Source organism: Punica granatum, chromosome 4 (genome assembly GCF_007655135.1).
Source record: "Punica granatum isolate Tunisia-2019 chromosome 4, ASM765513v2, whole genome shotgun sequence".
Lineage (NCBI taxonomy): Eukaryota > Viridiplantae > Streptophyta > Magnoliopsida > Myrtales > Lythraceae > Punica > Punica granatum.
This window is the reverse complement of record NC_045130.1, coordinates 25,018,557-25,090,141: the sequence shown is the minus strand read 5'-3', so window position 1 is coordinate 25,090,141 and position 71,585 is coordinate 25,018,557. Positions and strand designations below refer to the sequence as shown.

General features: G+C 37.8%; 5 protein-coding genes and 1 long non-coding RNA gene across 12 annotated transcripts; 3 read left to right on the top strand and 3 right to left on the bottom strand.

The window, feature by feature from the left end:
- Window positions 1-4,277: 4,277 nt before the first annotated feature.
- On the bottom strand, window positions 4,278-7,301 carry LOC116203924. The gene is made up of 3 exons (XR_004156323.1): window positions 6,957-7,301; window positions 5,382-5,450; window positions 4,278-4,484 (listed from the first exon to the last, which is right to left on the bottom strand). It is a non-coding gene; the product is annotated as an uncharacterized LOC116203924 (long non-coding RNA).
- Window positions 7,302-7,501: 200 nt separating this feature from the next.
- Window positions 7,502-17,245, top strand: LOC116203921 (uncharacterized protein At4g19900). Of its 2 annotated transcripts, XM_031535900.1 has the most exons (5): window positions 7,506-8,877; window positions 9,285-9,434; window positions 10,577-10,711; window positions 13,358-13,552; window positions 16,764-17,245. In XM_031535900.1, the coding sequence occupies exons 1-5, from the start codon at window positions 7,595-7,597 to the stop codon at window positions 16,948-16,950; spliced, it is 1,950 nt and encodes a 649-aa protein (XP_031391760.1). In that variant the 5' UTR covers window positions 7,506-7,594; the 3' UTR covers window positions 16,951-17,245. The 2 variants fall into 2 exon arrangements, with proteins under 2 accessions (XP_031391761.1, XP_031391760.1); XM_031535901.1 differs by lacking the exon at window positions 16,764-17,245 and having other exon boundaries at window positions 7,502-8,877; window positions 13,344-13,501.
- Window positions 17,246-17,495: 250 nt separating this feature from the next.
- On the bottom strand, window positions 17,496-19,771 carry LOC116203923 (protein EXORDIUM-like 7). The gene has a single exon (XM_031535902.1). The coding sequence runs from the start codon at window positions 18,934-18,936 to the stop codon at window positions 17,854-17,856; it is 1,083 nt and encodes a 360-aa protein (XP_031391762.1). The 5' UTR covers window positions 18,937-19,771; the 3' UTR covers window positions 17,496-17,853.
- Window positions 19,772-23,050: 3,279 nt separating this feature from the next.
- LOC116206426 (protein RALF-like 24) lies at window positions 23,051-23,964 on the bottom strand. Its single transcript, XM_031539298.1, has one exon. It carries the CDS (start codon window positions 23,789-23,791, stop codon window positions 23,414-23,416), a length of 378 nt encoding a protein of 125 aa, XP_031395158.1. The 5' UTR covers window positions 23,792-23,964; the 3' UTR covers window positions 23,051-23,413.
- A 12,661-nt stretch (window positions 23,965-36,625) lies between these two features.
- On the top strand, window positions 36,626-42,451 carry LOC116205311 (proteinaceous RNase P 1, chloroplastic/mitochondrial-like). Of its 4 annotated transcripts, none has more exons than XM_031537880.1 (8): window positions 36,626-36,762; window positions 37,355-37,446; window positions 37,797-38,826; window positions 39,768-39,857; window positions 39,959-40,140; window positions 41,238-41,358; window positions 42,022-42,087; window positions 42,170-42,451. In XM_031537880.1, exons 3-8 carry the CDS (start codon window positions 37,813-37,815, stop codon window positions 42,308-42,310), a joined length of 1,614 nt encoding a protein of 537 aa, XP_031393740.1. In that variant the 5' UTR covers window positions 36,626-36,762; window positions 37,355-37,446; window positions 37,797-37,812; the 3' UTR covers window positions 42,311-42,451. The 4 variants fall into 4 exon arrangements, 3 of the variants coding, with proteins under 3 accessions (XP_031393740.1, XP_031393739.1, XP_031393738.1); XM_031537879.1 differs by having other exon boundaries at window positions 37,581-38,826; XM_031537878.1 differs by having other exon boundaries at window positions 37,355-38,826.
- Window positions 42,452-48,976: 6,525 nt separating this feature from the next.
- LOC116206033 (nestin-like) lies at window positions 48,977-55,649 on the top strand. 3 transcript variants are annotated; one of them, XM_031538762.1, is made up of 7 exons: window positions 48,977-49,113; window positions 50,266-50,412; window positions 50,770-52,052; window positions 52,145-52,238; window positions 52,327-53,136; window positions 53,639-54,040; window positions 54,574-55,649. In XM_031538762.1, exons 1-7 carry the CDS (start codon window positions 49,081-49,083, stop codon window positions 55,189-55,191), a joined length of 3,387 nt encoding a protein of 1,128 aa, XP_031394622.1. In that variant the 5' UTR covers window positions 48,977-49,080; the 3' UTR covers window positions 55,192-55,649. The 3 variants fall into 3 exon arrangements, with proteins under 3 accessions (XP_031394622.1, XP_031394624.1, XP_031394623.1); XM_031538764.1 differs by having other exon boundaries at window positions 48,998-49,113; window positions 50,241-50,412; XM_031538763.1 differs by lacking the exon at window positions 48,977-49,113 and adding an exon at window positions 49,285-49,396.
- Window positions 55,650-71,585: the final 15,936 nt, after the last annotated feature.

Sequence of the window (71,585 nt, the reverse complement as noted above, 5' to 3'; positions counted from 1 at the left end):
GTAAATTTATTAATGACAAATTAGAATGTCAATTAGAATGTAAACTAGATGCAAATATTAGTTATTGTTTGGGCTTATGTTATTGATTGATTGATTTTAAATTGATTAATTGGCCACTATTTGTATATGCACTAGATAGATGAATATCCCTCTACATCGGGAATGGATGTACAATAGGAATAATCCAAATCGTGGAAGAATTAGGCAAGATTTTATTGATGGGGTGAGGACATTCTTGGAGCACGCTTCTAGTTTACCAAATTATAAGCGGGAAAATTCAATGTCCATGTTCAAAGTGCTAGAAGAAACGATGTTATGTACCACTTCTTAAGGCTCAAGAACATTTGTATCGATACGGTTTCAAGCTATATTGGACTAATCATGGGGAAGTTGATCCTTATGTGGCTTCTAGTTCTACTAGAGTAGTAGAGGATTCAAATGTAATTGGGATTGACGAGAATCCATTCGACAGGTACATGGATAAGGATTATGGGCATGAAATGCATTTAGGATTTCTGATGTTTGTTGTTGATGATGAGTCAAATCTGAAGGAACATAAATCCGCATTGAATTTTGTCGCTAGATTACTGAGCGTCAAAAGTGATTACAATGTGGCCTAAGGTGCGATAAATGAGCTTTTGGCCATGATATACAGTCGTTTTCCGATGAACGACAACATTCCTAAGAAACTTTTACGAGGCGGAGAAGTTAGTATCAAGCCTTGGATTGAGCACTATAACTTTTGATTGTTGTCCAAAAGGTTGTATGTTATACTATAAGGACTGCGCTACTTTTATTAGGTGCAAATTCTGTGGTGATGTGAGGTACAAAGAACGTTATGATGCTAAAGGAAAAATGAAGGTTGCGGCAAGGAAGAAATTTCACTACTTGCCTCTCATCCCAAGATTGAAAAGGCTTTATGCTTGTTTGACCTCAGCAAGTAACATGAGATGGCACTACGAGAACCAACGGCTTGAAATGTTTCTACTAATGTAGATAAGTGACAGACACGGGAAGAAGAAAAGCATTGATTGTAGGGGTACTGAATCGCATAACCCTGATGGAGAGATGAATGGTCAGAATCATCCATTCCCGAGGACATCATCGAACCAACCATCCTCGATGTTCTACGGTGAATCATCACACCACCGGTGACCTACTTATAGATCTCCAATGGGTTTATACGCTCACCCATATGTAAATTAAATTCCATTGTGTACATTATAAGTGCTGTTTATAAGTAGATCATTTGAGAAAGAGAAAATGTGTTTGCAGGTTCCACAAACTCATGCTGGTCCACATGCACTACATGGATTAGGGCACCATGGAGCGAGACCCTATCATTCTCAAGTTCCCCCTTTCCAGCAAGCCCATTGCATGTTCTTTGTTGATACAAATGGAACAAGCATTCACTGTACCGAGTCAATGATAATCAACGACCTCTCCTTTCTTATACTGGACTTTAAAAGAGGGTACATCTTATTTTCGCTTTGTAGAAAGATTTATTGTACACATAATCGACAATTATCTTCCTTAATACGAATAACATAACTTTGATGACTACAATGACTCCATTCAGGGCACCCACATGGTTTCAACCGTTCTAAAGCCGTCTATCGACCGCTTTTATAAGCCAGGGGCGCCCATAGTAAAGTTTCATATGGATGTCCCAAACGAGACGAAGGAGTTATTGTTCAAAGAGTAGAAGGTAATTCTAAATCATGGTTATTTCGCTATTCATTTCGTAACTAATCGATTGTTTATATGCAAAATTCGGTTTACTACGACCCACGATATGAGGTTTACATGACGCAAGTATTCATGAGCAAGTGCACGTCCCAACTACGAGGGATGTACTACAAGCACCAAACTGGCAAAAAGAATGCCAACTTCATTGGAGAAGCTCATTTGGCCGAGTTGGAGAGAGAATGGTTGAAAGACACATTTGCTAGAGAAGGTCAACAAAACAAGGCCAATGACTATCCAATGTCGAAGTTTCAGTACACTGTGGAGGGAGGGTATCATACAGTACGCACACTTATAGAGAGGTGCGTCTCGTAAAGTACTCGATCTGGCTATTTTTTTTATTGTGATAGAAATAATCATGCCAAGTCGTTCATCCATCCTTTGTAGAAGAATGTCACGAGTGAAAAACCTACAGTTCCCTACATGTTTGAAATATTACATAAGAGCAACAAAACGAAGGAATGGATTAGTCCTTTTGCGAAGGAGACAGCTGTAAGTTAGTACATGAAAAATGACTAATTTATACCACTTGCGAAGAATTGCATATACTATCATGCATAATGGTTTGGTCGAGGAGACATGTGGTCAAGGAGTCTGACGAGGACTATAAGGATGAGGATGAGGAGGAGAGTCTTGAGGAGTCTAATGATCCATCCTCATTCGATGATTAGTTTGTGATGTTTATGTTTGTTTTAAGATATTTATAACAAAGGATTTATAGTTTTCTCAACTTTACTGTCTATCGTGTTAAACTTATGGATGATGAACCTGTCAAACCTATATGTGCGTTGTGATTTTGGATATTTTTGAATGAATGTTAGATAATGTGTGAATAAGTTCAAATGTGATAATGGGATGTTAATATTTTATGGGAAAACTTTGCCGAAATTTTCTTTTTTAAACCCCCACGACATATTCAATTGTTGTACTATTTTTGTTGTTATACATGTTGTTTTATTATATAATTGTATTAGGGTAAAAGAATTAATTAAATATCTAAAAGATGGTTTTTATTTAATAAATCAGATCAGTAAATTGATCGTATATACAATTAAATGTGAATAGATGATAGGCCAAGATGGCGATAGCTCATTAATTTTGCACATTAATTGTAATTTTTTTTCAATTTAATATCTTCAGATATTTGTTCTCAATCTTGCACAAAACAAAATCAAGTTTAAATGTGTTAAATTGTTAACTATTAGTAATTAATTATTAGGTTATAATAGCAGAACACATTAGAAAGTATCATCATAGTATAACATGTTTATATAGACTATTGCACTTTTTATTTATTTTTAAATTCTTTATAATTTATTAAAAATAAAAATAAAAAATGGTTGAACCGGTGGTTGAAACGATTGACCTAGCTGACCCATGACCAGGCAAAAAAGTCGATTCTATGCCCAGGCCGAGTTTGAAAACACGGCCGTTAACGAGACATGTCGAGCATTTCTGTCTAAATTGACAAGGCTCCTCAGGGCGTGCTAACTTTGATGAGAAATAAAAAAATTGAGTATTTATAGGTTAAGGAAAAAAGTTCGTGCTAATATAGATAAAATGTAGAAAAATTATGTTTTTTTAGCTAATTAATATTATTTATAAAAATCTATTGGTTAAATGTCCACAACAGTCATATTTCAAAGGCCAAATCTATTAGGAAATGAGTTGTCAGAGTTTTGGGTTTAATTGGGTTCATTTAGAGTCCTTTCTATTATTGGGCTTCATTCTAATGGCTTTATTTTGAGCCCTATGGGAAGGCTTACAAATCGATCAAAAGAATAATAGTATATTACTTCTTATTAATTGACAATTTCAATTTACCATATAAGTTATCATCAATTATCAATTATAAAAGAGTAAAACAAATTCTTCCATAACCAAAAAAAGAAAAACAAATTGATGAAGTATATCTTTCTGAAAAAAGAAAGACATATATGTTCAATATTTAGTAGGATTATCTATAGAATTTATATTCCATTATACTAGATTCATGGGTCTTTCTTGTAATCGAAAAAGGACATCTACGTCTGAAAATTTAATTGAGAGAAAAGTTGACAGGAAAAAATTAGAGTGGGAATGATGATGGGCCAACTCAAGACAAGTACTTTTATATCCCAGTCTGACTTGTGCCTTAGGGCTAAAAATGCACCCCGACATGCGCCCTGACCTTTGCGGGGTAGGTCGGGAGAAGGCGGGTAGACTTGAGACCACAGCCGTCTCTACCTTCCTTTTTTTCTTTCTTCTTCTTCTCTCATTGATTTTTCCTCTTTCTTTTTTTATAATTTTATAATTTTATTTATTCTTTGTCTAGCATGATACGGATAACGGCCACGTAGGAATTCATTTGCCGCATGTGCACCGTTATCTTTCATGTTAGCATATTTAATGGGGCAATTGACAATTTGTGTCATGACCCGAAATTTTAGCAGAGTTTTCCCTAAATTTTCTCAATATCCATTATCACATAACTATTCATATAAAAACCCGCTTCCCTAAATTCCGAAATATATATAACCAATCCAGCAAACTTTAACATATATATAGATATATTTCTCAAGAGATTACTTTTTCTCATCCATATCAGTAATCCAACTAAACAAAAATTTCAGGTTGTAACATTTTTCAAGTACATTATATACAAAAAAGAATGCCTATCAAATAATTAAAGTTCCTACATAATCCTCTGAGCTGATCCCCATATCAAAAGTGGATCTTCCGCACAGCTAGTAGCTTATCTGGAAAAAATATATGGAGGAACTATGAGCTGTATCTCAGTGAGTACTATATTCCAAGGCAATATGAATTAATATTAAGTAATAAATATATTTATAACCAAGTGTTCATATAAATAATACTAGCATATCCAAGTTCGTCATTTAATTCACCAATACAACATATTATACGATACATACAAATAATTACTAAATTTATTCTTAAACTATTAATTATCTTTATAACCATATAATAATATTAGAATTAACCATTAACTCAACACTACTTAACATTTATACACTGACTATATCAACCTCTAGCAATAACACGGCTTTCACAGAACAACTTCAGATAATCTCAGCAATCATCACATCTCCAGCAATCTCAATAATCATCACACCTCCGGTAATCAGGTCAGACAAACAATATACAATACAACCAATCATTATAGCCATAGGGTTGTATTTTTTCGCAACAAAGCTGTGACAGTACCGTGACCCCGCTTATCTCAAGTAATTTATTCGCATGTCCTCATAAACAGATCTCATAAGCGAGGACCGCCTATTAACTTATGGCGGTAAGAGTTGACCTCATTTTATATTCCATCGAGTTCAGCGGCCGATTAGGGCTCCTATTTATATTCCGCATAGTCCAGCGGTCGATCGGGCCCCTATTTATATTTCACCGGGTCCAGCAGCCGATCTGGCCTATTTTATAATCCGCCGAGTCCAGCGGTCCCATGGCTATAGTCAAATAACAACACAAGCATAAACAATTACAACCATGCCATCTCACTATATATGTCCATACCAAATTCTTATTCCCAAATTATCAAAATAAATCCTTAAATAATACTCCGTATAATTTGTATTCATATAATATATATATATATATTATTTCACAAAAAATAGAGTACTCACAGACAATTCCCAATAGAATAGTTCACTGGTTCGAGCCTTCAAAATCCAGATATTCGGTCTCCTTGATCCCTATCCATTACAATCAGAAAAATATCACCTAATATGCAAAATAATATCATAATATACATGTCGGTTATGTCAAACTACTTTTTCACTTTAAATAAAGCTGAAAAATACTTTAATGAACAAATCCTCTATTAATCTACTAATGAAAACATTAAAAATAGAACTTCCTCTACCCCATGATCAAACTTTCACCTAAACAATCACAATCAATGGAAATTATCAAGTATAAATTCAGCATGTAAATTCAAGTCCTTTGTCAGAACCCCAAAAACTCAATCAAATTCATCTAATTGAATTTATTCAGCTCAAGACACGACTAAATTCACTCTAACAAGAGAAAACTCTAGCTTCACTAAACTCATTAGATACCCACGCTTAAACTATGTAAAATCCACTTACTTCAACCGACTAACCTAAATCATATAAGAAATAATACAAATAAATATATAAGCTAAACCCCTTCATCAAAGCTATACAAGTATTGTCCCTTCTCATTTCTTCTCCTCTTGCTCAAGAGACATGCAAAACAAAGAAAGAGAAACAAAGAATTGGGGCAAATGCAAGTACAGGAACAATAGAACGAGTTCAAGATAAACTTAACAAAAGTGAGTTCCAAGATCCTCAAATCAACTCTGACCCCGATTCAAATGTCCTTTAATTCGACTCTGGAATACCCAAAAGGACATGAAAAGCTTGGGAGAATGACCTCAAGACATATAAGAACGAAGACAACTTACCATATGCCATGAAAGTGACCGAAATGAGCCTCTATAGGCCTCACTCATGACTGGACAACATGCAAGATTATTTAAATCGATCTTACGAAGACCCAAATATAAGTAATTAGGCATCTATAAGGATCTATAATTTATTTTAGTCTATACTCCAAATCGAGATTATCCAAACAGAGGATCAATCAACTAAACAAGCACCCAAAGCTCAACCTGAAACTAAACAAATATCATCCTCCTTCTATTAGTCAATTTGGCCACATATTTAGATACAACATAAAGTCACCATGAACATGTAGAATCATCTTAAATCGGACAAAGAATTGATAGGCAACTCAGCCTACACCTTAATCACTTCCTTTAGTAATCTAAAGGGTATCAAAATACTCGAATTGTCCAAATAATTATCATATAATAATACAACTAGTGCATGAAGCATAACTTCTTATTGAACAAGCATATTAAAACTCAGCTCGCAAATTTATATAAAACTCAGCTCGCAAATTAAAATTGAGAATAAATCGTCAAGATCGAGCTAAAACCTCCTAAATTAAACAAAGAAGCATCATATAATTCAGCCCTATTTCAAACCCAACCTCAAATCGTTCAAATCGATTCTCTAGATCGCACCCGAATTGCACTAAGAACCATCAATCTACAACTCCAAAGTAACCCATTTCTCCAATTTTCCAAATTCAATAACTCAGGAACGACAAGAACAACACAATCAAATACAAGGAAAGCTCATGACATCAGAGAAAGCAATTCAGCAACATACCTAAACATACCCATTACTTGAATGCAAGCTAGACTCTTCCTTCGTTCTCTCCCGAGCATGAACTCTCTTCTCTCTATTTCTCTCTTTTTATATCGTTATTCCATGAAGAAAGAACAGAGCATTCTCTGTCCCCCTCTTCCTCATGAATCGGCTTTCTCTTGCTCTGTTTCCCAACTTCCTCTTCCCCTGAGCTCTCTCTGTCTCACTCTCTATCTCTCCCTCTATGCTCTTCTTCGTTTTTTTTCTTTCATTTTCCCGAACTAAAACAGGACAAAGAAAGAAACAAGAGAAACGGAATGGATGGCGGTGGAATGGGTAAATGTGGAGCTCATGCCACCATTCTATTCTTTTTTTTTTCAACAATATAAAAGTATGTTATATATAATATATATAAGAATATGTAAGTATATGTATATGTAACTTGTTTGAAAATATGCAGGATCTCACAATTTGATTGACGTGGCAACGAAATGAAATTTTGTGAATTTACGTGTCAAAATATAAAGAATTGGTAGATGGAAAGTTTGTGAATTTATAAGTTATATTTTAAAAAATTATTATCTGGATTTTCGTGGAGTCTGTTTGATACTCGTACTCCTCACACATTGCACACTCTTCCAGTTCCCGCCGGATCAAGGATGCTGAGATCCCGGCGTCGGCCCCGTTACGGCGCCACCCTCTGCTGCGCCCTCATCTCCGCCCTCCTCCTTCTCTTATCCGTCTCCCTCCTTTACTCCCGTCTCTCCTCCTCTACCTCCACCTCCCAGAACGACCCCATCCTTCTCTCCGACTCCTCCTCCGATTCCGCCACCACCTCGACCGAGGCGGACGACGACCGGATCGACGAGCTCGACATCGTTGAAGAAAATGCTGCCGCTGACACCACTAAGAATGATGACCAGGACAATGACGACGACGATGCGGAGCAGGACCCCGATCACTCCGCTGCCTCCACATCGACCTACTTCTACGATCACGTTGCCGGGGTGATCCGAATGGGGTTCAAGAAGCGATCCATTGACGACTGGGACGATGACTTGTCGAGCGGGGCATTCGGCCTCGGATCCTTCCCCGAGGAAGGGAGCAAGGGAGCCTTTGCAACGGATGACCTCCCAGTGGATGACGGCCTCAGGAGGAAGGTGAGTGAGGTGGCGAGTGTCGAGGATGCGCTGTTGTTGAAGGTGAATCGGAGGGTATCCGTGCTTAGGGAGGGCTGGGGGGACTGGTTTGAGAAGAAGAGCGAGTTCTTGAGGAAGGATAGGATGTTTAGGTCTAGCTTAGAGGTTTTGAATCCCATGAATAATCCGCTTTTGCAGGACCCAGATGGAGCCGGGGTGTCCGGTTACACTAGAGGGGACAAGTTGGTGCAGAAATGGTGGTTGAATGAGTTCAAAAGAGTCCCGTTTTCAGTCAAGAAGCAGCTTTTAGAGGTTTCGGAAAGTAACGGCATTAGGAATCCTCAGGAAAATGGTGATAATATTTTTAAGGTTGGGGATGGTGAATCGGAGAGCCGGAATCAGGCCAGGAGGGTGGAGCGGAGGACGTTAGATGATGATTTGGATAATGGTTCTAACGAGATGAAGGTTAACGGTGAAGGTAGTCGGAGCAAGACAAGACAAAATTCTGAGGCTAGAAGGAACTCCGAGTTTGAGGGTCATTTGTATGCAGATGGCAGGAGATGGGGTTATTATCCTGGCCTACGTCCTCACCTGTCTTTCACAGATTTCATGGACGCATTTTTCAGGAAGGGCAAATGTGATATCAGAGTTTTCATGGTGTGGAACTCACCCCCTTGGATGTTTAGTGTTAGGCATCAGAGAGGGCTCGAGAGCCTGCTCATACAACACTCGGATGCTTGTGTTGTTGTGTTCACCGAGACAATTGAGCTTGACTTTTTCAGAGATAGCTTTGTGAAAGATGGGTAATTCCTCTGCTTCCATGGCACTTGTTATTGTTTCCTCTTACCTATGCGTGCATCTGGTACTTTTTGATTCAGAGGGGAGATAAACCCCGTACAAGTTGTACAGGTCTCTTGAACTCTATGATTACTTGATATTCGACTTGTTTGAGTATTTTGCTTATGAGGGAGCAGAAGCCACCACTTTATTTAGTTGGAGACTATTGAATTGGTCTGTGTTCATAATTAATGAGCAATTCTTTTAAAATGTTTAATTATATTTATTAGAAAAATGATTGGAAATAGCTCATATGTAACATAAGTTGCCCGGTAACTTTTGTCAAGATGAACTTCGCAACTTCTATTATCATGTAGTAGTTGCTATGTTTGCCTGATCCCTGTTTGATTGATCACTCATACTGGATTTGAAGGTATAAAGTTGCTGTAGCTATGCCAAATCTCGAGGAACTATTGAAGGACACTCCAGCCCAAATTTTTGCATCTGTGTGGTTCGAATGGAGAAAGACTAAGTTTTATCCAACTCATCTTAGCGAGCTAGTTCGCCTTGCCGCCTTGTACAAGTACGTGATCTTCTTTTGTTTTAACTCATTTTATTGTATTAGGGGAGGTTTCTGGGCTTTAATTATGATGTTTATATATCCATCATTGACTTTTTGTGATCAAAAGCTTGTCTGATATTTGAATATTTGTTAACATGTTGTACATTAAACTTCTTTCAATTGGAGATGGCCTTTAAACATCAGCAACCACCGTCTGCTATGACATTATAGCATTATAACTCATAATATTCTGCTCCTCACTTTCAACTGCATCCTGGACTCATACTCGGAATTGAACCTTGACTTACAATTCAGTCTGAAACTTTGGCAGTCATACTCACAGCTCCTATCTGGTTTCAGATATATGAATTTCTTGATTTTGATTATCCACTATTTAGAAACAAACTGTGTTTTCCGTTAGATGAACCTGTCTCATGAAACACTTTGGAAAATTGAAGGTTGGTTTTCGCCCATTGGATTATGGCAGAAGGTCATCACAGTAGAGTTAAGAGATCTTCCTGTTGGTTGCCCCAGGTTGAATTGATGCTGATATTGTAAGGTTTTTGTGATTTCATCTGTGAAGATACGGCTTTCTCTTGAAAAGATAGGTGTCTGATTGAGCCACGAAACTCTGTCACAGACCAACCCAGATATCTCGTGCTGCAAACTACATCTGCTTTAGAATCCAGAAGAGATTTCCTAGGATTTTTTCTCATGTCACTAGGATCCCAACAGTTTATTAAAGTTTTTGAGCTTGAGTCAAGAATTTAAAGGATCTGTAGATACTTTCTGCAAATTGAAGCCAAAATGTTAGGTCTCCACTGTCTTAAATGTTCGGGCGTTATGTTGTTCTCCTTTGAGCATCTTTTTTCTGCCATCTGGACTTGGCAGCAGAAAGTGTCGTGCTTATACTAAGATCCGATCATGAGCAGCTGTAGCTCATATTGTTAGTGCAGCTGTTGCAGTGTCCAGGTTAATGCCACAATTAGTCTCAATTCTTAATCGCCTCTTTTTCATGGGTATTCTGAGGTCTGACCTTTTTGTTAATCTTACTTAGTTCAACATGTTCTATGCTTCGATGAATTGTTGCCTGCTCTCATCTAATTGCAATTGTCTGTTGATGACTAATCTTAAGAGGTTCATTCTTTTTCTTTGCTTTCCAGATATGGAGGGATTTATCTAGATTCTGACATTATTGTGCTGAAACCATTATCTTTGCTCAACAACACTCTAGGACGGGAGGATCAAATTGATCGACTTTCTCTCAATGGTGCTGTCATGGCATTCAGAAAGCATAGGTACTTAATTAAATACCTTCTGTTGCACAATTTATGCATGTATGTCGTAGTTACATTTGAATATGATTTGCCATTTCTAATATTGCATCCATCTGTCTTCTTATGTCAGAAATAAATTGAGTAACTAATTTTTCAAAAATTCACCACCTTAAATATAATTGAATATTTCTCCTTACCTAAATGAAATCTTCTCTTATTGCCACTCTAAAAATACGCATGCATAAGCTCCAGGATGGCATATGGATGCTGCTGTGAGGAAACTTTTGGTGGATGTTGCAGAACTCTTATGTTGATTTTCGAATAACATATGAGAGTAACTGGTGCTAATCTGACCATATATTTCATAGATTATCTTCAAATTCGCTCTGAGCATGATGTAGCAGAAGATGGCAGTTTTTCTTTCTCCTCTTGTTTTCTTTGGTGAGAGACTCACTTTGCTGTTACATGTGGGCTCATGAACATTCTACGGCCCGTGGAACTAGTAGCACATGCACTAAGAGAGGGGGTGAGACACCTGAGATTTATTATAATGCCTTAGTTTGTCCCTCAAAACACTTGAAGGTTGCTAGTTGGGTTTCACTTTCTGGACAAATAACAGGAAGTTATATCGGGGTTCTGAAAAGTCATCTTTCTGCCATCCCGCTTATCATTCTTTCTTCAGTTCTTTCTCTCATTTTCTTTTTAAGATAATAACTAGGTAGAGGCCAATGATATGCATGGGGTTACCTAGATCTGTAAAGGAAAATTGAAAGAACAACCTTATATTAAGAAAAACGAAGTAAAGATGAAAAAAAAAATTCATTGCCTAATAAAAAACATAACTATGATCTGAGAAATTTACTTTATTGATAACTTTACCATTAGCTTAAGAAGAGAAAATTTTATTTTTCTTCAATGAGTTTTCTTTTTCTTTTTCCCCCACTCTAGAAAAGTTTTCTTTATGAACATAAAGAGCGGGGAGAAATCCCTTGTCGTTAAGAAATTACAACAATATTGGCAGAAAATAGATACCAAAGAACTAAAAGGAGTAAGATTGATTTATTGTCAAATTTTGACTATATAAAGTAGTAGACTATCTTGGATCAGTCTCATTTGAGGGTCCATCATATATCAATCGCCATTAATAAAACTGATCAATTACACCATCACTTATCACAGAGTAATAAAAAATAATCAAAATAAGTTATTGCAGAATACTTTCAAACTGCGTCATTCATGTAATGATAATTATCTCAGCACCTTTTAATGATGTCCAGCAAAATACGAATTTCTCATTAGAGACCATGAAAAGTTGTAGAAAGTAATTTGGAGAATCACTTTATAGAAAGATGGTTATTGCTATCATTTAGGATAGAGGGACCATGATTGAACCTTGAAGAGAAAAGGCTCAATGTCTGAAGATATAAAATTTGTTCTTAGCAAGTATTTATTTTTAACTTAAATTGGGAACTTGGGAGAAGAATTATAAAGTAGAAATCATCTTCCCTTTTAGTTTCATTGAAGTGTCTAAAATGTTTGTAAAAGGCCAGTCTGTTGCTAGAATTCTGAAAATTTAAGTTTTCTTTCTTATAATTGAGAATATTACGATATTCACTTCAAACAACGAAAGAAAAGGAAAAAGAAAAAGAAAGGTAGAAGATTCAAGCTACTTGAAAATTTATTTGATATAATTTATCAACAAATATGGGGTCTAATTTAATTTTAAACTATTTACGAAAGCTAAAAGATAGTCGCAAAAAATAGAAGAATAAAAAAGTTGAGAAAGTTCTATGAAGCAATCCGTGCATTTTAGGCTTTCATATACCTATCTCTAGGTAGATTACCAATTGCCTTAAACTATGGTTGATGGGGGCAATTCACCCGTAAACACTATTCTGGACAGTTTATGACATAAATTTCCCCGAAGGACTATTCTCACTATCCCTTCCAATTTTCTTATAAAATTTAGCGGATCAATGAGGAAAATATCCATTGATGTTCCCGGTCTTCTTGTATGGAATTGACTATATCCTTACTCTTAATCTCTGAGCCCAATTAGGCCACAATATGACAAATTTGATGATGATAGCTCCTTGAGGCTGGAGACACCCCTGTTGAGGCAGAGCTTGTGTCCTTGCCAGGCCTGATTGGCCTGTCTAGGCCTTTCCTAGGTTAAGATTGTCATCAAATGGCCAAGTTCTACCGATGAAGGCCTTTTATGGTAGAGAATGGCCTGAGGAATTCCAGCTTCAGGAGCTTCCATGAAGCCTGGTCCTATGCGATTATGTGGAGGGGTTGCGATCTGGGTAAATATATTCCATTTTTGGCCTTTACAGCAAAAAATGGTTTGTCATGGGGCATTTCCCATTTGATTGATGTTTAGAAGGTGAGCTGTTCCAAAACAAGGTTTAGTGGGAAGTTGTCCCACTCTCATTGTCTGAGGTTGTGTAATTTTCTTTCTTCTTAATAATGCAATGCCTTGGTTTTATATATATATATATATCATAGATGACTGAGTCTATGTCAGAAAAGTTTGACCAGATTCGATTTTTCGCAGTTGCAACTACCCATTGCAAAGAATTTGCTACTCTATCTTGCTAGTATTGTCTGCTTTACCTTATTTTCCTATTCTATTGAGTTTTACACTTATTAGTCTTTTCTGTGCAGTCCCTTTCTGATGGATTGTTTGAAAGAATATTATTCCACATATGACGATACTCGTTTGCGATGGAATGGAGCTGATCTCTTGAGAAGAGTGGCTGAAAAGTTTTTAACTAAAGGTGGGAGAAACAACGATCAGTCAGAGTTCAAAGTGCAACCCTCTTTCGTATTCTTCCCAATAAGCTCTCAGAACATTACGAGGTATGGTATATCATTCCCTATCTCTTATTTATTTATTTAGTTATTTATTTCTTTTCTATTATTGGTTTGTCTTACCATCTTAGATATTGGTACTTGCATAATATTAATCCTAAAATATGGAATCCGGATATTGGCATTTGCATATTAGTATTCCTAAATTTTGGAACCTTTCCTTTCCTTGGAATTGGCCAATTAACATTTTGTATAACGCGTGAAATTTTCAAATAGTCAATATGCGGATGCATATGATTTGTAATCTTTCATGATTGTAAAAGTTGATGATTTTACTTGCAAAACTGAACATCTGTAATGAATTGTCAATTCCTAGAATCATCTTCAAGAATGCTTGCTTAGTTAACAGTTCACTATGCCCTAAAAACTTGTAGCTTTGAATCTAGTTAGAATTTACTTGTTTTATCTCTGGTCCTCTGCTGCACATTGCAAAGAATTACTGAATACCAATTTGTTTGTCAGTCGAGTTTGGAGTTGTTTCTGGATTTTCCAATATAGTCAGGCTTGACTTCCTCTGCTGGTGGAGAGTGGTCTCATAATCTGAGTCCCTTCAATGGTAGAGCCTGTTGATGTATCTTGCTCTTAACATTGGGGACATCAAGGCGCTGTTGGCTAGGTCAGCCTAACAGTGGTGGACCTCGATCCCACAGTCAATAGGGTTGGCCTACCTTTGGGACCGGGTTAGTATAGAAATGGATCTTGGGGCCCAGATTGGATCAGCCCTATCAAGTGTTATCGTCATTAGTAATTTATCAAATGATTCTAACATTAAATTTTTAAGGTCTCGTTTCTCTATTCCTTATAACCACATGCATCTCCCCTTCATTTTCTCCTTAATTTAAGAAAAGAACTACAAATTCCGAATAATGGCATTTCGAAGTGCAGGAACAAAACATGGAGAAGTCCTTTTTCTTCCCTTGGCATTTTTCCTGTTTCTTTTTTTAAATGGTGAAAGAGGACATTTCTTTAATTAATAACCAAGGACGTGCAGGAAAAAAATTGCAAAAAAGAAAAAAAGCTCAAAAAGAAGAATCCAACCCTAAGAAAAACAAATAATCCCTTTATGCCCAGGAATTCAATCAACACTTTCAGCTGAAGAATATAGGAAACATGAATCCAGGAGTCAGGATCAGGTAAATTGATAAATCAAGGTTATTGTTTTGTACAAAGAATGGGTGCTTAAAGTGCACAGAAGCTCCCCTATACAGCATTACATGTCTAATTTATTTACCTGATTAACATAGCATCTGATTCTCAACCTCCTTGAAAGCCTAATCTTGACTATGAGAAGAGTCACTTTCTTAATTTTATTGGATGTCTCAAAAAGAATGTCCGTGAGGAGTTATTCTTAATTATCTGGAAACATTTGAATTTGGGTTTGGAACAATTTGGACAACCTCAGTGAGCATCATAGTGACGAAAATGCTTCTTTTGATGAAAACTAATGCTTTGCCTCTCAGTTGTTGTAATTGTTGGTCAATATTCTGAGAAAAAAAGGAATGAGTAATGCCCAAAAATAGGTTAAGATCGTTAAAATCCCTTTCTCCTCAATTGGCCGCTCGCCCCCTTCCTTTTCTATTTTACTTTTCCTAACCAGACAAAAAAAAAACCCAGGAAGCAGGAGAGATTCTGATCTAGAAATGGAAGGGCCTGCAAGAAGCTTCTTTGAATATGAAAGCTTTGTGCAAGAACTTTCTACCTTTCTTCACTCTCACTCTCTAGATATACATACAATCAAACACTGAGGCACCTGTCAAAGCTTTAATTTTACAATTTTGTTATGACTGATGGGCTACCAACTTCGATGTAGGCCATATAAGACAACTTGGATCTTCTCATGTTAAGATTAGAGCATATGAACATCCACGTGGAATTTCTGTTGCTGATTGAGGCAGCATCTTAGCCCTCCTATCTTGCAACTACCACTTCCTTTTTCATTTGGGATGTATATGTATATATTCTTCCAGATCCCTCATCTGTTGTGTTTAGTCTCTCTATAGGTTCATATTTTCTCTCTCCAAGGTCTTGTCATGTGATTTTGCCATTTTACCTTTTTGTTATTTTTTTTTCTTTTGACGTAGTGATGGGCTTGTCAAACTCCAATGCCGGGTTCTCAAAATGATTTTATGTTCTGAAAACGACTCCAAACCTTAGCATGTGCTGAATGCTTTTCCCCAGCCTTAGAACATATTATGCATAATCCATACCCATAGTTGTGCTCAGCCACGCACTAGAACCTATATACTATAGGGCTTATGGAAGTTAATAAGCATATCAAGGTTGTTGATACGAAGAAGCATCATAATAACGTATATACATTTTTGCAACCGTCTACTGCATTTCATATATTGGTAGAGCTGCCTGCTTTGGTTTAAAGTAGTAGGTTCCTGGATTTAAGTGACCATGCAGTACTGTTTTCTGATGGTGATGTTAAATAAGTCTCATTCAGTTTAGGCATGCCTTCCCCACATTTAGAACTGGGACACGGCAATTGTTTGAGTGTTGCCAAGGAATGACCCCGTTTGCTTTTGGGAAATTGGTCAGCCTAGAACATTAGGTTCAAGTGGTAATTGGACAAAGTTCGGTTGAACGAGAACCTAAAAAATAACTCCGAGTGTTGCCCTGTTTAGAGATATTTGTTACTCCAAATGAGTGGCATCCTCATTTTTGAAGATATCTTTCATTTAATTCAGTAAAGAACAGCTTTTAAGTTGCCTCATTTATCAAAAAAATAATTAAGGTGTTTTTGCCCAAAAAGAAAAAAAAGTAGAGACATTTATGATCTCACAAAAAGTTTTTGCTGCTGGAATTTGTCTAATTCTTTGGTTCACATGATTATATTATGGATCGTGGCAAATCACAAGGGATTAGGGGATTCCTACCCTTTATTTTGGGGGAGAATATCTTATTGTAGATGGTGTTTGGGACAATTGAATATTTCATGGGCTTATGCATTGTTACAATGGAAATCATCTCTTCTATAATCAGCCAGCGCTACTAATTTTAAATGCAGAATTGCCAAAGTGACATTGAACCATTTTCAAGCCTTTACTCATTTTGCAAACTGATTTTTTTTTTCTTTTTCTTGTGTGGATTATATGTTGGCTTTATTTCAATGAAATATTTATACTGCCAATTTTTTGAAGTTTGCGTTACCTTGAGACATCTCCTTCCCTTGTCCTGTTTGAGCTGGAAACAGATACTTCAATTCACCGTTCACGGATTCGGAGAGGAGCCTTCAGGATGATCTATTCATGAAGATACTGCACCAGTCTATCACATTTCATTTTTGGAACAGCTTGACTTCTGCTCTTGTTCCAGAGCCGGGAAGTCTGGCAAGCAGGCTTATTAACAACGCCTGCCTCCATTGCTCTGATGTCTTGTAAGTTTTCACCGGTCCATATAGAATTTAACTGACAGGATTTTGGCGGGCGTATAATGTTTGTGGTATGTAATTGTACAGTTATTACATTGAAATCACTAGGAATTAGCTTCAACAAATGAAATGAAATAGTTTTGCTTTTTGTTCTGTCCTGTTGAAATGATTGGGGAGTTGATTTTAGGGCTCAGGCAGAGAAGGCCTCAATTGCTGTAATTCCAGTTTTTAAGACACTGGCTACGTCTGTAGGGTCTGTATAAACTATTTTTGTATGTTAAAAAGATTCATGAGCTGCTTTTCTAGCTGTGTTTATACTAGATTACTCTTTGAATGGGGAGGACAGCTTGTGCGTTCCTCCCGAGCTCATCGCTCAGTGCTGCAGCCGAGCTTTATCTCAAGCCACTCGTTTGTATCACTCGAGCTCCAGTAATTGAGTTATTAAGCATCTCCCAACTGCAGGTTCACTACTTCTCTAAATAAAGACTCGAGCATTATACATACCAACTGATGCATTAATCGATTTCCACTAGACCATACTCGGCCCCTTGTGTTTTATGTATTCTTCTTGGCAGTCTTGATGTTAGACCTACACGGAAAGCATCTGACGTATATAGTCATGAAATTTAAAGTACATGCAGGATTCCATAATTAAAAAAAAATACATATAGGATGATCAAGATTTACTGCTAAATAACGTCAAGGGGTTTGGCCTAGTAGTTAATGTGCACTCAAGTTTGCTCCGAGACTCGGGTTCGAATCCCCTTGGGGCTACCAGAACGCTTTGGCATAATTATCCGCTCCGTGCGCCGCCGGGGGGTCATGGAGCCCCGGGGATTAGTCGGGTGAAGCCCGGACATCCCGGGTTAGCAAAAAAAAAAAAAAAAGATTTACTGCTAAATAAATCCTAGTTCTAGTCTAGTGCATTTGGTCCAAAGCATCTTCTTCTCACAGGATCCCAAACCCATTGAACAAGGTATCTTCTCCCTCTCACCCCATTCAAGTTATACCCATTGCCCCATGAGTCCTTACTCACCACCCCAGCATACCCTCCCCCACCTCCCGTCCCGTACACACCGAGGCACATATCTGCTATCTCGGCGGGGGCAGTTGGATCATCCCCTGCATACCACGCATTCACTAATGGGTTCGTGGACGCCTCGGCAAGCTCGTGGGCAATCACGCTTATCATCCCGTCCACACCTGGATCGCCATTGGGTGGCCTCATCAGGTTGTTTCCCCCTGTACTAGTGCTGGGGGGCGGCTTCCCGTAGTAGTCCTTGGGCCAAGCAAAGGGGTATGCGCACATCCCTGGGCACTGCGCCCCGCTGTGTCCCACCCACGCATAAGGGACAGTTGCCCCCACCACGTTCGGGAACGTGAAGTAGTGGAACCCACATACAGCCCTGCAGAAGTCCTGGACTTGGACGTCGATTGAGGTCAGGACCAGATAGAGACCACTCTGAGGATCGAGCGGTAGCCCGTTGGGGTGTGAAGTGACGGCATTCCTGATGATTGATTGGACATCAAGGCGGCTGAGGTCAGCCCCATGGGAGTACTTGAAGTTGTAGAACTGCCCAGAAAGGTCGATGGTGCCAGTGACATTCGACCCTGTCTGGTCGGTGTAGAGCCTAACCGTGCGCCACCACGCAGAAACAGATGGGTAAGAGGCTGAGGATGAGGAGGAGGCGGAGGAGAGGGAGTAGATGAAGTCTCTTATGGTGGCTTGGTGAACGGGGTTCCAGTGGCCGTACCATATAATGTAGAGGCTGATGGGCGAGGCAAGGACCGGTCCCATGTGGTATTCGACGTCCACCAGGTCTGATGACCCTTCATAGTTCTTGGCTTCCCTGAACCATCTGATGCTGCCAGCATCGCCTTGCTCCAATGACGATGATGACAAGGATAGAACAGAAGCACACAACCTCAAATTCAAGAGACCTATATAGAGGAACAGAAGCTCAAACTGATACATTAGCAATTTCTTCTTCTGCATGTTTCTGTTTCTGTTTGGGCTGTTTCTGTTTGGCAGTTACAATGAAACACAAGTACTTACAAAGACACAAACACAGTCCCTCTCTCACCCTCTCTCTCTCTCTCTCTCTCTCTCTCTCTCTCTGTCTGCATCTAAATAGAATAGCTGACTAATCATTTATATATGTTAATGGTTCAACCGATACTGGTGAATTCTTCTTCACAATAACGAGGCAAGAAGGAATCAAAATAAAGTACCTATATTAAGGTGAGGAGAGATGACCCTTTTATGCACGTGCTTGATTTTTTTTGCTTATTAAAACCTTACCGACTCTTATCTCATCTATGCAATATAAATCACTACACATCTTATTCGATCGGGGCCATTATCAAACTAAAGGTGTAACTATAGGCACGAGACAAGGGTTTTAACATTAATGAAGATCAGTTCGAGATCTCTCGCAGACGCATGAGTTTCCCTTTGTAAGGGGTAAAGTTTTTTTTTTTCTCTGGATTTGTAAGGGGTAAAGTAAAAAGAAAGAAACTTTCACTTTCGGGAGGTATAATTAGTACGACTTAACCGAAACTTTGCCAGTTTATAAAGGGGGAGTCAGAGGCTAAAATCACGGTAAAAGTAGGAATGGAGGATTTCATTCTCCTTTTATAGGATTGACTAATCTTCTTCTTCCATGGACTGGTTTGGGGCAGTGGCCTGCATGTTTGAGATCGTAATTGAATATATTATCTTACATTAATGATGATGGCAATGTCTTTTTTCTCGGGAGATTTTTGTACCCTTCTATCTGACCAAGTGATATGAGAAAATATTTGGAAATGAAATTCTACTTATTTTTTTAAAATTCAACAATATAATTATTACTATTTTATCTTTTTTCGTATTTAATAATAAATTTTCACACATATTTTTTCACAACTATTATTTTAATTAAATTTTAATAATAAATTTTTCACTCAATTTCATTCTTCAATCAATTCAACAACATAATTATTTTTTTCTTCTATTTAATAATAAATTTATACACATACTTTTTCCTAACTGTATATTCTCACTTAAATATATATATTAATATTTGAAATGGAGTGGAATTAAGCTCGATTCCATTACCAAATGCCATCGACATTTTTCGTATGATCCCATCTCACCACGTAATATGAGAAAGTTCAATTAGATTTCAATGTATAAAACAATGACAGCTGATAAGTACACGATTAATCGGCATCTATATCTATATATCTCTATAAAAACAAAGTTCCAAGCTGAATTCTCACACCGTCACATCATCAAAAAATAAAATTGATCTTAGAGTCGAATTCTCACGTCGCAACATCATCAAAAAAATAAACCGGAGGTTAGAGTTGAATTTTCTTGCTACCACATCATCAAAAACATAAAACAGAGCTTCTTTGCATAGTCACATCATCATTTATACTAAGGAAATTTCTATATATATGATAGCAAAATCCTAAACTGAATTTTCACGCTGCCACATCATAAAAAAATATAAAATGGAGCTTCCGCGCACTACCACATCATCATTTATATATAAAGAATATGAGCAACTTTTATTTCGGCAGCTATGTACATAGTGATATAACGAAATATATGATGGGATAGGAAATTCCAAACCAAATTCTCACGCCGTCACATCATCAAAATTCTCATGTCACCACATCATCAAAAAATAAAACAGAGCTCAGAGTCGAATTCTTACGCCGCCACATCATCAAAACCATATAACAGAACTCTCTCATATTGACACGCCATCATTTATGCTAAGGAAATTTTTATATTCCTATTAAGTAAATTTTATTATATGTATATATATATATACATATAAAGTTTCCGCTTCAATTAAATATATATAGATAATAATGGTTAGTATAAATAGATTAAGTATATATAGATTAAATATATTAAATATATATTATTTTTTGACAATTCAACATCTATGCATATATATGGTCGCTCTGCCTAGTCGAGTATCTGATAAAGGAGAACAATATTCTATGTATAATTCTTAACCTCCTTTTTCCTTTCTTCTCCAAATTTTTCTTTTCTTGGTTGAGTTTTGATTTGTAGAATGAATTTTTTAATGCAAATTTCTTAATTGCTTTGATATTTGGGTTGATTTAATAATCTTCTCCAAATTTTTCTTTTTCTTGATTGAACTTTAATTTGTTGGATGAACCTTATTCGTGATTGACTGTATCAATACTGATTATTTTGACAGGAACTCTATTTCAGTTTCATTATGGACGCCACTTCAATAACGGTAAAATTTTTCTAATTTACATGCCTTAAATATTTCTTTTTTTACTCTTATTTCATAATTTAATGGAGATCTTTTCTCCATGAATCTCGAATTAGTAATTCTGTTTATTTATTCTTATTCTTTGGTTGAATTTTGATTTCTAGAATTAATTTTTTAAACTGATTTCTTTTTCAAAATAACTTTTTTGATATTAATTAAATTAAAATCTTTATTCTAGTTTAACTATATTTGTTGCTTTAGTAATTGAAAATCTTTTAATCAATTATATATATATATATATATATATATTTAGATCAAAATTTACATTAAATATTAAATAACAATACGAATAAGTTTTGATATTTCATAATTTCTATCATCAAATTTCTTAGTAATCATCCGCGCAGGGCGCAAATTTTCATCTAATAAATATTAATTTTAACAATTGTATTGATTCCGGCTTCCCACATCATTGAGGCAGGACTATTCATGATTTTCTCCTTTATTTCGGGGGTCCCGCCTTTAATTTTACAGTCTTCTATTGCTAACCGACCTTATCGACAAAATGGCCATCAGGTCGAAAATTGGGTCGGCCTGGCCAGTACATTCCAGTATCCAGCGGAGTGGAAATTACAATAACAAACAAATAGGCTTCATCAGATCAGGTTGCGCACTTCATTGATTTGGGTCAGGCAAAGTCTCCCTACAAGCTACAACCATAAGACTCGATTTTGTCATGTGGCTTGACAAATAGAAAGTGCTCAGTACCTATAATACGCCGACATCATAGAATAGAACAAAACTGAAGTATCAAGATGGGGCATTATCGCCATAAATCCGTAAGACAACAAAATCTAAGCAGTGGCCGAAAGTCTTATCATTTTGCAACCATTATATCACACCAATAAAACAATTGTACGAAAGTTGCGATGTTTTAATCAGAAAATTGATGAGAAGTACACAATTTTATATGGTCATGGTCACCCATGCAACCCGCTTAGCACTTCTGGTTGAGCAGTCGAACGAGCATACTGAAAAAGAGAAGCAGAACTGCACAAGCTTTTTACATTCTGAAATAAAGAGCGCACACAAAGTCCGGGCAAAACTGAATCGGTGATTGTACACATGATGCAATTTGGTTATTAAAGCAGGACCCCAATTTGCAGCCTGTTTGGATTGGATAACTTTCTATGATTGCAAATATATTAAAAGGAAGGCTCGTCTGGCTCTTGCAAGATAACATGGATCAATAGGATGACTCAACTTGACAAGAAACATCAAACTGAGGAACAGCATATTTAACCGATTTTTATATGCTTATACTGGAACCGGGTTACCGTTACTGTTGTCCTCAAGTAGCATGAGAGAGCATGCTGAGAGGAGGGCAATACAGACTTACTCGAACAAGAAACCCCTGCAGTTTCCGGTCCACCCCACCCCCGACAAAGTCACCGGAATGCAAGTGTGTGAAAACTAATGAGAACACATGACGGCTTTCAATATAACGGCTATAATCGAAAAAAATATATATAACAGAGCAGAAGATTTGGTTGTTCCAGCCTTATGAATGAACTGGGGAAATAGGGTATCAGCTGTGCAATATGTCCACTGCAATTTCTAAGATTCATCAACTGCCTATTGCCATTATTTGCACGAACAAATGAAGGATATTGAAAAGCAAACGTGCCCGGCAAAACCAGGATTTTCATCTAAATGAACTTCAGCGCTTGTTTCTACTGGAAGGGACATTCTCATCAGTTCTGAACAAATAGACATACTATGATAAGAATGTTAAGTATGTGTCAGCGTCAGCGACTGAGTTGTCCAAAAACCAAAGTTGCTCTGACAATATCTATTTAGCTATAAGCTCATAAACAAAGGAATTGCATTAGTAATGCGGCATTTCAAATCGATCGATCCCTTCAATGCTCGGTTCTTATGCAATACAAAGCCAACCGACGGATAGTTACTCATTGGATGAGATTGATGCAAGCCAGCAAGTGTACATATGATCAGGCCTTAATTCTTCATCATTACCGTACATAAATTAATAATTAAGCTAACATGCTTTGAATTGCCCATTTCATATCATAGCATAGTAATACTTTCTTACCAAACCCAACCCATAACTTCACAGATAAGATCAATCAGAGGAAAAGAGCAGATTCTTTTTTTACCAGCTCGATTGAGTTTGTTTCCGGCACGATCGAACGATCGATCGATCGATCAATTCTTGATGTCCCTGCTAGTCCGACACCCGGCGATGACCTCGCAGCCTCTAGAGTAGGGATTAGCCTGGCCGGCGTCGCACCTGTAGTAGGAAGCGCCGGGCGTGGTGCAGGGCACAATGTCCCTCTTCAGGGTCTCGTAGCTGATGTACCTCTTCTGCATCAGGAGGACCCTCCGGCTGATGTCCGACTCCATCTCCGAGGGGTCCGTCAGGCACTCCCCGATGCTCCCGGAGCACTGTGCCTTCCCCAAGACGACAGAGGGCTCCAGTGGGGCGCTTTTCGTGTCCAGGACTGAGAAGCCGTTGCAGATCGAGAGATGGGCGAGGAGGAGGAGCACAAGGGCGGGACGCGTGAGGCTTGCGAGGGTCGACATTCTCGTTGGCACTGAGCTTTCTGAGGTTCTCTTGTCTTTCTCACTATCGGTCACTGGTTTGGCCTCTCTCTCTCTCTCTCTCTCTCTCTATCTCACTGTGAGTAGTGTGAGTAGTAGTGAAGTGAGTGCGGTGCGGTGATGGTGTGGAGGACAGGACGGGACAGTGATGAAGGTTTTCTTGGGAGTTTGTGACAGTTGGAAGCATCATAAATTTAAGGTCCTAAATAATTTATTGCACCATATAATTTATTTTTAAATTTATCTCAATGTCATTTTTTTGCTTGAGATATTTTAATGTTGTTATTTTTGTTTCACCAACTATGGGCTAGATGGTGACATTAAATTAGCAACGCTAAGATACCTCAAGAAAAAAAATGGATATTGAAATAGATTTAAAAATATCTAACAATGTTGGGATATATGGTAGGTTAGTATGAGTTTTAATCATCTTATCATGTTTAGCATGAACTTTCAAAAATTGTACAAAAGGTCACTAAATCCTTTTTTTTTGTCCCGTTTAGCATGTTATTACTTCATCCGTTAACTTTAATCGATTTTGCTGACGTGACACGAATAGCACACATGACATTAAGGTTGGGACCAAGAAGTATTTAAACAATATAAAATCTTTTAAAAACTAAAAAATAAAGAAAAAGTAGGTGGGCCCACCCACTCTCTCCCTTGCTCCTCCCTTCTTTTTCCATCGTACCCCCCACCCGAGCCCTCACACCTAAAAAGAAGACACACAGATGGGTGTGTCGAGCACCGACCATGGCTCTTCCCTTCCTCCATTACTGCTGCTAATCGCTCTCCCCTTCTCCATTAATGCCACTGATGCTTTAAAAATCGAAAAGGGAGGAACGTTCTTCTTCCTTGTCCGTGACCCATCTCTTTCGCTCGAGCTTGATCGTTCAAGCTCGTCAATTGTCACCACCAACCGCTGAGCACAGAAGCAGCAAGAGCAGCTCGGACCAGAGCTACTCCAATGACAACCTGTAACTTTCACGAGCTCTTTCGCAGCTCCCCCTGTGACGCCTATTAGTGATATGCCCTATAACTATGTATTTTGGATAATTATTATTTATGCCAATGTTATTATTCTATTATTTATACATTGTCTACGTTTATTAAAATAAGTCCATAACATATTTGATAAATGTTTTCATTCTTAAAAGAGTTAAAAATATGACCGGTCAGTATAAATATCTTAAAATTATTCGCGATTCTAGGAGACTTAATTAGACATTATCTCTCCGAATGGATCGTCACCTCTACCTGTATTCATGATTAGTATGAGATACCAATGAAAATGGAGTAGTAAGTCTCATGCTATTTGACAATTGTTGTCAGGCAGACAAGTTGCCACTTATGAGACAAGTAGGTTGAACGTCACTCATAGATAATATCACATGGTAACTTTGCTAATGTCAATGAATGTTATATAGACTATATTAATGCATATAATTCTTAGACTTGAGATGACACGGTTATTTCATATATGAGTAATTAGGATTTGCTAACGCTTATATGCTTGTGCTTAGCATGAGTATCCGGCAGATGGTAGTCCTAGTTAGTTATATATGGAGATAGATGACTGATTAAGACGGGATTCACTAACCTAGTTAGTCATATACTTATAGTTAACATGGGTATCCGACAGATGGTGGTCCTAGTTAGTTATATATGGAGATAGATGACTGATCAAGACGAGATTCACTAACCTGGTTAAATGAGGAAAAATGTCATATGGATATGAGTTTAATTCTGGATCAAGTAATCCTTGGTTAAGGCGGTTGAGCTAAATAGGAAAGAGTTTTTGTTAAGCCATATTGATCCAAGAATGGAATCCAGAGATTCCATATAGTCGGCTATAGGGTTTGACATTTATCATGACCCTAACTAGATCGAGATTTTGTATCGATCCTAGCTTAGGATGAATGCTAACGATGCTTAACACATGCAAGTCGAACGGGAAAGTGGTGTTTTCAATGGCGGACATGCGAGTAGCGCGTAAGAACTTGCCCTTAGGAGGGGAACATCCACCGGAAACAACAGCTAATACCCCATAGGACTATTATGAAGGCTATTTTTATGGATGTTTTACACTATTTCTTTGACACTAGGAGGGTTACTCTGATGCAAATCGTAGCACGACTTCAAGGGATCCAGTTCAAGTTCAAATTGGACCGGTTACGCGAGCACGAGCAAAGAAGTTTAAAGATGAACTCAACGGCCCGATTCAAGAAGTTTGGGCTCAAGCAAATTCGTGGAGGCCCATTGGACATGAACCACGTGATCAACAAAGATGCATCAATATGATTCAAGTTCTAAAAGATTCCAACCAAGCCTGAATTAGCCCATGATAATGCCATTTTCTAGAAGTTTCTAGAATATTTGTTGAAGATCAAGAAAGGATATCATTAGATTTGTTTTAAATTTAAATCTGATGGAGATATTATAGGAATATTTAGATTTCATATCTTTATAGATTAAGTAATATCTCTATAGATACCTTAGATTTTATTTTCCTTACTTTACGATGAGACATGGCTAGATTAGGAATTAGTTTTAGTCTATATATACTCATCTTGTCAATTTTTAAGAAAAAGGAACATTCAAAAAATTGTGAGAGTATTCTCTTTGATTCTTGAAGAACTAATTGGAACTTATCGAAAATTTTTATGGCGTTCATCATTGACTTATCAAACGGCTTTCCACCACCGTTTGTGGCGACTTCATATACTGAGGTTCTTGTTTCGCAATAAACAACGGGTTGAGATCAGTTATACCAAGGTTCTTGTTTATGTAGTAAACAACGGGTCGGAGGTTTGTCAATCAAATCTGATTATGGAACGATCTTGGGTTCCTTTAGTTGTAGGGTCTCGTCATTCTTGGCGGGAATCGCATCATTTGGTATCAGAGTATCAGGCTTCAAATTAGGTTAATCCTATCCTTTTCATTTCAATTTGCTGAATTTCATTCCGTCTGGTTTGTCCTTTGTGGATTGTTAGCAGCCAAAAACAAAAAAGAATTTCGGCAAAAAAAAGAGTTGAAAAAAAAAACAAAAGAACTAAAGAAAAGAAAGAAGTTGTTGTCAATTTGATCCAAATTCTTTACATCATATCATTCTAAAGTTGTTATTTCCCTTTCTTTGTGATCTACATTGATTCTGTTCCCAGAATTACATATAACATTTTGATATATTTCATCATTCATAGTAGTTGCATTCTCTCTTGTTTCCTTTCTTCCTTAAATTTCCTTCGAACATTAATTTTCCTTAATAAGTTCTTGGTGAATTGCTGCTGGAAATTTTTGAGAATTGTTTGTTTAGTTTCAAAAAAACTGAAAGAGAATTATCGAGTGGAAAAAAAGATAGGAGTGGTGAGAACATTAGAGGGTTAAAAGCCACGTTTGTTTGAATGAAAACACGAGTGTAGAGTGGATTCACATTCTTGAGTGTAAACATGTAAGGGAGAGAATTATGAGGTCCTTTCTTTCTAACTTTATTTTGCAGCAATAATGTCTCACAACAGTGCTAAAAATATTCTTGAAGGTGCTACGAAATTGGTTGATCCGAAAGTACTTATGGAGGCCATAATGAGTGAGATGAAGCGTGTGATGAGATTGGAGTTAGAGCAGGTTCATGAACGGATAGATCAGATTGAGAATACACATGTGGAGCAGCCACAAAACGCTCCCAATGCACGTAGGAGGGAAAGAGTTCAACCAAGGGAAGTGAGGATTGAAGATGAAGAGAATTATGGGGCTGGTTTTGATGAAAAAGATGATCGGGATTCAGTTATTAGTAATAGGAGATGTGAAAGCGGTTTAGAGAAGTTAGGAATCGGGAAGACAATAACTTGGATAGTATTGAGATGAAAATCTCATCATTCCAAGGAAAGAGTGATTCCGAAGCATACCTTGAGTGGGAGAAAAAAGTGGGATTTGTATTTGATTGTTATAGTTATTCCGAGCTTAAGAAAGTCAAATTGGCAGCAATTGAATTCTCGAATTATGCAATTGTCTGGTGGGATCAATTGGTGATAAATAGGCGAAGAAATAGACAGCTACCTATAGATACGTGGGAGGAAATGAAAAAGGTGATGATGAAGCGATTTGTTCCTTGTTATTACTACCTGGAATTGTATAATAAATTGCAAAGTCTTAGACAAGGTAACCGGAGTGTAGAGGAATATTTTAAGGAGATGGAAGTGGTCATTATTAGAGCAAATGTAGAGGAGGATTGGGAGGCTAGTATAGCAAGATTTTTGGCGGGATTGAACCGAGAAATTCAAAATGCCGTGGAATTACAACATTATGTGGAGTTGGAGAATATGGTTCACATGGCTGTAAAGATTGAGAACCAATTCAAGGGGAGGGGCAGTATACGTGCAAGCCAAAGTCCAAGCACATCCACTTAGAAACTGAATCAATGGAAGAAATATGGGAAGCAATCCACGTCAAAGTCGAAAATCGAGCAAAACCAAGAAGCAACCAGCCACGTTCCTCAAGGTAAAACTGACACTTTTACCTCCAAGAATCGTGACATTAAGTGTTTTAAATGCCAGGGCATGGGACACATAATAAGTCAATGCTCAAACAAGCGGGTCATGGTGATGCGAGACAATGGTGAAAGTGTGACTGACGATGATGATTCCAACATCGATGACATGTCCCCATTAGAGGACGTTTCCAATGAGGAATATTTAGCCCCTGATGCATTGACATTGATGGCAAGGAGAGCATTGAGCTTGCAAACAAAATGAGTTGAACAAGTGCACCGGGAGAACATCTTTCACACTGTGTGCTACATCAAAGACAATGTATGTAGTGTGATTATTGATGGTGGTAGTTGTACTAATGTCGCAAGCACAACAATGGTGGAAAAATTGGGACTGTCCATGTTGAAGCACCCTAGGCCGTACAAGCTGCAATGGTTAAATGATTGTGGTGAGATAAGGGTGACCAAGCAGGTGTTAGTTGCATTTCGAATCGGTAAATACGAAGATAAAGTGTTGTGTGATGTAGTACCAATGCAAGCAGGACACTTGTTGCTAGAGCGTCCATGGCAGTTTGATAGACGTATGAAGCATGATGGCTCTACAAACAACTACTCCTTTATACTTAATCAACGATCAATCACTCTTGTACTATTGACACCGTAGCAAGTATATGAGGATCAAGTGAGATTGCAAAAAGAGAGTGATCAAAAAAAAGAGAGTGCAAATCATAGATAAGCCGAGAAAAATAAGAGAGAAAACGAAATCAAAGTTCGGCCATTGAGAGAAAATCAGAGAGAAAACAAAAAAATTTCTATGCAAAAATGAGTGAAATCAAGCAAGCAATGTTTTCGAATCAGCCGATGATTGTGCTTTTGTACAAAGAGGTATTTTTTAACACTAACAAACTTGATCTCGCTCTGCCTAGTTTTGTTGTTTCTCTTTTGCAGGAGTATGAGGATGTCTTTCCCGAGGAAATACCACCTGGGTTATCTCCAATCCGAGGGATTGAACATCAAATTGATTTTGTTCCCAGTGCAACAATTCCAAACCGACTAGCCTATAGGAGCAATCCTGATGAGACAAATGAGATTCAACGGCAGGTAAGTGAGTTGTTGGAGAAATGGTACGTGAGGGAGAGTATAAGCCCATGCGCCGTTCTGATTATACTTATATCTAAGAAGGATGTGACGTAAAGAATGTGTGTTGATTGTTGAGCAATCAACTACATAACGGTAAAGTATCGTCATCTTATTCCTCGCTTAGATGATATGTTAGATGAGCTGTATGGTTCTTGTATTTTTTCTAAAATTGATTTAAAGAGTGATTATCATCGGATTAGAATGAAAGAAGGAGATGAATGGAAAACTGTCTTTAAAACAAAATATTGTTTGTATGAATTGTTAGTTATGCCTTTTGGTTTGACTAATGCTCCGAGCACTTTTATGAGACTTATAAATCATATTTTGCGTGCATTTATAGGTATATTTATTGTTGTCTACTTTGATGATATACTCGTTTATAGCAAAAACTTATATGATCATAATGTACATTTGAAATATATTTTAGATGTGCTTAGAATGAAAAGTTATTTGCTAATATGAAGAAGTATACTTTTTGCACCGATAAGCTTGTATATTTAGGATTTGTTGTTAGTGCACAAGGTATACAGATTGATGAAGAGAAGGTATGTGTAATCCAAGAGTGGCCTAGTCCCACAAGTGTAGGTAATGTTTGTAGTTTTCATGGACTTGCTAGTTTTTATCGGCGGTTCGTGAAGGACTTTAGTAGAATAGCCGCACCACTTACTGAAGTGATCAAGAAAAACGTTGGATTTAGATGGGGAGAAGAACAAGAGAAGGCGTTTCAGCTAATTAAAGAAAAGCTGACCAACGCACATTTATTGACTTTACTTAACTTTTCAAAAACCTTTGAGATTGAATGTGATACTTCAGGTGTTGGTATAGGTGCAGTTCTTATGCAGGAAGGACGACCAATTGCTTACTTCAGTGAAAAACTAAGCGGGGCAGCCTTAAACTACCCAACTTATGATAAGGAGTTGTATGCATTGGTTCGAGCTTTAGAGACGTGACAGCACTACCTATGGCCTAAAGAGTTCGTGATTCACACCGATCATGAGTCCTTGAAACACTTGAAGGGTCAACACAAGCTAAACAAAAGACATGCTTGAGGGATAGAGTTCATTGAGACGTTTCCACACGTCATTCGATATATGCAAGGTAAGGAGAATGTGGTCGCCGATACACTTTCTCGCAGGTATGCATTACTCTCTACACTAGATGCAAAATTGCTTGGTTTTGAGCACATTAAAAATTAATATGCTGATGATCATAAATTTTGTGAGGAATATCGGGCTTGTGAGGAAACCCCTTGTGGTAAGTTCTTTAGGCATGATGGGTTCCTGTTTCGAGAGAATAAATTATGCGTGCCTAATTGTTCCTTGAGGGAGTTATTAGTGCAGGAATCTAATGGTGGGGGATTAATGGGACATTTTGGAGTTGTAAAGACTTTAGCTATTTTGCAAGAACACTTCTATTGGCCATATATGAAAAGAGATGTTGAGAGAATTTGTGGTAGATGTGTCACATGTAGGCAAGTTAAATCCAGAGTGTAACCTAATGGTTTGTATACTCCTTTACCTATTCCTAGTGAGCCTTGGATTGATATTTCAATGGATTTTGTGTTAGGATTACCTAGGACTAAATATGGGAGAGATTCAATTTTTGTGGTTGTGGATAGATTTTCTCAGATGGCACACTTTATTCCATGTCACAAAACGAATGATATTTCGCATGTTGCTGATTTGTTCTTTAGGGAGATTGTGAGGTTACATGGCATGCCTAAAACAATTGTTTCGGATAGAGATGCTAAGGCTTTGTTTGGCAACAAAATTTTTTTTAACTTAACTCGCAAACAGACAAAAAGGGGGGTGCAACAGTAAAATTGAGGGACCCACCAAAGACTGAAAATTTTTTGACTTGTCTTGCCCTTTTTTTTTCAAAGAAAAAACTGTCGGTGGCTTTCTAGGTAGGGGTCCTCATTCTTGCTAATCGAGAAAAGAATAGCCTTCGACAGTGTTGAAGCTCCAGCATCTGCCCCAATTTCGACCCCATTTTCCTTCGCCGCATCCTAGTAGACATTGACATCGGCAACTTCAACCTCCTAATCAACGTTAGTGGGTCGTAATTCCATGAAATCTCCGTTCTTCAAGCTGGCGACAGTGGTTTGGGGTTCCATGTAATCGATCCACATTTCATCGAAATCAACCGCACGAAGAAGGTAATTGATGTCGGAATTTCGCAACTACTAAGAAGCAAAACTCAATTTTTACGGATAACTAACCTCTCAGCTTGCAATTTTCCCTTGCTTGATTGGGCAAAAGAAGCGGGAGAGAGGACCTGCAAGAATATGGCAAAGGCCCCCCTTTGTCAGGAGAGACTCCCCGAATTTGCGACGTTTGCAACAAAAGGACAGAGATTCCCTCCTTTGGGCTTTTTCGAGGGTTCTTCCACTTCTCTGTTCACCTGCACGCGAGGCTTTAAGAACCGCCTCTCCTCTGCTTAGGAACGCCATCTGCATTTGAGGTAATTTTTGCTTTCCTCTCGCCATCACTCTATGTCTGTTGCATAATTTTATTGCTTGTCTTGCCTCTTTGGTCACTAAGAGGCAATCTTCTGTTCTTGTTTCGCTGAATGTCAGTGTGAAGCTTCTTTTCTTGTTCCGTGTAATGCGAATTTGAAGCTGCTGTGTTGTTGTTTCAATATGTCTGCGAGCTAAGCTTCTTTCTTCTTTCAGTTTGGTTGAGTGATATGCTTATCTTCTTGTGTCGATTACTATTAGTGTGCAGCTGTGTAGTCGATACATCATGGGCGGAATACGATAAATTTCGAAGTCCACTGGCACAACCAGGATTTAGAACTCAAGTGAATATGAGTATTGACGAAATGAATGTTGTGCGCGACCATATCGCTAATCGGTTATGGCACACGGAGAGAAGAGTTTCATGACATATATTGAGATCTTTGAATTTGAAATTAGTAGCGATTTTTTATGTTCATCACTGCATTTTGTCGAATTTTTGGTTGATCACCACGTTATTTAATACATATATTGTTATGTATGCATATCTTCTACTGCTTATAGAAAAGGAAAAGGGAAAACAGAGGAATTTTTTTTTTAAAAAAAAGCCTTGACAAGCGCCATTGTTTATGCTTGTTGTGGCTTTCTCCATTTTCCCTTGTGGGCCCACCATCGAACAAAAAGCATGCTTGATTTGTCTTTATATGCAAATAAATTGAGTTGAGCTAAACTCAACTCAGTTGCCAAACACAACCTAAGTTCTTGAGTTATTTTTGGAAGACTTTGTGGTGTAAGTTAGGTACTAAACTATTATTTTCTACTACTTGTCACCCACAAACTGATGGTCAAACTGAAGTAGTAAATACGACTTTGTTTACTTTATTGAGGGCAGTCATTAAAAAGAACATCAAAACATGGGAAGAGTATTTACTACATGTTGAGTTTGCTTATAACAGATCAATTCATTCTACTACTAAATTTTCACCATTTGAAATTGTTTATGGATTTAATCCTTTAACTCCATTGGATTTATCTCATTTACCTTTGACTAAGCGTGTTAATTTAGATGACAAAAAGAAAGCTGAATTTGTCAAGCAGATTCATGAGAAAGCAAGACTCAACATAGAGCGAAGGACGAAGCAGTATGCAAAACACGCTAACAAGGGGTGTCATAAGCTGATTTTTGAATCCGAAGATTGGGTTTGGTTGTATATGAGGAAAGAGAGATTTTCAGCGCAAAGATATTCCAAATTGCTTCCAATAGGGGATGGTCCTTTTCAAGTCCTAGAATGCATCAATGACAACGCTTACAAACTAGATTTACTTGGTGAGTACAATGTAAGTACTACTTCTAATGTTGCTGATTTGCTTCCTTTTGATGTAGGTGATGATTTGAGGGCAAATCATTTTCAAGAAGAGGGGAATTATGCAAATCGTAGCACGACTTTAAGGGATCCAATTCAAGTTCAAATTGGATCGGTTACGCGAGCACGAGCAAAGAAGTTTAAAGATGAACTCAACGACCTGATTCAAGAGGTTTGGGCTCAAGCAAATTCGTGGAGGCCCATTGAACATGAACCACTTGATCAACAAAGATGCATCAACATGATTCAAGTTCTAGAAGATTCTAGCCTAGTCTGGATTAGCCCATGATAATGTCATTTTCTAGAGGTTTCTAGAATATTTGTTGAAGATCAAGAAATGATATCATCAGATTTGTTTTAAGTTTAAATCTGATAAAGATATTCTAGAAATATTTAGATTTCATATATTTATAGATTAAGTTATATATCTATAGATACTTTAGATTTTATTTTCTTTACTTTACGATGAGACCAGATTAGGAATTAGTTTTGGTCTATATATACTTATCTTGTCAATTTTTAAGAAAAATGAACATTCAGAAAATTGTGAGAGTATTCTCTTTGGTTCTTGAAGAATTAATTCGAACTTATCAGAAATTTCCGTAGCGTTCATCATCGACTTATCAAACGGCTTTCCACTACCGTTTGTGGCGTCTTCCTATACCGAGGTTATTGTTTCGCAATAAATAACGGGTTAAGTTCAGTTATACTAAGGTTCTTGTTTATGTCGTAAACAACGAGTCGAAAGTTTGTCAATCAAATCTGATCGTGGAACGATTTTGGGTTCTTTTAGTTGTCGGGTCTCGTCATTCTTGGCGAGAATCGCATTATTTTCGATTGGTCAATTCAACCATTATCATCTTGGTGTTTACAGATAAGATGAAGGACTTCAAACCCATCTCTTATTGAAATACCTTTTGCAAGTGTATCAACAAGGTTATTGCTAATAGGCTGAAAAAGATGCTTCCACTGGTGATCAGTCCAAATCAATCTGCATTCGTAAAAGGGCAGGAGGATTGTGGACAATATTTTGTTGGCACATGAACTTTTGAGGAATTATAACAAGGCCTCCATTTCTCTTAGATGTGCTATAAAAGTTGATTTGATGAAAGCTTTTGATTCTCTTGGCTAGAATTTCTTATTGAATACTCTAGAGGCTGTGAGATTTCCTAGCACATTTATTGAGCAGATTTAGATGTGCATTCTTATTTTTTTTCTGGGTTGCAGTCATGGATCTAATATAGGGTATTTTAGTTGGAAAAGAGGAGCAAGGCAAGGGAATATACTATCTCCTTATCTTTTTGTGATAGTCGTGGAAGTTCTCAACCAGATGTTAAACGAAGCTGCCACTTCAGGTCATAGGTTTTCACCCGAGGTGTAAGTCCATTCACTAACTCACGTGTGTTTTGCGAATGACTTGTTTATTTTTTCCAATGGTACTGAATCCTCTCTTGTGGCTATCTTGGATGTGCTTCACCAATTTTATAATGTTTCGAGTTTGAGATTGAATCCTGAGAAATCTGAGCTATTTTGTGGTGGTGCCTCTATTGCTTCTTAAGGTTATATGTTATTGTTGTCTGGTTTTAGGAATGGGGTGTTGCCTGTCAGATACTTGGGTTACCTCTTGTAAGCTCCCCCATAAAGAGTGTATTGTTTTTATTAGTAAAATTTTACAGAGAATTAATGGTTGGGTAATTAAACATCTATCTTATGCAGGGAGAGTCCAAGTTATTAATTTTGTAATTTGCAGTATGGTGGAATACTAGTGTTATAGTTTTGTTCTTCCTAAAAGGATAATAGAGCTAGTGCGTAAAAAATACTGAACATTTTTATGAAGGGGTTCATATCAGTCACAAAGAGGAGGTTACAAGGTACAGTGGGAGGAGGTTTGTCTTCCTAAATGTGAAGGGGGATGGGGATACAAGATGTCTGCACATGGAATAAAGTTTGTGTCATGCAGAATATCTGGACTATACTTCTCAACTCGGGATCAATATGGGTTGCTTCGGTTAAAAGTTTTAAAATTAAGCAAAGGAATTTCTGGGCCTTGAAGATTCATGCGGATTGCTCATGGAGTTGGAGGAATATATTGCAGGCAAGGCTACTCATCAGACCTTTTTATTAAGTATGTGGTGGGAATAGGTGAAAGGATTTTCTTTTGGCATGATGCATGGGCGCTCTATAGATCATTTTTTGAATATTGTGACAGGGGCTTTCTATATAACCCAGCTAACACCCTCATAAATGGCAATGGGTCGAGTGAGGTAGGTATCTCAAAATGTGTATCCAACCCTCCTTTATGGCCCCATGGCTAGTCTCAGCGTGAATTTGACCTATGTAGACCACAACCGCTGTCGAGCATGGATCAAGTTTCACCCACCATGCCCCGTTCCTAATCCCTTATGTACAACAAAACTTTTCGAGCAAATTTGAACAAAATTGATCACTGAGCTGACCTAATAAATATATATTTCATATTGCCCCATATATATATACACATACATATATATATATATATAATAGTAAATGTCTTACTTGTTTATTAGTTAATATGTTATATAAAAATTAAACAATATGTACTGTAAGTAATAATAAAAATACTCAAAAGGATTATTATTACAAGTAATAATTAAAAAAATATTCAAAGAAATATTAAAGAGAGATTATGATCACTTATTAATAAATAAATATTAAATATTTTAAGAAAATTAAGAATTACATTTAATTATTATCAATTAAAACTTTATTTAATAAATGTTTAGAATAAATGTTTAGAATTATAGATAATCTTATAAAATTTCAATGAAGTAAATATCTCATGGCAGTGATTGGCCATTTCATTAAAAGTTAGAGAGAATTATCAATTTAGTACATGAAATTTTATTTTGCCATAACTTTGGTACATCAAGAAAATTTGTCATCAATATGATGCATTAAGTTCTACTATGTCCATCAAAATGGTCTGGCATTAAATGTGATTGATGGAAGTCTTGTGTGGTATTCTATGTGGCTTAACAACGTTAGAAATATCAATAAACAAAGAACCATTGATAGCTTAACGACGTTAGAAATATCAATAAATAACGAACCATTGATCCAAAAGGACGCTGAATCCTACTGTTGGGCCTAGGCCAATGTAGGAGCCCAGTCCATATAAGAACTCACTTTAGCATCCTTACTCTTCTCTAGGCAAATGGAGAGAGAAGGCCCCTGACAATCCCAAATTAGCAAAGCCTTTACATCAAAGTCTCTTTTGCAATGTGACTGAAAAATTGGGTAGGTTTTCAATTTGTTGAAAATATTGGGCCCTTTTATGAATTATCCGTTTCTCGATAGAGAAGTTTTGAACCGCCTTGAACTTTCGGGCCTCATTCCGGTCGACGCTGCTCCTCCTGCTTGCCATTCCAGCCAAGCCTTCGACGCTGTTCTTCTCTCACGCTCAGCTCATCTTTCTGGCGACGCCGCTTTTCTCCCCGCCAACCTCCAACGCCTATCTCTTGCTTGCAAGGTTCGATTTTTACTGCCTTGTATGTATTAAAGCATTATCTTTTTCTTCCTCCCTTATTTGGGCTTCACTCCGGCGATTACCGATTCAATGAAAGTCGTATTTCTCCTGGGTCTTCAATTCTTGCTTTTATTCCTTACTTTCTGTCTCCTTTCTTGAGTATTAAATTTTACAGTCATTTCAATTCTGGGTTCAAATTAAGTTGAGATTACTCGCATTCTCTTTGACTGTCGGTGTATAAATGGGGGTAGTTTTAGTTTATACATATAGAGCAGCCCCGCCAGCGAGACGTATGACAGGTGTTTGATAAAAGTTCTGAGCCATGTCTCTTTGCTACCTGCTGCTCCATTTATCATTCTGTCCTTGCTGATTGCAATTTAGAGCAGCGGTCAATAAATGATATATATATATATATATATATATATATATACAAATATTATAGGTATATGGTAAAAACTAAAATGTATGTATTCGTGATCCTTATTTTGCTACCAAGCTGACCATTTCCCTTTTTTTCCCTCTGGCTAAAACATGAAATGAGAAATATATTATTTGTATTATGACTGCTGTCTTGCTGACTGATTTTTCTGCACAGGTCTCTTCCCTGTTCTTGGAATTGTTTGGAGAACTATGTTTGAAGCTGTACCGTAATCTTGTTGCCTTTTCAAATGGCCATTAAAATAAAAGGTGCATTATTCCGGACTCCACAAGGGAAAAGTAATGAAATCTGTTTTACGTGCATGTATCAGCTCCTGTTGTAGGTTGTTTCTCAAGCATCTCTCCAGAAGTCACCTTCTTTTCTCTTTTCTTTTTCTAATCAGCTGCCATTTGGTAAAGCCCTTCCTTCTTCCAAGAAGGAAAAAAAGACGAGGTGCCTTTCGATAGAATTCCCATTTGAGAGAGATGCTACTAGTTAAAACCTTCCCTCTCTTATCAGTCATCAGTAAGGCCAAAACCCCATTGCGGTTAGGTCGGCATTGCAAATTCCGTTGCTGCTCCCCTTCTTTGATATTTTCCGGCGATGGTAATTGCATCAGGTCCAGTCCCAGTTCCATGCAGACAATGACCCACCTTACCACCTTAGCAACTTCTCAATCTACATCTATTTCCAAGACCTCTAGTGAAAGACTGTATAAGAAAGCAATGAAGAAAGCCCGCATGGAATTGCCTGAGAACATTCTTAAGCACAAATTGGATATGTGCTCAAGGCATAGAAAACTCATCGAGGCCCTTCAACTTTATGATGAAGCTAGGAGAAACGGGGTTCAGCTTTCTTATCACCATTATAACGTGTTGCTTTATTTATGCTCTTTTGCTGCTGTTGGCTCGTTAGCTGAATCAGAGGATGGTGAAGATGACGTGAATGTCAAGAATTTGGGCATGACTAGGGGCATTGAAATATACCAGCAAATGAACATTGACAAAGTTGCACCAAATGAAGCAACTTTTACCAATGCTGCAAGATTAGCAGCAGCAATGGAGGATCCAGAAATGGCTTTTGATTTGGTGAAACAGATGAAAAGTTCTGGTATTCCACCACGATTAAGGTCTTATGGTCCTGCTCTCTTTGGTTTCTGCGAGAAGGGGGAAGCTAGCAAAGCATTTGATGTTGATGCACATATGATTGAATGTGGAGTGGTTGCAGAAGAATCGGAGCTTGCCGCACTCTTAGAAGTGGCTATTGAGAGGAAGATAGGAGAGAAGGTCTATGAGATGTTGCACCGATTACGTTCCTCTGTGAGACAGGTCTCCGAGTCAACTGCTAAAGTTGTTGAAAAATGGTTTAGGTCCGATTATGCTACAGATGTTGGCAAAGAGACTTGGGATGCTGCAAAGATAAAGGAGGGAATTGTCAATGGAGGAGGAGGATGGCATGGGCAAGGATGGCTTGGAAATGGTAGATGGAGGGTCACCAGGACTAATATGGACATGAAAGGGGTGTGTCAATCTTGTGATGAGAAACTTGTTTGCATCGATATTGATCCAGCAGAAACTGCACACTTTGCTGGCTCACTTCCCAAATTGGCTTGTCAAAAAGAGAGTAAAGTCAATTTTCTCAAGTTCGAGGTGCGGTCCTATTGTTCTCCTTAACCTATCCATAGCTAATCTGGTAGTTAGGACCTCTTTTGCATTACTCCTTTAAACCCGGCAAGTTGTAAGACTTGTCTTGTGTTAGATCTTTCATGTTGCATATTTGAAGATACCAAAATATAGTAATAAACATACACACGTATATGTCTTGACAAACGACATAGTGAGGATGTAGTTGTCAATGCTTAACCTAGGATCCGTGATTTAAAGCATATTGGCTGACTATGCTAAAAGAATTAATTTCTTTGAATTCAGGCTTAACAATATACCATCATAATATCTCTTTTATAGGAAAAACAATTTAATGCGGATATCTTTTTGCCTACCGTCATTATTTGATAAGTTTCTTTTGAAATTGTAACTTTTGGTATTTTGCCAACGCGCTTGTATTTAATTTGCGATTCAAATTTAATGTGAAATTGGATGGTTCTGTCTAGAACTTGTTTTTAGTGTAATGTGCTATATATAGTTGAAAAGTTATCAAATGGTTTGGAATTAGTTTAAAAAATGGCAGTGTATCCTTTAAGAAGGTTATATTTGCTACAAGGAAATTTAGCATTTTATCCTTCTATCCCCAAATAAAATATGAGACCCAGGCCCACAAAGACAAGTACTTTGATGCAAAATCTTTTGTCCTTATCTTTTATGAGTTCATATGAGCTGACTCTGAAATCATTATTTGAATCTCTACCTTTTGCTTGATAGTTGCTCTTTCTCTATCTGTAAGATTATGCTTGGAATTATAACCTGAGTAAATCCTATTTAGCTAATGATGATTAACCGAGCAACAATGAATAGGGATCATATCATAATGCGCTAATTAATATTTAAGAAGTACCTCTAATAATATAAGTAAAATATTTTCTTCGTAGATGGTTTTCTGTGTTGTAACTAATGTAGCCAATAAATTTATACAGGAATGGCTTCGGCAGCATGGTCCATTTGATGCAGTTATAGATGGTGCCAATGTGGGGATGCAAAATCAGCACTATTTCAGCTTTTTTGATGTATGACCCAATTTCTATCTGCATTTTTTTTTCTTTTAAGTTTATTTTTTTTATATTCATGAAAGTTGGTTAATGCTCTGAAATAGTGGCTTTGGCTGTAGCTTAATTCTACAGTAAATCAGTTACGCCAGTTGAGCCCTTCAAAGAAATTGCCATTAGTCATATTGCATCGAAGTCGTGTTCATGGTGGTCCGGCTGAAGATCCTAAAAACAGAAGATTGCTGCAGAGATGGAAGGAATCTGGTGCACTTTATGCAACTCCTGCTGGTTCAAATGATGACTGGTTGGTTTTTCCTCTGAATATATCTAATAGTTTCTTGCATCGAAAAGTACGTTTTATTTGTACTAGAAAGTCCAACATTTTATATAGCCAATCCCAATCCAGTAGTTAGTGCTACACTGAAACATGGATGATATTTAATTTGCGGGAGTTTTTTGTTTTTTTTGAATATTTTTGCAAATTCATCTGTCTTTTTCACATGTTGTAGTTGCTGTTTAAACAAGATCTTTTGTCTTATTCAACTTTGTGAATTTACTGCATATACCTTCTGTGGTGGTGTAAATTCATGCTCGGGCTTCATAGGAGCACCTTACTGTTAGGATTTAATGCAATAGGAAGAATGTCTCTTTCCTGTTGCTATTCTTGCAACTGAATCATTTCAACTGTAAATATGAGCTCCTTTTGGAAATTTGTAAGCTCCTTTAGGAAATTTGTATAGTTTACTTCGATATGTATAGCTTGATCTTGAAGTTCCGTATTTCTTTTAAGGTGAAATTAAGACTGTCATTGACTTATTGCATTCACTTTGACAAGATTATTCTTGATTTATAACATTCACTGCATTGGCTCATGCGTGTCTTAATATGAGTTTTCTGGTGCTTTATAATTTTTTAGTCAGTAGTTGCATTTAATTGTGAAAAATGGAAAGTGGCAAAATTAAAGTGTAATGAATGATGACTGAATAACATTCCATTTTTTAATGCAAAATTACTTCTGCTTCTGTATGCATTGACAAGTTCTAGTTAGTGTTGCATAGATGCCGGAAAGATTTTAATCTATTATTACGTACTAATTCAGATATGCATAAAGAACTCAAGGCATAATTAGTTGATACCTGATGTCACTGAAGAATAAGTGCTGGATATATTTGTTTATATCGATTGAATATATCTTATCCTGGCGAGACATTATGTACAGAATTAACAGCCTTAAATTTTGCAGAAATGAACAGTGTTCTAACTTCCAAGTTTTCTTTACTCTCTATCTTTTTTTTCTTTCGTCCTTGGCCTCATTTTACCCGCCTCAGTGTCACAATTCTAAGCTGCTTTCCTTATCCAGTCAAATTATTAATGGTTCAATATCTTTCTGACATTGTGAAGGTACTGGTTATATGCAGCAGTAAGCTGCAACTGTTTGCTGGTTACCAATGATGAGATGAGGGATCACCTATTTCAGTTGCTTGGGACGAGTTTCTTTCCTAGATGGAAGGAGAAACATCAGGTAAATTTCTTCCTTTCCAATTTATGTTCCATTTACAGTATACTGAATTGCGAAGTTTGTTATGAGAAGTATTGCATTGGAAAAAGGGAGGGAGAGGGTGTGTATGGAGAAAGACAGATTCAAGTCGTTTCACCTCTATTGATTAGCTAAAGTTGGGGATTTGAATGGTAAATTTGTTGGTGGTGCTTTTACCATTGGAGCTTCCAGTCTGCAAATATATTAAAAATATGTAGGCTTGTTAGGGAGTTGCAGAAGCTTTGAATTTTGGTGCTAGACTGTTGCTCATTTGAATTGTCGCGTATCTGACCAGGAATTTGAAATAACTGAAAGCAAAGTTTTAGGAAGAGTGAATAAGACGAGGAGATCTGAAGTCTACGCAGGCTAGAGGAGAAAAGAATTAATTGAAAATCTAGAATATGATGGAGGTTTATATAAAGGTTTATATGCTCACGAACTATTCAAACTTTTAAAAAATCGGTGACCAACACTTTGAAGTTTTCTCTGGTTGCTGCTTGTTCTTGCTACTTAATCCCCATATGGGCTGTAAAGCTCTGCATTCATCAAAATGGGAGTAAAAGAGCCAATTGCTCATGAATTCATGCATGTGGACATAGTCGAACTATGGTACTTAGTTTAGCTCGAATGATGCCTCTTCTTTTACAGGTTCGAACATCATTCTCACGTGGTGTTAGGCTCCACATGCCCCCACCCTATTCGATCATAATTCAGGTGGTATTTTTGCAGCTAATCTATCAATTGTGATTGGAGAAGAGATACATTCCAATATTCATTTATATTAAATGCTTTGCAGGAGTCGGAAAATGGAAGCTGGCATGTTCCGACGGTCACCGGCGATGACATAGGGAATCCTAGGCAGTGGTTATGTGCTACTAGAGCTCGTAATATGTCGGCACGGTCTCCATCCTTGGAACAAATTTGGCGGGGTCAATAATACGTTGTTTAGGAAACAGTGATCATATGTAACATATTATTCTTAAAAAATGTTTAGCAAATTTTTACGAAAAGAGAAAGACACAGTTACACCGGAAGTCGTAAAATTATACAAAATTTGAATTTAGTGCATTTTAAAATATATCAGTTTGGCTTTAACGGTCCTAAATATTTACACCGTCAAACATTCTTAGTACAAAACCTAACAGAGACTTCAAATATAACACGCCCGCATTTTTCTTTCGCTATTCGGCATTCAAGAAAATAATAAAAAATGATAATAATATATAAAAGTAAAAATGGAAGACCCAACCCAAATCTGGTGCTTTCTCTACGGAATAGAGAGAGAGGAATCAAATTGGGAGTTTGGACAATGAAATTGGTTTTGCCCTTTTCTATTTTTTATTTTTTTTTCTCTTAGGAAAAAAAAGTCAGCTGCGTTATAATTGACAGCGCGTTCAAGTCAATAAGACCGTAATAGTCTATCGCCAGGGACTGAAGTCCAAAATTTAGTATAGTTTTAGGACCTATGTTATAATTTCGCAAAAAGAACTATGTGCCCTGACCCTTAGTTATAGGAAAGCTACCCTTTTAACCTATTAATATACCCTTAGTTATAGGCATTCAATGTATTAATATACGTAATTTACTTTATTTTCTCTAGAAATTAACCAAGTTTTATTATCAGTGAAATGATTCATGATTAAAAAAAAATTGAATTTATTATTTACAGGAATAATATAAATATAAGTTCTTCTTGTTGACATTCTAAAATATTTTAAACAGATTTTATGTGTATTTTTTTGCTCTAAAATCGGTTTAAAATTTGTATTTTATTGTGGAATTTTAAGTATATTTGTCTAAATAGTTTTTACATCCATAATTAATGTAATAATGAAGAAATATACACTTTATAATTTATTTAATTGTCTTTCTTTTAATTATAGAAATTTTGAAAAGCAATAACTTAAGTAGCAAATTTATATATGGAAGATTTTTTTTTAATATTGACTGTTATTTTCATTATAATTTCCCGTAGATAATTCTAAATTTATAAAATTTATATTTCTATAAATATTATTGTTATGTAAACATTGATTGGAGGAGGTTAATTTCATACACTTATTATTTATATTTATATATTTATTATGATATTAATTTAAAAAATAAATTAAACAAATTATATGATAATAGATGATTCTAATAAATAAATGTGAATATAAATAGTACAATAATTTATACTAAAAAATAATTGATTAAGCAAATGCATAAATTAGCACAACACACTAATTATATATCTTTACAAGTATATAAAAAATAAAATTTGATGTATGAAATAGATCATCTATCTATATCTATATCTTTAACTATATATATATATATATATATTAAAATCACTTTCTGGCATTAACTATGGTTAAGTCAATTCACTTTAAAAAGTCAAAAAGATTAATTTCAAATTTCAAAACTAACAAGATACTTAATAATATGAACATTAATTTGAGTGCAAAAAACACAACTAAATGTAAGTACAAGTGACTAAATCCCTTCACAATTAAAAGAGAATTAAAAACAAGTAACGGTAATTAAAAATATTTAACAAAATAAATAAATGAGGATAATTTTATATAGTAAAATTGACGACGTTTTGTTGTAAGTACTATAAAAAATGCACCGTCTACATTTAAAATTCTTTAAAAAAAATTGAGGATCTAATAAAAAATAAAAATACACATTAGAATAATTTATACTAGAAAACAATTAATTAAACATACATATGAATCATTACACTAATCATATAAATTTACAAGCATATTAAAAAAATGTAAAATTTAACGTGTGAAAATAATGATAGTGAATAGTATTATTTCAAACAATGTACAAAACGAAATTTGCATATCCGAATGCTTTTGTATATCTTAATTTGTACTATATTGGTACTTAAATAAATATGTAAAACTATCATAAATAAAATAATTAGTTACCTATACACATGATTTCTGAAAAAAAAAATCAATATAAGTCACTAATTTTGCAAAATAAGGACAGCTTAAAAAGTAAAAAAAAAAAGTAACCATATAACAAAATATCATTTATAAAAAAGAAATTAAATATTTCATTCACTTTAAATAAGAGAATTACTAGTAAGTTGTCACCAAACTATATAAAACAAGTCTAATATATTAGGATTATTATATAAAACTCTTAGTTACTATTAAAAAATCTAAAATTTTGAATAATTACCATTTTCTAAAAAAATCAATATAAGACACTAATTTTGTCAAATAAGAGTCACATAAAAAGTGAAAAAATAAAGTAACCATATAACAAAATATTATTTTTTAAAAAAGAAATTACATATATCACATATTTTAAATAAGAGAATTACTGGCAAGTTGTACTAAACTCTACAATGAATATAATATAATAGCATTATTATTTAAAACTTTTACTTACTACTAAAAATTTTAAAATTGTGAATAATTATCATTAAAATAAACCCGTGCAATACATGGGTTAGAGCACTAATCTTATGGGCGTATTTCAGGACAAGGCAAAATTCTCTTTCTTATTTCCCAGAGAAAGGGACGTGGTTTCGCTTCCAGTGGGCATTCTAGGATATGGATTTATTATGTTAACCATATGCTCTCTCTACGTATATATATACTAGTCAATCCACTAGTGCTTTGCGCGAAATTATTATTTATGACATATTTTAATATATCATCATTTAATTTGATTATAAAATTTTAATTATTTATGATTATATAGAATTTACTTCTTGGTAACTTTCAAGTTAATATTGAACATTAAATATTTATTAGATATGCTACGCATTGAACTAACTTTATTGAAATCCTTAAATAACTAAATATATATATTTTCTAGATAAATTAATATAATCTAATTAATAAGTTTATTTTAATTAAAGTTAGGTAAACAACTAGATTTATAGTTTCTAAAAATGTTCTAAATAATAATTTAAATAATAATAATAGATCAATCATTGAATTTAAATTTTTAACTCATAAAATAATTTACGTAGAATTTAAGTTACAAATATTTAATTTTTTAATAATGGACTTTTTAATTTCTCGATGTATTTGGTTTTATATAAGAATTGAAAATGTTATTAACTTTTTCTGAAAAATCTCCTTAAATTTTTGAGCAAATAATTAGCTGTGAAATTTTATTTTGAATTTTAATTTTAATTTGTAAATTATTTTAACCGAATATACTAAATTAAAATTTGATAAATTTTCACATACATAAAATAGTAAAAGTATATAATTTTAAATTATTTCAAAATCTATGATTTTTAATAATTAATTTTGTGATTATAATATGAATATTTATGTTTATTTCCAATTTTAGCTTAAATTTATGATTATCTCATTCTAATATACTAATTTGAGATTTGATATTCTTTTACCTACAAAAGACAGTAAAGTATATAACAATACATTATTTCAAAACTCACAATTTTTAAATAATAGTTTATTCGTAATTATACTATTGAATATTTATGTCTATTTTTAACTTAAATTTATAAATTATTTCACTCTAATATACTAAGTAAAAAAGTTCGATATCTTTTACATACATAAAATAGTAAAGTATGTAAAGTTAAATTATTCCAAAATCACAATTTTTGAATAATTGGTTTCTTTTTAATTATAAATTGAATATTATTGTTTATTTTAAGTTTTAACTTAACTTTATAAATTATTTCACTCTAGTATACTAAATTGGAATTTGATATAACTCTTACATACATAAGATAGTAAAGTATATGACTTTAAAATATTTAAATTTTTTGAATAATTAGTATCTTTTTAATAATAATATTGAATATTTATATTTTTTTGGATTTTAACATAAAGCAACAATTATTTTATTCTAATGTACTCAGTTAAAGTTCAATATATCTTTAGATATATAAGATAGTAAAGTATATAACTTTAATTTTTTTCAAAACTCATAATAAGCTCCCAATAAATTTTTGGACAAACGACATACAATAGCAATCTCCATAGCAATTATCCCATTTCCCTTTTTCTTAGCAATAGATATAATAATAATAATAATAATAATAATAATAATAATAATAATAATAATAATATTTTTTGTGTAAGTCACGCAAACATATGATGATGATGATGATATTTTTGGTGGAACTTACGAAAACTTTTGGCATACAAAGAGTCGATGTATGAGAAGCTCCCATTTCAAATTTTTGGATAAATAACATGCAATGACAATCTCCTTATCAATTATATATTATATATGATTTCCCTTTTCTCAGTAATCAGATATAATAAATAATAATAATAATAATTTTTTGTGTGCAAGTCAGCCAAACATGCGATTATGATAGCATGATCTTTTTGGTGGAAGTTAAGAAAACTTTTCTCATTCAAATATTTGAACAACTAAAAGTGCAATGGCAATGTCCCTGACAATTATCTATTATATATAGATAGATACTAATTATCAAGCTCGATCATTTAATATATTTATGTATTAGTTAATCTATATTTTCCCGGGATTCGTTGTATGTTTCCATCAATGAGGAGCAAAGTTTTATTTGCTTTGTTCACTTAGACTTCTTTTTGAAATACTTAAACGGAGAAAAGAGTAGGTACCTTGATCTTCTATGGTGAAAATTCATTCTCACAAGCGCAGAATTGCTTTCATGTTTCTACAGATCAAAATCTTGAATCTATTAATTAATTTGGCACATGCTATATCTTTTGGTCTTCGAACATTTATTCAGCACTCTCATAATAATTGTTAATATTGATATTGATATTCTTTTCATTTTTTCACTTGCCAGGGAGTTTTTTTTTTGGGGGTCCACTTTCCATGAAAAAATTGGTTACATGAGCAAGAAATGTGAGATGACAGTTACCGCTGATTTTTCAGAATATTTTTATTTTTATTATCTTTTAATTCCTTAAAATAGGAGAATATATTGGAGAAATTTCATAATAAAATAAAACTATAGAAAAATTAAGTTAATTACAGTATTAATTAATAATAGTATAAGAATAAGGAGCATAAGATAATAGTTTAAGATATATAAGATATAAAATATTACCTCTATTACAAAAGGGAATAGGATGACAGTTAAGAGTAATTCTTCTTATTTGGAAATAGCTCATTTTAAGGAAAAGAAATTATAAATTTAAACTAATTAAATTAAGAGAAAGTTAAAAGGACAAAATAATAACTTTAGCATTGGTTTTAACCACCAGGTTCAAACGTCCCTCTTTCTATTTCCTCTCTGCCCTCCTTCTCACGTTCTCTCGTTCTCTCTTTTCTCTCTTATTTTTATTTTTATTTAATTACATTAATTAATCATTATAAAAATTTAAAAAGATGATTACATTTTATCGAGAATTTTCAATAAAAATAAATTATGACAGACCGTGCATGGCACAAACAAGCATCTTATTCTATGGGACGAATCTAGAAATTTAATTCAAGGGGATTGAAATTAAAGAGAAGGTAGAGAAAAAGCAAAAGTAAAGTCAAAAGGGCAAAATATGACGATTTCATGTAAAAAATTAGCAAGTTTGTCATGAAAAATTTTATAGTTTTTCCCGAGTCCAAGGGGCGACTGCCGCTTGACCCCCCCTAGATCCATTCCTGTCTATATATATATATATACACGTATATACATATATACATATACATAGACATTCGTCTGATTTGTGGGTTTGGGTAATATATACTCGAGAATAATGGTTGATGTTGGGGACTGGAGTTTGGGCCCCCAATTCGGTAAGGCTCATAGGGTCCGATGAGCTCAGCGAAACTCCGCGAGGCCCAATCCACTGTTATACGATGGGGGCCAAGGCCTCTTGAGCGAGGCCTATCAGCGAAGCCCACTTGAGTTGATAAATCAAATTATCCGATGAGTAAATAACCCCGAGGTATGTTTCCTATATGAGATCAAGAAATAATTGAGTATCTCTTGAACGATGGTAACGTAATTTATCTCTAAACTCCTTATAAATACATGATTATTTGCATACATATATAGTTAATAGATACTTTGTACTCTTTTCCTCGCACATAAGACTTAATATGACTTTACCATTGGAAAGAGAATCGAAATATTACCCCGACTTCCTCTTGTACAGGTGTTTGTGGCTTGTTCATAGCTCGTGGATCGTGGATTCTTCGTTAACAACTAGCATGTGGATTGCTCGTGATATTGACCCGATTTTCGTGATCCCAACAGTTGAGTTTGACTATTCAAGAATAATATAAATGCTCACATACAATAAATGAGTATCGAGATAAAACCTCATAAGAAATACATGTATGGTATGGACAAGGAAACTAGCACCTTAAACAGTAGACACATAAGCTGTACGATATTGTCATCTCTCGAACACATTAATTGGGTCGACTAGAATAAAAACTTTTACATTAATTTGCCCGACTAGGATAAATTTTTTTACATCATGGTCTCCATTAATGATAAAAATAATTAAATAAAATTAAATAGAATAAAATAGAGACTGAGAAAAGAGACTCCCGAGTGGGCCCATTATAATTGGGCCGACTATAAAAGGCAGACGACTCCCCCGAGTCCCACGTAATGTGGTGCTGTCATCGTCTCTCTTCAGTCTCCCTACCCCTCTCTGACGAACGTCTTCCTCCGAGAGGTGACGCTCTCCATCTCTCCCTCCCTCTCTCTCTCTCTCGCAGAACAGACACTTCCTTGTAGGTAACAGACGCATTCCGCTCCCGCCCGTCATGGGTTCGGAAACGCCGAGGAGTACCCGAGCAGTGAGTTTTCCTTCTCGCAATTCTCTTCCTTCTCCGCACTTTGTGTCTGTTCTTGCTTTGCTTATTGGGATGGGACTGGGAGGGCCGTCTGATCGCTAATGGCGGAAAGCACGTGTCTTGTGACTGTAACGTGAAGGTGGGGGGATGGCTTCTGTAATTGCGTGATGGGAAAATGCGGGGGTTGAGAATTTTTGTGTGAAAGTTCGGAAGTTTGGAAAGTTTTATGCATGGGTGGTGATGAAGGCGAAAAATGTATGTTAATGCGCAGTTCATGCATCATAAGGTGAATGATCATATTAGCTGCCATGCAAGAGTTGGATTAATTGTTTTGTACTGTTATTGTTATTGTTATTGTTGTTATTATTATTATTATTATTATTATTATTATTTTTGTATGTGAGAAAAACAGCATCATGTAAGTGCGGCAGAACTCATATCTGTGACGTAATCTTTATATTTGGTTTCTTGCACGCAATGCATATGCTGTCTTTGTTTTGTCATGGGCCGTTAAGATGTCGTCAAATGCGGTTTCTTATTAAAGGGGTCCTTGATCAAATCAGGGAATAAGATTTTGTCCTGGCTTTAATCAGTTTCCTTTGTTCAATCTTGGTATGTCCACGTAAAGCAATCTTCGTAGTAAAGCAAGTGCCATCTTCATACCTTTTCTATTTTTTCCCTGTCTTTTTGACCAGTGTCTTGGGCCATTAAGATGTCGTAGAATGCGGTTTTCTGATCAAGGGGTGTTGATGAAGTGTGGGGATGGGATCTAAACATGGCTTTAACTTGTTTCCTTTGTTTTATACTCCCTTTCCCTTCTTAGTATGTCGTTATGTGCGGGCTTTCCTTCATTTATTACATCCTAGTTCATACGACACGTGGCCGTTTAATTCCGCCTTGGACCATCAAAACAAAATGCTAATAAGTGTTTCGTTTCAGTATAACCTCAGCAATTTCTTTGGTTTCCAGTTTTGTTATTTTCCTTATTATTGAGGCCTCTTACCTCATGGACACAAATGAGTAGCTAACGTGCAGATGAAGCTATTTTAGCCATTTAAACATGAAAAGTGATATCAATTGTATGATCATGCAAATCCCAAATTTTTAGCTTTCATTTCTGATTTGTGAAGCTGTGTCAATTATTTGGTGCACAAGGCAATCGCTGCTGAGCTCATGGATGGTTTGAGAAAAAGGCTTGCAGAATTATTACCTCCAAATACATCCATGCGCGCTGACATTGAGCAACAGATCGAGAAGCTGCTTAAGAGTCACCAGACTCCTGAGCATCCGCCCTACGCTTTGGTATCACTCTTTCCCTATTGCGTACCGTTACTTCCCAAGCAAATCCTCTGTAATATTCTCCGACACTAATTCTGTATAATTGGGAAAGAGCTTCCACCTTGTCAATTGACAATCAAAGAGTGAAAAAAATTGGCTTATACTGGTGCTGGGGTGGAGATTAAAAAAAAAAAAACCTCTCATTGTAAAATATTTAATAATGAGAGCGTGGAGCTTTGAATTATGTTTTCCCCATGGAGAATTTGCAGTAACGTGGATGAAGGTGTTAACTAGTAAAAATTGCATTGAAAAAGGTTGTAATATAGTTTTGGTTTTTAAACGGTATTTTTGAGGGTTAAAGTTGCAATTTCCCATGTACAGATGATTCGCCAGGCAATTGAGACACTAAATAAGGAGGGCGGATCAGATGAGGCGGCAATATCGGAGAGGATCAAACTTGAGTATGAGAGCTTGCCTTGGGGACACAAAAGTTTACTGAATCATCATTTGAAGAAACTCACTAGGGAGGGAGAGCTTGTCCGCGTATCTGCTGATCGGTATATGTTACCTCCGGAGGAAAGTGTTTCCATTGGCATGGTCGAACAGAAGCAGGAACATAAAGGGAAGAATCTGCAGAAGGAAGAAAGTGCCAATCAGCATAAACTTCCAAGAAATGGTGTGTCACGAATACGATCTCCTAGGAAGAAGAATTTCAAAATTCGACAAAGTCTCAAACGGAAGGTAGCAGAAACTGAAGTGGGTTCTGAAGCTGTGGGTGTGTCTGAAGAGGTCGAAGAGCGAGATCAGCTGCAAGAAGGGCAGATTCAGGTTAATGAACGGCCAAAGCCTGTGCTTGCAAATTCCCCAGGCCAAGAAAAGTTATCGGGAATCAGAGTGAGTGAGGAGATGCACCAGGTTTGTGAAGAACAAGAGCCTGAGAGAATAGAAGTTGCTGTCAACGAGCCAGTTCAATTGCAAGGACAACACATTCTGGAGAGTGAACTGCTGAAACCTGAGGGGACTAATCGTCCAAGGCAAGAAAAGATATCAGATATTGAAGCAAGTGAAGAGACATGTCAAGTTTGTGAAGAACGAGCTCATGAGGAAATGGAAGACGCTGATCAAGCCCTCAAGGCAAATTCTCCTGCAGTTGAAGGAGACAGAACGGATGGCCGACGAGACGAAGCAGCAGTTGGAGATGTGAAACAGGGGGACCATCAACCAAGTGAATTGGTTGAAGGGTCAGAAGCTGAAGAAGAGCAAAATGGTGAGGTTAATATTCCAAAGCAAGTGCAGGAAGAATCAGATCACTTGCTCGTAAAAGATGATCGGGTCGATATGCAAGAAATCTGTTGGCTTCCTGACAAGCGGAATCAGGAAGATGAGGATCCTGAAAATGTTACAGTAGAAAAGGAGATCGAGAAAGAACCTCAGGATGCTTTGGTTGAAGGCCAGCGTGTTGAAATGAACCAGGAGCAAAACCAACAAGGAAAACTGCAGACCACAGTTACTGGCCCAGTGCTCTTGTTGCAAGAAATGGAGACAGCACTAGAACGAATTGAGAAGTTGATTGAATCACAGGGAGAGCAAGATGCTGCGGTCACAGATGCAGTCAAACAGCAAGAGAAGCAAGCCGAAGCAGGGAACAAGATTGCCGATAACAGGTCTGTCCTTTATCCTAGCTGTTTGAAAGTCATGCTCTGGTATTCCTCGTGCTTTAATAATCTCATGTTAGCTTTTCCCTATGTAACCACAGACAACAGGAGCACAAAAATGTTCCTGAGAGCACTCTGATTCCTTCCAGCCCTTGTCAACGTTCAAGGGAAGTTGGGTCTTCAATTTCTCCAGAGGTGAATGAGAATCTGGCATATTATTGTCCTATTTGGGTTCCCCTGAGAAACCCTGTGTCATAACATTCCTTTCCATTCAATTTATCAGGACAAGTGCCTTGAACTGCTGAAGAGGATCAATGGGATCTTTGATATTTTGAAACCGGTCCTTGCACAGCACAGGTCAGCAAACGCAAGTATTGAGACTCTGCTGGGTGGTGACAAAAAAGGAACTCGATCGCTAGTAGAAACTGAAGTTCCTGCGGACCGGCAGCAAAAGTCAGAGGTCTGTGCTCCATCAGAGGAAGTCATCACCCAGAGCATGGAAAACTCAGATTTCTTTGAAGCAATGGATGTAATGCTGATCGAGGCGGAACTGCATTTTTATCGTTCTCATAATTCCAAAAGGCCTCCAGAATGTGCAGTGACAACTCTTGAGAATCTATCGCAGAGGCAGGAAAAGCAGCCAAAGCTTTCTGAGCAACGAGATGTTGAGAATTTTTCCGGTACTTCATGTGTGCTAGAATATCGTCAGCAGCTTCTGGACGAGCGAGGATACGAGATTCCAAAAGCATCAGAAGCAAATTCTGCTGAAGGAAGGACCCCTCTTTTATCGTCCGTGGGAGGAAAATCTTCTGTTACTAGGCCTCTAGTGGCTTCCCCGACAGCTGAAAACGACAAGGAAGCAGAGGCCTGCAATGTGGATTGGGAGCAGCAATTAAATCCTCCAGGGGGAGCAGTTAAAGTTCTGGTAATTTCTTCTGAACGGGAGAATGAGGAGGCTACTGTGCTGGGAAATGAGCCCACAAGGCCTGATCTGTCAACAGAGCTTCAGTTGGGAAGTTCTGTGCCACCACCTCAGGCGAAGCAAAAGGAAGGATTCATCCTCGTTAAAGAGGGAAACCAACCAGACCTCAAGGTAGGAATGAGACAACTGCTTCTGTGAGTTGCTAACCTAGAGCAAAATATATATGCGTAGACGTATGCACGCATGTCATAGCCGGATCCTGTGGGATGAATAGAAATTAGAAATAAATAAGTCAAAGATTGATTGAGTTTTTAAGTATGGGAGACGATGCATCACACTGCGTTTTGCTTGAGAGATGGGTTTGAATTTATGCAATCTAAAATGCTCAAAGTGGCATTGATGATTTTCATTTTCATACCCTTTTCAGCACATTTTCATTTATCCTTTGCATATGTCTTAGTGTGCATCATTACAAGAGCCCTTTACGGATAAAAAAAGATCATTTGGTGTAAAATGTTAGCGGGCATCTGTATTTGCTCCTGCTCGAGTCTTTGGTTTCAGATGAATCTTGACACTGTACCGAAGTAAAGGTATGGCTTAATTTTTCAGAGGGTTGGACCTTTTAATACTATGAATGTTCTGAAATTTAAACCCAGTGGATGGTCTATTGCAGATCGTGGAGCAGCATCAAAAAAGCCCAACTCCACAAGATATGAACCCTGATAGGCTGAAACAACAAAGGAGGTTGCTGACTTGCAGTCAGCATAAGCAGTTTGAGTCCAAGGCAAATGCTATACATAGATTAACTGAAGATTCCTCGACTCTACTGGCTTCCCAGCCAGCTGAAAACGACAAGGAAACAGAGGTCTGCAATGTGAAGGGGGAGCAGCAATTAAATCCTCCAGGTGGAGCAGTTAAAGCCCTGGTATTTTCTTGTGAATGGGAGAATGAGGAGGCTACTGTGCTGGGGAATGAGCCCATAAGGGCTTATCTGTCGAGTTCTATGCCGCCACCTCAAGAGAAGCAAAAAGAAGGATTCCTCCTTGTTAGAGAGGGAAGCCAACCAGACCTCGAGGTAGGAATGAGACATCTGCCTCTGTGAGTTGTTATCCTAGAGCAAATATGCACAGACATACATATATGCAGACATGTTATTTCTGGGAATAGGATGTAGAAATAATTAAGTCAAAGATTGATTGAGCTTTTAAGTATGGGAGATGAAGCATCAGACTGGCACTTTGCTTGAGAGATGGGTTTGAATTTGTTCGTTGTAGAATCAATTGGAATTGGTGTTGCAATCTATGATGTTTTCAGATGGGATTGATGATTTTCAATTTTGTACATTTTTTCACCACATTTTCATTTATCCACTGCATTTGTCTTGGTGTGCATCATTAAAAAGTGATGAGCTCTTTACGGATAAGAAAAGAATTAGTTAGTCCACGATGTTGGCAAACATCTGTATTTGCTCGAGTCTTTGGTTTCACACTGAATCTTGACGCTGTATCAAAGTAAAGGTATTGATTAATTATTCAGAGGGTTGGTTGGCAGCGCCTCTTAATACTATGAATGTTCTGGTACATAAACCCGGTGGATGGTCTATTGCAGATCAGGGAGCAGCATCAAGAAATTTCAGCCCTACAAGATATGAACCCTGAAAGGCTGAAACAACATGAGCAACAGCTATATGAAAGTTCCCTGTTTAAACCGCCGGTATTGGGCAGGGAAAAGCTGGAGCCCTTGAAGCCAGCTGAACTGCAAAAGCTGCTCGTACAGCCTAAAGATTCGCTAACACCTCTTCACACTCCAACAAAGTCGTCCATTGGTGGGCAAGAGTCAAGGTATTACAAGACCAAACTGCGCCCCCGGGTCATATCTTCTCCGCCTGAGGCTGTGACAGGGTTGTCAGAGTGCAAGCAGAGAGGAGAGAAGAAGCCTGCTCGTGTTGGCAGGCCTCGAAGAATGAAGAATGAAGCAGGAGAAAAATCGCCCCCTCTCACTCAGAAACAGCTCGGGAAGCCGACTAATGCAGGAGAAGAGCCGCCTTTCAATCAGAAACGGCGGGGAAGACCTCCAAAGCGAAAACAAGATGCTGATGCTGCCAGAGCCGGTGCCGGTGCCGGTGCAGGCTCAGCATCCCCACTCCGTCAGAAGTGCCAAGGGAGGCCACCTAAACAGAAACCAGCTCTGGCTATTGCCATGGAGGAACCAAAGCCTCTGCTTTAGCTTAGAAGCTTCCGTCTTGGTGATTTGTGCACCCGATCAAATGGAAGGCCTCGCCTTGCTGACATTAAGGGGGTATTTTGTTCTTGTTTTGGCTTTGGAACTTAAGTGCAGAGAAACTATACTGTCTTTTGTTTTGTTGAATGGGTAAATAGAAACTATGAAGCCCATGAATATGAATAGATAAGGTAACTGAATGCGATAGTCCTTCATCAACCTGTGGAGGCCTACTTAACCGAATCTAAGATAGGGACCTTGAGGGTGTTTACCTGACACGTGGTGCCCGATGCGACAATCTAACAGCGAATTGACACTTGGCATGACAAGCAGGTAAACAATGACGGACCTGGCAGTTTTTTCCTATCAGGTACGAGGTGACGGTAGTTTTTTCCTATGCTTGTAACGGTCTTGAGACACATTAGAAGTTTTTCTTTTGTCTTATGGGGCTAAGGCTTTGATGAGAGCACGTGTTATGGGACTTCCCCTACCCCCCTCCCCCAATATCTCAGATGTGATTGGATGCTTTTGCATGAGGATGAAGCACGGGGCCAAGGCCCCGAATCGGATACAGGGGGATCTATCTAAAAAATGCAGTGCACCAACACGGTGAAGGCACCTATGCAGGGCGGTCATGACACCTGACCAGCCGAGCGAAAAATGTCAAAAGGGGGTTGACATACAGAGATGCATACCAAGTGCATCTCAATCATGACATGTCATGAGATTTTAAGCTGGAACAATTCTATGAAGAAGCTTGCGGGGCTTGTAAGCAGTATTGGAGTTTCACCTAATCTGTAGCATTATCCCGGCATTAAGAAATGCGATAACACATCTATTCTTTTACTCGCGGTCGGAAAAGTTTTGAAAATGGTAGTGTTGCATGAAAAGGTCAGTCGCTGTCATCTTTCTTTGTCAGAATCTTATCATTAATTTCCCCTTGTATTTCCCATTCACTACCGTAAAAAATAATTAAGGTTCAATTTTTTCTTTTTTTGTTTTGTTTCGACTGTATTATTCACTGAGCCTGAAAAGGAAAAAGTGACGAATACCTATTTAACTGTGGGATAAAAAGCGAATTATCGCCTCACCTTTGGGGTTAAGTTATCTTTGCCCCAACCGTTAAAAATTTTCACGTTGTGACCTAACTAATGAGGTATAACTCAGTTAGTAATGTGCTAGTGTTTCAAGTACTAAGTCAAGGTTCAGAGACTCGGGAGCAAATAAGGGAAGAGGTCCCCCATTTTTTATTAAGGGTAGTAGTATTCTAATTATGGACCTGTGAATCCCCCTATTTGTTGTTAAGGCAGCTTGCGATAGTAGTACTATGAATATGGACTTGTGAATAGGTGGTGTTCCTCAAGTACGTCATTGGGGTCGCGAATCGCGGTGATGAGCCTAGGTCCTCAGGTCATGGTGTATAGTTATGACTCAAATCAAACATTCTACGACAGGGTTTGCGGCCACATGGTTATGTTCTGTGGGGTTGCAATGACAGTTACCCCTTGACCCCCTTAATTTAACAAAAATAAAAAAAATACACGTTGTGCCCTGATCATTAAAAAAATAGAGCTTTGTCTCCTACAATCGATTTTCTGGTCAAAATAAGTCACATGCATGGTATGTGGCATTTTCAAGGGACAAAAAGATCATTTGAACTGATTTAAAAAATAAAATAAAATAAAATAAAAAAGTGGAATGTAAGAGAGATTATAGAATATCAGCAGAGAAGCATGCGAAACCGCAACATCGAAAAATTCAACGGGGACAAAGCAACAAAACGAAGTCCGAAGCTCAAAAGCAACTATAAAAAGGGCCTATCGCGACGCATTTTCAGGACTTTAGGCGACTCATTCAAGTGTCGCTGAAAGTCTCGAGACTCTTTAAGCCCTTTTCAAAGCGTCGCCTCGTGTTTGGTTAGCTTAGTTACAGCCAACGCTTTTGAAAAGAGTCAACCTAGACCCAACCTATGCCGACGCTTTGGAACCGTTGCCATAGGTTAGGTCAAGGCCGACGCTTCTAAGTTGCATATATTAAAAAAAGAAAAAGGAAAAAACGAGTTCCTAAAGGGCCGAGCAGTCCATGCCCAACAACTGCATATGGGAACATGCATAGGCTCAAGCGCCAGGGCGATTGTGACGGGAGCATGTGCTTCCGCCTGCATTTTGTGCGCCCAAGGGGGATTCAACTCGGGACTCCCCCTAGGTGTTCGCGCGTGTTATCATCCATGCTACCATTCTTCTTGTGTCATTCTCTGCAATCAACTTTACATATTTAACAACTGAAGTTTTTTATTTTTTATTTAGTTTTCAACAATCAATTTTGATATTTTTTAACCAATTGGACAATTAGCGGCTTCTATCATGATATATTAGCTTCTCTCATCCTTAAGATCGCCAAGGTAATTAATCATTATTTATTTTTCTATTATTGTTTTCTAGAAACAAATTTCAGTTAGTACACTTAGCACTATTTGAGACGTCATTGTAAGGAGTCGAAGGAGTAGGAAATCTTAATATAAGTACAAATAGATCTAAGGAGCCGAGATCCGCCTAAATTTAAGGTGTGTCTTTGCATTAGACAAGTCCAGAAAAAGTATGAAGTTTTAATTTTGAAGCTCGTAAATGAAGAGCTAATAATAATAAAAACCAAACATACACTCTGATTTCTTCCTTCCTCTTCCGACGACGAGTGAAAATTATGTTTCTCATATTTTTTAATAACCATGCATCTTGAGATTGTATAAAATATTGAATATATTCAAGTAGGGGGGTAAGTGAGATGAACTACGTATGAGCTACCCAAAATCGACACGTCCCTCTTGCAAAAAACATGTTTGATTTTTTTTTAAATTTTTTTTGCACACAATGGCACAAATCGCTCACATGTAGTTGCAAGCTTATTGTTAGGTAGACGATCACCCCTACATACAGCTTGTTGTCAGTACCCACCCATAAATACATGTCTCCCGCTTTTGAATAAGCTATTGATAGCTTGTTGTTAGTAGCTGACGCTAAGAAATGCATCGCCGAAAGCAGACCTTAGGCGTCTGAAAAGGTTGGCCAGGATACCTTAGGCGACGCTTCGGTAGCCCTTGGCCGACGCTAAAAAATAGTCGGCAAAGGTAAAGCATCACCCTAGATACTTCTGATTAAAAATTTTAAAAACTTTAAATTTTTATAAATTTTTGGTGACGCTTTTCAAAAGCATCACCATACAAAGCATGGTCGGGGTACATCTTCAGTGACGCTTTTTAAAGTCCATTTTGCAGAACTTATCAGCGCACCTTTGTAGACTATGGAAATGAGGACAAATGGTAATGAACGTCATTATCTACCAATCCCATTCCTAAAACATCAACATCAAGCATCGCAACAGGCAAAGCATTGCAACCCTAATTCACCTCAACGGCCCGTTCGACTAGACTGAATGCCAAAAAGAGCAAAAAATGAAAGAAGAAAGAAATGGAGCAGATAGGGAATAAAGACATCAATGTCTGAACATAGATGGGAAATTTCTCCTGATTTTCTAGATAAACGGATGAAAAACGAGCTGGTCTCGCCTTCTCCGGTAGTGGTTTCTCTTCAACTATCAGATCAGACGAAGAAGAAGGGAAGGCCTCTCGTCTATTTTCGAAAGTAGCTCTGCTTATCTCGTTTGAGATCTCGAACGGGTTCTTTGGAATTGGGGAAGCCACGCCGATTGATCTCGAACAAGTTCTCTCAAAGCAAGGGTAGGGGCGCTTCAGTGTCTACGTTTCCTCCCCCCCCAAAAAAAGTTATATATATATATATATATATTTGATAACGAGATTGTTCGGACCTCGCCCGACTAATCCTACGGTCCATTTGAACACCTTGCAAGCCCACGAGACCGATGAGACAGACTGCCGTACAGATGGTCCAATGTAGAGTATTCTCCCGCATAACGTCCGGAGCGTAATTTGAACTTGAGACTTCCCCTTGATCGTCACACCCTTTAACCATCAGGCCAACTCTATTAGATTCATGATAATTTTTCAAGTCACATGACTTTTTTATCGCTTGAAGGTATCACATGCCACATATGTGATTTATTATGACCGAAAAATCATTTGAATGGGACAAAGTGCCTATTTTTTTGAAGGTTGGAGGCACCATGCAAATTTTTAAAAGTTAGAAGGCAAAGGTCGCCTGAAACTCGGGCCAAATTGGTTTTTACTCTAACATCTATATTCTATTAAATTCGTGGTAGGTCCATTATAAGTCACATGTCTCATTTTTGCGGCTGCAAATTCCACAATGGCTAATTTTTATTTGTCATTTTTCACAATCAAAATCATAGTTACAAATTCAAAACTTTAACTATGAAATCAAATGGATTGGAAACCTTCCCTTTGTTGGAAGCTTCACCTTTATCTTCTTCTTCCCCATTTCTGCTACATTCTTCGTGTTGGGAATTGGTGTATGCCCTAGAGGCAATCTATAATCAGTTCTGTAATATGATATCTATTTCATTATATTACGAGGCATATCTGTTATTGTGTAGATTGCGCTAAATATGATTTTACACAATAATGTCCTTGGAATAGTAGGTTCAATAGGCATCAAGTGTGACTTGATTGTGAGATCCTATAATTACTGAACATTATTCCTAAATGTCCATAGTCAAAGTATTATCGTTAATTAGGACAACGGTAATACGGTTAGACTAGTGTGAGTGTTGATTGATGACCAAATCTCATAGGTCATGGATATGGAGATATCAAATCACACCACATGTATACATTAAGAGTAATGTGTATTGGACTGACCCGCCATGAGATTGCTACATGGGTTGTTACGTGACTGTCATTAGTATATCTCAAAGTGACTATAGTGTAATGGTCCTTTGACTTGAGGTCACCATGGATTCCTACGTGTAATGTCGTATATTTTGATACTGTCAAACGCCACCGTAACTGGCTGGTTATAAAGATAGTTATTGGGTATGCCACAAAGCATGGAAAAGAATGTGAGTGACCAAGATAGGATTTGTCCCTCCTACAAAACGGGAGCGATATCTCACGGCCACTTGGTGGTTAAGTCTAAAAGTGTATGCATACCCAAATGAGTCGATATAACGATATCGAGCTCATTTGTTCTGATAGACTTAACCGGTAAACCAAGAAAGAGAAATATTGAGCCATACAAGGATGTCATCGACCATGCCTTGGGCTCAATAGAGATATAGGGGACAATGGATTATATTACACGGTAATATAGGTCACGAGGTTCGTCGAGAAATTGACTTTCCGATTACTTGAGTAACAGTGATGCATTGCTAGATGCCGCTCACTGTTTGTAATATTAAAATAGAGATTTCGATATTACTATCAACGTAATTGGGAACCTACAGGGTCACACACTACGACTAACTTGACGAGATATTTTGAAACAACAAAATTGTCTAATAAAGATTAGATGATTTATGGTGCGACCGATTAATTGGATATTTAATGAGATTAAATTTGCCGATTAATTAGACCCGATTTATTAGATTTAATGGTGTGCTAAGTGGTTATTTTTATGGAACCACTTGGAGCCAATTATAGAAAGAAACATGGGCCAATTGTATGATAACACTTAGCTATACACATGGACTAATTAAATGATGTCACCTAGACTTACACATGTCACTTGGAGCCTTGATTCTTCTTAATCCCACATCGGTGGGGCTTTGAATTTGTCTTCCCCATATTGCTTATAAAAGGGGCAGCATGCATGTTTAGATATAAGAGATATATATACATGTATATGGGTGTACGTGTATAAGTGTAAGGAAATTCAAGTTGAATTGTTCAATTTGAATTAATCCTACTAGTCTAATAAATTTCGTGTGTCGCATCGGGGTGTTTCTTTCGAGTGTTGGTCGCTAGCACCGCCGATCTCGAAAACTCGTCGACAAAGTCGGTGTGGATACCAGTAGAGGCGTCACGCGTGGGACGCTCGGTCGACAACTTTAAATATTCCAGGTACGCTTTTATTTACTCTTACTCTTCTAGTAGGTCTTGGAATTAGTTTCACGGGTATGAAATTTTGAATTTCTGTTCCTTTTCGCTTCCGTTGCGCCCCGTGGAACTAGCAATTGGTATCAGAGCCTAGCTAGTTAGAATCTGAGTAGATAATAGCATAAAATATGATTTTATGCTTGGTACTGGTATGATTATGTTTGATATTTGCGGTGCATGACTGTTAGACATGGACTATGTCCTAGTTGTGTTAGTATAATAGTTATACGTGTGGACTATTATGTAATAGTTACATAATAGTGTATAGTGAGATCGATTAAATGTTAATCAAATCCCTCAAAATATTAAGTCCATATCCTTCCACCGTGTAACGCTCGTCAAGACCAAGATCGATGAGTGTGTAGACCTTGCCTTCGCAGGATGCCCTTATCTATCCTAGTAAGACGTTGTGTTTACCAGTGGGTCGGACTTAACTGAGCAAGCCTAATAGGATTAGGAGTTCAGAGGCATGTAGTTGGGCATCGATCTATAAGATAGATTTGAATAAGGAGTTATTCACCCAACTAATCAAGAGTTGCATGTGATGCAATTGGGAAAGTGAGTTCCCTACCTAAATAGCCAGTTCTGGGTGAATCAGCCCTTGCTGACTCAGAGCTTGGTGAGATATGGATCTTGAGCTACTATGAGAATGATATTCTCTGAATCAATGTTGAGGGTCATTGATTTGATATAAATAGTGGGAGCAATATTTATAAAGTCCTCATTAAATATTGTTGTGTCATAATACTTATTTTGTATATTTCTATGGTAGTTACCATGGCAGGGAGCACTTCTAGTACTTTCTGTTTGCGATCCGTCCTTGATAAGGACAAACTGTCAGGGAATAATTTCCTTGGTTGGTATCGAAACTTGAGAATTGTTCTCACCCAAGAAAAGAAACTATATGTCTTAGAGCAACCTCTTCTTGCGCCACCGCCTGACGATGCCCCCCAAGCTGAGAAAGATGCTTATAGTAAGCATCATGATGATGCCGTAAACGTTGGATGTCTCATGTTAGTCACCATGGACTCGGAGCTTCAGAAGCAACACGAGAACATGAAGGCGTACGATATGATCGTGCATCTCAGGCAGCTCTATCAAGAGCAGGCCCGACATGAGAGATTCGAGATCTCTAAAGCACTTTTTCAGGCAAGGTTGATTGAGGGTAGCCCGGTGGGTCTTCATGTACTCAAGATGATTGGGTACGTTGAGACTCTGGGAAGACTGGGATTTCCTCTTGGTCAAGAGTTGGCCACAGATTTAGTCCTACAGTCGCTGCCCAGCAGTTATAGTCAGTTCATTATGAGCTATAATATGAATGATTACAATAAACCATTGCCTGAACTGCTTAGCATGTTGAGAACAGCTGAGCATGATATCAGCAAGGGGACGCCCGTTCTAATGGTCCAAGGGACCAAAAGAAAGGGCAAGAGCAAGAGTAAAGGCAAGAAGGCTAAAGGTGCATCCAATTTTGACTTGGGTGCGTTGAAGCCTAAAGCCAAGGTGGCGAAGAATGATTACTGCTTCCATTGTGGCAACACTGGACATTGGAAGCGGAATTGTAAGATATACCTAGAAGAGTTGAAGAAGAAGAAGGGAAGTGAGACTTCCACTTCAGGTATCCATGTTATAGAGATTAATGTATCTACTACTTCTACATCTTGGGTATTAGATACCGGATGTGGTGCTCATATTTGTGGAAATATGCAGGACCTAAAGGACAGTAGATCGTTGACAAAGGGCGAGGTGGACCTACGAGTTGGAAATGGAGCAAGAGTTGCTACATTAACTGTAGGGACTTATCACCTAGTTTTGCCTACTGGGCTTGTATTAGATCTTAACGACTGTTATTATGTACCTGCTATTAGTAGAAACATAATATCTGTTTCTTGTTTGGACAAGAAGGGATTTTGTTTCACTATCAAGAACAAGTGTTGTTCTATGTACATGAATGATGTATATTATGGCAGTGCACATTTAAGTAATGGTCTGTATGTTCTTGATCTAGATACGCCTATTTATAATGTGGAAACCAAACGGCTCAAATCTAATGATTCGAACCCGACTTACCTCTGGCATTGTCGTTTAGGCCATATTAGCGAGAATCGCATCTCTAGACTCCATAAGGATGGATTACTGGACTCGTTTGATTTAGAATCGATCGAGACATGCGAACCTTGCTTAATGGGGAAAATGACTAAGGCCCCTTTTACCGGAAAAGGTGAGCGAGCTAGTGATCTTTTGGCTCTCATACATACCGATGTATGTGGACCAGTGAACAAGCTTGCTAGAGGTGGGTATCTCTACTTTATTACATTTACTGATGATTTCAGTAGATTTGGATATGTGTTTTTGATGAAACACAAATCTGAATCCTTTGAAAAGTTCAAAGAATTTAAGAATGAAGTGGAGAATCAGTTGGGTAAGAGCATTAAAGTTCTTCGATCAGATCGAGGAGGTGAATATTTGAGCTATGAGTTCGCTGACTATCTTAAACAGTGTGGGATTTTATCTCAACTGACTCCACCTGGAACACCACAATGGAATGGTGTAGCTGAGAGGAGGAATCGAACTTTATTAGATATGGTTCGATCTTTGATGAGTCATGCAAACTTACCTGACTCCTTCTGGGGATATGCTCTACAGACAGCTGCTCTCATATTAAACAATGCTCCGTCGAAATCAGTTGAAAGGACACCATATGAGATGTGGTATGGGAAGCGTCCCAAGATGTCTTTTCTAAAAATATGGGGTTGCGAAGCTTATGTGAAGAGATTGTCTTCGGATAAGCTTGGCCCTAAATCGGACAAATGTTACTTTGTGGGGGTATCCTAAGGAAACTCGAGGATACTATTTCTATAATCCCATCGAGGGCAAAGTGTTTGTCGCTCGAACTGCGGTATTCCTTGAGAAAGAGTTTCTCTTCAAAGGAACTAGTGGGAGGAAATTAGAACTTGGGGAAGTTCTACCACAAAATGACATTGACCAATCGACGGGCGATGTTGCAGAACAAGTACCACAAGTTGTTGTGGCACAATCTTCTGCACAAGTGACACAGGAGCCTCGTAGGTCTGGTAGGATACGTCATGAGCCCGAGAGATATGGATTTCTCGTGACTCAAGATAATGACGTATTGCTCATAGATAATGATGAGCCTACAACCTATGCGGAAGCCGTAATAGGCTCTGACTCTGAGAAATGGCTGGTGGCCATGAGATCTGAGATGGAGTCCATGTACACTAACCAAGTATGGACTTTGGTTGATCCACCTGAAGGGGCAAAACCCATTGGGTGTAAGTGGGTCTTCAAGAAGAAGATTGACATGGACGGTAATGTGATTACCTTTAAGGGCCGACTTGTGGCAAAAGGTTTCAGACAAGTTCATGGTGTTGACTATGACGAAACCTTTTCCCCGGTAGCTATGCTTAAATCCATCAGGATCTTGCTTGCAATTGCAGCTTATTATGATTATGAGATTTGGCAAATGGATGTCAAAACTGCTTTCCTGAACGGGAAGCTCCTCGAGGATGTGTTTATGACACAACCTGAGGGTTTTGTCGATCCACATTGTGCCGGAAAGGTTTGTAAGCTACAACGGTCTATTTATGGACTGAAGCAAGCTTCTAGGAGCTGGAATCTTCGTTTTGATGATGCAATCAAAGAGTTTGGTTTCATCAAGAATGAAGATGAACCCTGTGTTTACAAGAAGGTTAGTGGGAGCGTAGTAATCTTCCTGGTGTTGTATGTAGACGACATACTTCTGATTGGAAATGACATTCCTTCCTTACAGTCTGTGAAGACTTGGTTGGGAAGGTGTTTCTCTATGAAAGACTTAGGCGAAGCTACCTACGTGCTAGGTATTAGGATCTATAGAGATAGATCCAAGAGACTGCTTGGCCTAAGTCAGAGTGCATACATAGATAAAGTGCTTCGGCGATTTAGCATGCAGGATTCTAAGAAAGGGTCGCTGCCTATGTTACATGGCATAAGCCTTTCGAAGGCTCAGTGTCCTTCTACTCGAGAGGAGAGGGACCGCATGAATAGGATTCCATATGCGTCAGCTATTGGATCCATCATGTATGCTATGTTATGCACTCGATCAGATGTCTCGTATGCTTTGAGTATGGCGAGTCGATACCAATCAGATCCAGGTGAAAGACACTGGATTGCAGTAAAGAACATCCTTAAGTACTTACGAAGGACTAAGGAGATGTTTTTGGTATATGGAGGCGAAGAAGAGCTCGTTGTAAGAGGTTACACCGATGCTAGTTTCCAGACCGATAAGGACGACAGTAGATCGCAGTCAGGGTATGTGTTCTGCCTGAATGGAGGTGCTGTGAGTTGGAAGAGTTCCAAACAGGAGACAGTAGCCGATTCTACCACAGAGGCCGAGTATATTGCTGCCTCTAACGCTGCAAAAGAGGCCGTTTGGATCAAGAAGTTCGTGACAGAACTTGCTGTGGTTCCTAGCATCGTAGACCCAGTGGATCTCTATTGTGACAACAATGGAGCCATTGCGCAAGCTAAGGAACCCAGGTCTCACCAGCGATCCAAACATATACTCAGACGCTTCCATCTCATTCGCGAGATCATCGACAGAGGAGATGTGAAGATATGCAGAATACCAACAGATGAGAATCTCGCAGATCCACTTACGAAGCCTCTTGTGCAGCGCAAGCACGAGGCTCACACTAGATCTATTGGCATTAGACAGATGCCAGATTGGCTCTAGTGCAAGTGGGAGATTGTTGGGAATTGGTGTATGCCCTAGAGGCAATCTATAATCAGTTCTGTAATATGATATCTATTTCATTATATTACGAGGCATATCTGTTATTGTGTAGATTGCGCTAAATATGATTTTACACAATAATGTCCTTGGAATAGTAGGTTCAATAGGCATCAAGTGTGACTTGATTGTGAGATCCTATAATTACTGAACATTATTCCTAAATGTCCATAGTCAAAGTATTATCGTTAATTAGGACAACGGTAATACGGTTAGACTAGTGTGAGTGTTGATTGATGACCAAATCTCATAGGTCATGGATATGGAGATATCAAATCACACCACATGTATACATTAAGAGTAATGTGTATTGGACTGACCCGCCATGAGATTGCTACATGGGTTGTTACGTGACTGTCATTAGTATATCTCAAAGTGACTATAGTGTAATGGTCCTTTGACTTGAGGTCACCATGGATTCCTACGTGTAATGTCGTATATTTTGATACTGTCAAACGCCACCGTAACTGGCTGGTTATAAAGATAGTTATTGGGTATGCCACAAAGCATGGAAAAGAATGTGAGTGACCAAGATAGGATTTGTCCCTCCTACAAAACGGGAGCGATATCTCACGGCCACTTGGTGGTTAAGTCTAAAAGTGTATGCATACCCAAATGAGTCGATATAACGATATCGAGCTCATTTGTTCTGATAGACTTAACCGGTAAACCAAGAAAGAGAAATATTGAGCCATACAAGGATGTCATCGACCATGCCTTGGGCTCAATAGAGATATAGGGGACAATGGATTATATTACACGGTAATATAGGTCACGAGGTTCGTCGAGAAATTGACTTTCCGATTACTTGAGTAACAGTGATGCATTGCTAGATGCCGCTCACTGTTTGTAATATTAAAATAGAGATTTCGATATTACTATCAACGTAATTGGGAACCTACAGGGTCACACACTACGACTAACTTGACGAGATATTTTGAAACAACAAAATTGTCTAATAAAGATTAGATGATTTATGGTGCGACCGATTAATTGGATATTTAATGAGATTAAATTTGCCGATTAATTAGACCCGATTTATTAGATTTAATGGTGTGCTAAGTGGTTATTTTTATGGAACCACTTGGAGCCAATTATAGAAAGAAACATGGGCCAATTGTATGATAACACTTAGCTATACACATGGACTAATTAAATGATGTCACCTAGACTTACACATGTCACTTGGAGCCTTGATTCTTCTTAATCCCACATCGGTGGGGCTTTGAATTTGTCTTCCCCATATTGCTTATAAAAGGGGCAGCATGCATGTTTAGATATAAGAGATATATATACATGTATATGGGTGTACGTGTATAAGTGTAAGGAAATTCAAGTTGAATTGTTCAATTTGAATTAATCCTACTAGTCTAATAAATTTCGTGTGTCGCATCGGGGTGTTTCTTTCGAGTGTTGGTCGCTAGCACCGCCGATCTCGAAAACTCGTCGACAAAGTCGGTGTGGATACCAGTAGAGGCGTCACGCGTGGGACGCTCGGTCGACAACTTTAAATATTCCAGGTACGCTTTTATTTACTCTTACTCTTCTAGTAGGTCTTGGAATTAGTTTCACGGGTATGAAATTTTGAATTTCTGTTCCTTTTCGCTTCCGTTGCGCCCCGTGGAACTAGCACTTCGATCCTGCATGACTGACAAAACAATGAATCATCAGCAACTTTCTGCTAAGCAAGATCTCCAAATGGCCACTACACTAAATACTATCAACTACCTCGCCCGTCATCAATCTTCCCTGCATACGGCTCAACCAATTCCCCTACTGAAACAACATTCAATCAACTCAGTAATTACTGCTACCAGCTGCATCAACCCACTTCATCCCCGACTTCCAGCTAAAAATGACAGTCTCAACTGCACCACATTCATTTTATTCCCCAACATTCCTTACTTACATTTATTATCGATCTTCATATTCCTCTCCATCTCGGAAGAACCCCCACCAAAATCGCTCCAAAACCACATATAGCACTCATCTGCCCCCCCAAATCCCTCCTGCAATCACAAGTCACCCCATCATCTTCAATGGATCCCACAGACCTCGACAGCTCTCTTGTCGAAATGTTCAACACAAGCATGACCTGGAGCCACAACCAAGCTGCCCTGGAGCTTCCAACCAATGAAGAGGAACCGCATGACACAATCCCTCTTACTCTCCTCATCAAGCCGTTCGGCTTCAAGACTCCACATCCTAAGGCCATCATTCCCCGCCTTCTGCAAGCCTGGAACACAAAAAACGGGGTTACTATTGCTTTGAAAAAATATGCAGAGGATCTTCTGGTCTGCCTTTTCAAAGATAAAAGGGACTTGAAATATGTTGAGAGAGAACGTGCCTGGTCAGTACAAGGTGCTCATCTGATGATCTCACGCTAGGATCGAGGCCTTTCACTGGAAGAAGTCAAATTTGATAGTGTATCATTCTGGATTCAAATTAGAGGAATTCTGCCGGAACTTTTTTCGACAGGCAACATCACCAATCTTGCAACGAGAGCAGGCAAAGTAATTGAAATTGATTGGAAAGACTCTCCATTCCTACCTAAGTGGTACATCAGCCCAAGAGCCCTTGTGAGAGTCCTGGTCACAAAACCCCTTTGTCTTGGAAGCTTCATCAACAGGAAATCAGGACCTGCAACTTGGGTATTCTTCAAGTATGAATTCCTAAAAACCTTATGTTATGATTGTCGGATCCTTGGCCATGATCAAACTCACTGCACCTCCGAAGCCCCTGCCCCCCAATCTTTACAGCCCTTGGCTCCGATTCGACCATCAATCTGACCTTCCCCCACCGCAACTCACTGCTTCGCTGTCCTCACCGAATCAGCCATCCTCACCACAATCACCAGAACAATCACCCCAACTACGATCACTACCAACGCCCATAGATAGCTTGCAGCAACCGGAGCTCGATTCACCCTCCCCACCCCATCGCAGAAGTGCAAGAACCAAGAACAAACAGTACCAAACCACCCCCACTCACCTCGACAGCTTACCCTCTCTGACAAACGATGGGGACAATAGAGAAGCTAGGTGGCGGATCCCTACAAAAGGTCAACTCATTCTTACCTTTGGAAGCTCGATTGGAGGTGATGAAGACGACTTCCTGCGCCAGTCCCACTTGGAAACTCCCCACCTCACCGGGCCGTCTAGAGAAGCTATGCAAGGAGCGGAGATCTTCACTGACATCCTCTACTTGGGTTACGTTGAAGAACAAACCCAAGTTGCGGCCCAATTCCAACCAAGGCCCATCCCAACCAGAAGCCCAGCACGACCCAAACTTACAGAAGGCCGAAGCCTTAATCTGCACGGAGGCTCGGCCCCATTCCCAAGCCCAGGCAAATTGTCCCTTTCAACTAATAGAATCAATCCCCACATTTGCCTTGGAAAGAGCAAGACCAACGAAGAAAATTCCAGGATCAATATTCGGCAGAGGAAAAGAAAAATTGACATTTCCATGGATGCAATGCAGGAAGATTGGAACGCATACAGTAGCCAACTGTGGGAACCTGCACTCAGTTCCATGGAATTCCAGTTCAGCCTAATGCCTGAGCTTGACTATGTGGCTACTGAAGTAGAGCAAGAATCACCCCCCGAAGAAATTCAAATGGCTGAGGAGGCGGGCCTTATCAAGCCCCCGATGAAGCCATGAGTCTACTAGCTTGGAACTGTCGGGGTATAAGAGCAGAACCAACAGTTCGAGCACTCCGTCTCCTCGCTCGAAAGCACCGACCCAACATACTTTTCTTGTCAGAGATTAAATTCAGCGCCAGTCAATATAGCAAAATAGCAAACGTTGCAACCTAGACGGCATCTTTCCAGCTGACTCCACCAATACAGCAGGGGGTCTATGTCTCATCTGGAATTCTAAATTAAAGGTAACTATTGAAAAATCCTCTCCTTATTATATTCATGCTGTTATCGAACACCATATTCTGCCTGCCCCCTGGATACTTACTGCAATATACGGGCTCCCGTACATACATGCAAAAATTATCTTTTGGTCCGAATTATCTGATATTGCCAATACTATTGACAAGCCTTGGTTGATAGTGGGGGATTTCAATAAAATTTATGCTGCATTCGATAAACAAGGAGGCCGTAATTTTGCCTCATCTTCTAGATCATTCTTGGATGGTTTTCTTTGTAACTCGAGATGTGTTGATCTTGGATTTACGGGTAATCCTTTTACATGGAGAAATAAGAGACTAGGCCTAGGCTCTATTAAACAATGTCTTGATAGGGCAATTACAAATGACGAATGTAGAACTATTTTTCCTAAAGTAGGGGTTATCCACCTTCCACAAATTTGATCAGATCATAGTCCCATTTTAGTTAAACTGTGGATGGAATCATCAAGCAAACCAAGACCTTTCCGTTTTGAGGAAGCTTGGACCCGTGATCATACTAGCAAGGTCATAGTAAAAAACGCTTGGATTAAAAGCATTAATGGAAGTAGGGCAGTCCAACTTTCTCCCAAAATTAGGGTTGTTTAGAAGGATCTCAGAAAATAGAACAGAGAGACAGTCAGATATTGTGGTACTAACACTGCAAGTATCATGGAGAAACTTGAAGAAATCTAAGGAAAACCCCTACTCTTGAGACCAAAGAGCAAGAAGAAAAGCTAAGGGCAGAGCTTGAGGAAAGCCTTTTGAGGAAGGATCTTATTTGGAAGCTGAAGTCGAGGGAACTATGGTTGAAAGAAGGAGACAGAAATTCTAAATTCTTCCATCTTTCTACGGTCATTCGTCAACGAGCATATAAATTCCAGCCATTAAAGATGAAAATGGTGAATGGTGCCAAGATCATGAAGAAATTGGCCAATACTTCCTTAGGAGTTTCCAAGAGCTTTTCAACTCTTCACACCCAGATCTACCAGAAGATATGGAAGACCTTATTAATCATACCATCACTGATCCAGAAAACAAAAGACTAATTCAAATCCCAGATGATCAGGAAATCATGACAGCCCTCAATTCAATCCCAAATCTCAAAGCTCCTGGACCCGATGGGATTCCATCCCTATTCTACAAAAATTATGGAGATATGGTGAAGCCATTACTCATATCAATAGTAAAGAACTTCTTCATCTTAGGTTTCATCCTAAAGGAATGGAATAACACCTTCATTAGCCTTATCCCAAAATGTCAAGGAGCCTCCTCCTTCAAGGACTTCAGGCTTACCAGCTTATGCAATGTCTGCTACAAAGTCATCTAAAAAATCATTGCAAATAGGATCAAACCACTTCTTGGCAAAATCAAATCCCCGAATCAAACCGCTTTCATTGAAGGAAGATGGATCAACGAGAACGAACTTCTAGCCCAAGAAATCCTTCATACAATGACGAAAACCAAAGCAAGAAGTGGATGGGTCGGGATGAAAATTGATTTCATGAAGGCCTTCGATAAACTGGAATGGTGTTTTATCACCAAGATACTGGAAAAGCTAGGCTTTCACTCAATCTTTATATCTTGGATTTCTCAATGCATCTCCACAACCACCTTTTCCATCTTGCTCAATGGTTCACTGCATGGTCATTTTTCACCCTCCAGAGGTATATGACAGGGAGACTCCA

What these genes read in the sequence shown, in the direction of transcription:
- LOC116203921 (XM_031535900.1), top strand. Translation starts at nt 7,595, where the DNA reads ATGCTGAGATCCCGGCGTCGGCCCCGTTACGGCGCCACCCTCTGCTGC. An exon ending in CGCCTTGCCGCCTTGTACAA is followed by an intron (nt 9,435 to 10,576) that starts GTACGTGATCTT and finishes TTTGCTTTCCAG; the next exon opens with ATATGGAGGGATTTATCTAG. An exon ending in ATGGCATTCAGAAAGCATAG is followed by an intron (nt 10,712 to 13,357) that starts GTACTTAATTAA and finishes TTTTCTGTGCAG; the next exon opens with TCCCTTTCTGATGGATTGTT.
- LOC116203923 (XM_031535902.1), bottom strand. Translation starts at nt 18,936, where the DNA reads ATGCAGAAGAAGAAATTGCTAATGTATCAGTTTGAGCTTCTGTTCCTC.
- LOC116206426 (XM_031539298.1), bottom strand. Translation starts at nt 23,791, where the DNA reads ATGTCGACCCTCGCAAGCCTCACGCGTCCCGCCCTTGTGCTCCTCCTC.
- LOC116205311 (XM_031537879.1), top strand. Translation starts at nt 37,663, where the DNA reads ATGCTACTAGTTAAAACCTTCCCTCTCTTATCAGTCATCAGTAAGGCC. An exon ending in ACTATTTCAGCTTTTTTGAT is followed by an intron (nt 39,858 to 39,958) that starts GTATGACCCAAT and finishes CTTTGGCTGTAG; the next exon opens with CTTAATTCTACAGTAAATCA. An exon ending in GCTGGTTCAAATGATGACTG is followed by an intron (nt 40,141 to 41,237) that starts GTTGGTTTTTCC and finishes GACATTGTGAAG; the next exon opens with GTACTGGTTATATGCAGCAG.
- LOC116206033 (XM_031538762.1), top strand. Translation starts at nt 49,081, where the DNA reads ATGGGTTCGGAAACGCCGAGGAGTACCCGAGCA. An exon ending in GGTCTTCAATTTCTCCAGAG is followed by an intron (nt 52,239 to 52,326) that starts GTGAATGAGAAT and finishes TCAATTTATCAG; the next exon opens with GACAAGTGCCTTGAACTGCT. An exon ending in GAAGCCAACCAGACCTCGAG is followed by an intron (nt 54,041 to 54,573) that starts GTAGGAATGAGA and finishes GGTCTATTGCAG; the next exon opens with ATCAGGGAGCAGCATCAAGA.